The sequence below is a fragment of the Otolemur garnettii genome, unplaced genomic scaffold (assembly GCF_000181295.1).
Source record: "Otolemur garnettii isolate 467f Iridium unplaced genomic scaffold, OtoGar3 scaffold00028, whole genome shotgun sequence".
Classification (NCBI taxonomy): domain Eukaryota; kingdom Metazoa; phylum Chordata; class Mammalia; order Primates; family Galagidae; genus Otolemur; species Otolemur garnettii.
The window spans coordinates 6,598,874-6,670,962 of NW_003852423.1; the positions used below are offsets into that span (position 1 = coordinate 6,598,874).

The 72,089-nt window shown below is 39.4% G+C and overlaps 1 protein-coding gene across 1 annotated transcript; it reads left to right on the forward strand.

Annotated features, from left to right (window-relative positions):
* The first annotated feature begins 27,188 nt into the window (after window positions 1-27,188).
* On the forward strand, window positions 27,189-34,134 carry NPY (neuropeptide Y). Its single transcript, XM_003788509.2, has 4 exons — window positions 27,189-27,270; window positions 28,203-28,390; window positions 32,066-32,146; window positions 33,932-34,134. The coding sequence occupies exons 2-4, from the start codon at window positions 28,203-28,205 to the stop codon at window positions 33,954-33,956; spliced, it is 294 nt and encodes a 97-aa protein (XP_003788557.1). The 5' UTR covers window positions 27,189-27,270; the 3' UTR covers window positions 33,957-34,134.
* The last annotated feature ends 37,955 nt before the right edge of the window (window positions 34,135-72,089 follow it).

The following is a 72,089-nucleotide window of genomic DNA, read 5'->3' on the forward strand; positions in this document are numbered from 1 at the left end:
CCAAGAGGCACTCAGTAAATGTTACTATTATAATTATCCTAGGACCAGCTAGCTGCCAAGATCGGAAAGCATTGTAATGATGGAAACAAATGTAAACAGGAAAATTTTAGCAACCTCTAGTGTACAAAACAGCTTAGATAAATCATTTTAATCCACTCCTATGTATAGGAATACGCTAGTAGGGGATGAACGGTGAGTCACAGAAATTTGCATAAACAAGACTAGAATTTTATTTCTTCAGCCTAAGGGGGAAAGGACAACCTTTCACAGTAGTGGTTTCCAGCCTTGGCTACCCATTAAAATCAGCTGGGGAGATTTCAAAAGCCCTGAATACCTGGCCACTTCCCAGACCAACACCAGTAGACTCTCAGAATGGGAGCCAGGGGCTTACGATGTAGTGCCAAGTGCTCTACAGGTGTGGGACTAGTGCTCTACAGGTGCGGTCTGTGTTTTGTGAATTGAGTGGGGCTTTAAAAAAATGGACTATGTTATTAAGAGCTTCCCTTGAAGTCACTGAGATGATATATTTTCTTGACTGCTAAAGACTCTTAAAACTACACCCTACTGGGAGCCTTAGAGAAAATATAGCCACAAACAGTTTTTAGTTGATCCTGAGAGAGCTGAATTAATATGTTTCTGGTTTGGGTGAATAAGTTCATATTTTCTGCCCAGTAGGAGTTCCATCACTTCGTCTACAACTCTACTCTATTTGCCACCCACGAATGAATTTTACATTCCCAGAGTCAAAGACAGGGAGGGAACATCCTGAGAGATAGAGAGACCGGGGAGAATAAAGCAGAAAGTGCTAGGATTCAGATAAACATTGGTAAAACAAAGAAACGTTCACTCTGGCAACTTCAAGGAAATAGAGTGTGGAAAGTAATTAGTCATCAACATTTAATTTGAAATTGAGAGACTCGCTAGCTGTTTTGCTGGAGGAATTGTGTATCTTAACTTAAAAGTGCATTTTAATTTAAATATGCCAAGATAATTCAGGTTTGCCTTCCCTATTGTGAATTTAAATAACAATAGCATTAAGCACATCATCACCAATTTTCTCACTTTCACCTCTTCTCCGGAAGCCCATTTCGAGATTTATCAAAATGATGTCTTCTTGAGTATTTACCAGTAGTGCATTTTTATCAATGTCTTTAAACAGTTCTCCTGAATTATGGGACTAATTTAAATGCATTAGAATTATCTGCTGTACTTCTACATGTTAAGGAAGGAATAGAGAATTTAATTTTTTCTTATATAGTCTCCTAACACTCAGTAAATAAACTTATAACAGCAAAAATTCTAATTCATAGAATTTCCCAAACCATTACAAAATATTTTATAAGGAAAAGAAAGTCAAATGCCAATCTTATACTTTGAAGAATTTGAAAAATAGTTCTTCATTTTATATGGAACCAGACAAAAGACAGTAAAGCCAATGCAATTCTTAGCAATAAAAATAAATACAGAGGCATCACTTTATCAGACTTCAGGTTATCCTACAAGTTGACCATGATTAAAACAGCATGGTATTGACACAAAACCAGAGATATACATTTATGAAAAGAATAGAAAACCTAGAGATGAAACCAGCCTTATATCACGGTCTGATCGTCGACAAACCAAATAAAAGCATTCACCAGGGAAAAGAATCCCTATTCAATAAATGGTTCTGGGAGAACTGGATAATCCCATGTGAAAGACTGAAAGTGGACCCACACCTCTCACTCATTAAAAACTGACTCACAATGGACAAAAGATTTAAATCTAAAACACAAAACAATAAAACCCCAGAAGAAACTGTGGGGAGAAACTCCTAATGATATCAGCCTGGGGAAAGATTTTATGAAGAAGACTCCATTGGGCAATTGTAACAATAACAAAAATAAATAATTGGGATTTAATTAAGCTGAAAGTGTCTGCTTAGCTAAGGACACAACAATTAAAACAAACAGACAGCCTTCAGAATGGGAAAAGATATTTGCAAGTTACAAATCTGAGAAAGGCTTGATAACCAGGATCTACAGAGAACTCAAATTAACAAAAAAAGAGGAAACAGTCCAATCTATCACTGGGCATGAGACATTAATAGACTCTCTCCAAAGAAGATGGACAAATGGCCAACAAACACATGAAAAAATGCTCATCATCTCTCATTATCAGAGAAATGCAAATTTAAACTACCTTGAGATATCACCTAACCCCAATGAGAATATCCCACGTCCCAAAGTCTCAAAGCTGCAGATGCTAATATGGGCATGGAGAGAAGAGAACACTTTTATACTGTTGGTCGGATTATAAACTAATACAGCTTCTTAGGAAAGAAGTATGGAGAATCCTTAAATAACTAAAAGTAGACCTTCCATTTGAACCTGCAGTCTCATTACTAGGCATCTACCCAGAAGAAAAACAAAATCATTCTACCATAAGAATATTTGCACTAGATTGTTTATAGCAGTTCAATTCACAATCACCAAGATGTGGAATCAACCTAAGCCCCCATCAACACATGAATGGATTAATAAACTGTGGTATATGTACACCATGGAGTACTATGCAGCCATAAAAAGGTGGAGACTTTACATCTTTTGTATTAATCTGGATGCAGTTGGAGCATATTCTCCTTAGTAAAGTATCTGAGGAATGGAAAAGCAAGTATCCAATGTACTCAGTACTAATATGAAACCAGTAGACAAAAAAATTCATGCCCACATAAGAGAAAAACACAGTGAAACTCGAGTGGGGTAGAGGGAAGAGCAGGAAGGGTCAGGAGGGTGGGGATTGGTGTGCTCTCACCTAACTGGCACAGTAAGAGTAGAGGTATATGGCACGCCTCCTGGGTGGGGGGCACAACTATAACTTGGACTCTACCTAACACATGCAAACAATGTAACCTAATCATTGGTACCCTCACATTAGTCTGAAATTTTTAAACAAGGAAAAGATATTATTAGTTTACCTTGAAAAACCACTGTGGGATATGAGAAGAAACTTTATAAATGCAAAAAAGAATCATCGTTGAAGGCTAAGGGTGAAAATTGGATGACATAGTGGGTATTTGTTACTTCCCACAAATTATTTATTAATTCCAAGGGGGAAAGAAGGAACTTTGTGGAAAAAACTGGCAGACAAAACTGAAAGGAAGTAATCAAAGTTAACATCACCAGGAATGGGACAAATATACATCACGAGTTCCCCCGCTTTGATGCTTCCTGCCAGAAAAACACAATCAAAGTCTAATCACAAGGAAACATCAAACAAACTCAAATTAAGAGACATTCTACAAAATAACTGACCTGTACTCAACGAAAGTGTTAAGTTCATGAAGGACTAAAGCAGCCTAAAGAGATATGTCTGAACTTGAACTGGATTTTTTTTTCCCTTTTACTTTAAGGAACATTAGTGGGAAAAAATGGCTGAATTTAAATAAGCATTGCATTAAAGGATAATTATAGCATCAATGATAATTTCCTGGTTTTGATTATTTGTGCTGTGATTATGTAAAAGAATGTGCTTATCTTTAGGAAAATATATTTTTGAAGTATTTAGGGATAAAAAGAAAGCACGTCTATAACTTGGTTTCAAATATTTATTAAAAATTCATATATACGTAAAATTATATATATATATATACAGTTCTATAGAGAAAGAGGGAGAAAAGCAATTCTGACAAAGTGTCAACATTTAGAGAACCTGGGTTGTATGCTATTCTTTGTAATACTTTTGCAATTTTCAATGACTGAAATTATCTCAAAGAAAAAAAATAAAATGAAAAAAAAGAGAAAAAAAGAGAAAAAAATAAAATAAAATAAACAAAGCAGAAATCTCTATGTTTCAAGGACAGATCGATGGGATGGGAACTTCATACAATCTTACCATCTGGTACATCTGGAAAGTGTGGGAAGGTCTTGCTAAATTGGGCAGGGTATTAAAAGGAGGGCTTATCTTGTGTCCGGTGAAAAACCATGAGAGTGACTCCTTGTTTTGATTTAGTCATCAAGACTCTGGGAATTTGTGCAAATCCCTGAGCATTTTGGAAATCTGAACTTGAATATGGCAGCATTATCATTTTTAGTTAAAAGAAAACATTTGTATTTTATGCTGACATACCCTGTTTGGATTTTGCCAGTTAAAATGATAGCATTTTAACACTGTGAATTATCTAAGGGGCTTGGACCTTTACAAATAATGTCATTTGCTGTTTTTGTTATTATTTTCAAGCATATTTGCAAATAATTATAAGATTTAATCAGTAAAAATGTTTTACCAGCCAGTTATGGTCTACAAAAGTAGACTCATAATAAAATCTTTTCTATATGTCCAGAATTATATTTTTACCTACTCTCAGAGGTGAGCAGTTTTGCCTGACTTATTTTCTAACATGTTCAGATAAGTTTGTGTCATAAAATTGATCCTCAAATCTCTCGGGAAATATTACCTTAAATGTGCATTTCTTTCAATTGCCTTAGTTGGAAACTGTAAGGGTCAATTTCTGTATAGAATAGCTCTCTATCCAATAGGAAAGGGATTCGGGTGCTGATAAATTGTCCATTCATAGCAATTCCCTCACAATCCCTACATGTTCGCTCGATTCTTTATAATTCTGTATCACCTTATCGTATCTTTCTCATCTCTTCTCAGCTGGCAACATGACCCCACATTTTGTATTTAGGAGATAGATTCATGATTGAGAATATTTCATTTAACAGATGTTTATTGTCTACTAAGTACTTGGCACAGTGCTGGTCTGTGAACAGACAGAAAGTGTAGTCTGAATTGTTGACCAGGTATTTGCCAAGCCAGATGTAGAGGATTCAATCCCATGACTGGAAGGCAGGAGGGGTGAGGCAGAGAAGAGAACTGGTCTCATCAGCTCTTCAGAGAGGAGAAAGGCTTGCAAATGAAGGGAGAGCAGTGTGACCTACAAATATCAAAGATAGAGAAATAACATTTTATTTTCGCTAATAGCTAAAAGTCATTTGTCTGAAGATATTCTTGAAGAGTCAACATTTAGGTTAAAGTAAGGGAAGACAATCAACAACCAACGCCACAGTCACCAGTGGAGGGACTGAAGGTAATTCTGCCCTCAGATAAACTGGAAATTAGGAACCGGAAGTACAGTAGAACCTCTGTAAGTTGACCACCTGGGGAAATGTAACAAACAGGTCAACATACGGAAGTGGTCACCATGAGGAACTAGGCCTGCTACTATTCTGATATGTACATGTGGTGCATGTCTGGTCTATGAAAATTAGTCAGCTGAAGGAGGGGGTCAAGGTAGGGAGGTGGTCAGCTACGGGGCATCTACTGTAGTTTTGCTTGGAGAGAAGATTCAGCACTCACCATCCCCCACACACCATCCGGTCTCTAAATGACTCAGAGTATTTAAGCAGGAATTAGCAAGGAGTGCCCAAAGCACCAGACTTTAAAAGCAAGCCCTGTGATTATAGAGTGGGAAAAACACCTCCTCTCGGGTCTGTTCAGACCCCAGCAAGATAATGAGAAATCTATTCAGAGAAAAGGGAGAATTATTAGCTTTCTTATTCCTGTAACATTAGGCTAGCTGACAAAGGTACTTTCTGGATGATGCCTCATGCCTTAAAAACAACAAACAAACAAATCGCTTGGGGCGATTCTGCCATCAGAAAATTATCCTTCAACCACATAATATGTGATTACTGAAAGCTCCAATGGTCGTGAGCAGAACCGTGGTTTGTTTATAGCATTGTTAGTTGTAATTTTTTTTAATGTATATCACAATTGACTCTCATATGGAAATGCATTTTTGATAAGGGTAAACATACTATTTCATCCACAAGAAGGCTTTATCGGTGCGGTTAGAATTGCTGAGTGGAACTCTAGAATTACTCATACATAAAACTGTTGCATTAGTGTAGCCAGAATGCAAACCCACTCACCCGGAAAACGGAAATTACTTCAACAGAAAGTCCTTCTGCGGTGGTAGGGATGAACCTTTTTCTCATTTCAGCTTTATTTTCCATTTGGCTTTAGTGCCCCGTATCTTTGAAAAGTTCTGTTAATTTATTTTTAAATTACCGAAATATAATGACTTCAGGTACTTTCCCCAGAGTTGTTTTGTCCCCAATCCCATAAAATTTCCATATGTATGTCCATTTTGTGGTGAATGGCCAAATGCAAAATTTTGTTACAGGGCAGTTCTTCAAGGTGAATTTATTTTCCCCACAGATTTAAGAATTGCTTCCCCCCACTCCCATTTAATCATGAGCAAAGAAATACAAGGAATTCCTCCAAACCACCATAACTATTCTTAATATAAGAACTAGGACTCAATATGGCAGACAGGATATTCTACAAGAGGCTTTGATGACATTTCCCCAGAGAAACCAGGCCCTTGTTAAGAAACTGTTACATATAAGCTAATTCTGTACCTAAAATGTTTATCTTTTGTCATACTGATTGCCTATCAACAAAAATTTGGTTAAATCAAATTCCATTTTTAGTTGGGTTATTGTTTACTCATTTTTCCCTTCGTTTTAATATTTTAGATAAAAAAATCTATAGCTATATCTCTATGTTGCACATTAAAACAAATCAAAGATGATTTAGATGTGTTCTCACTCCTTTGAGTTAACAGGGTGTCAAAATTCTTCCCTCCAATCAAATAGATATTTAAGAACAGGATGAGTTTATTCTCCAAATTAGACCATGCTATATGCATCTTACTGTTACACGTTTGTTTTGTTTAATCAGTATTTTGTGGCTATTTTCCAGCTATAGCTCTAACCCATTTTTTATAAAAGAGTTACATAATATGTCACACCCTGGATATGCCATAACTCTGTCCCCCATTTTCCTCTGGTGGATACTCAGTTTCTACTCTTCTGTCAATGCAATTAATGTTGCCATAAACATCCACCAGTTTCCAGAACTCCAGAAGTGGCCAGAATGAACCTTTAGAATTGTAAATCAGGTCATGCCACATCCCTTTCAAAGCCCTTTTTTGTCTATCTCACCAAGATAGGTCAAAGACCATTTTACCAGCGGACCCCTGCTGACTCCTCAGCCTCCCTTTCACTTTCCACCTTACTTACGGCACTGGGTACACTGGCTGAGTGCTCTGATTACAGGTAGCATGTGTGTGCCTCAGGGACCTTGCCCTGCCTGCCTTCCCTGCCTGGAATGCTCTTCTCAGAGATATTCACATGGTCTACTCCCACCCTTCATTCAGATCTCTGCTCTAACAGCTCACCCTTAGAAACCACCTGCTCTGATCCGAGCTCTGATACCTTGCCATGGGGCCCCTTAATCCAGCTTTATGTATCTTTGGTGCACAAATCACTCACCTGAAGTTATATTCTATATGTGTGCTTTTCGTGTACCTCTTTAATCGGAATGCTATGTTCATTGTTATGTACCCAGAGCCCATAACTGTCCCTGGTACAGTAACATTTAAGGAAATTAACAAATGGACAAATGTTAGCTGTTATTGTTTTTAATATAATTATGAACCAGTGTTGTACCTTCTTGATTTTTCCTTCCAAATGCTTTGTCATTTCTTCTTTCTGTACCCACTGCCGCCACCTGAATCCAAGCCCTTCTCGCTCCACCCCTAAATGAGCCCTGTCATCCTTTTTCTGGGCCTCATAAATCCAGTCTCTTTCCTTTCTCCTGTTCTGCCGTGTGCCTGTCAGGTCAATCTTTCTGAAACACAACTTAATCACTTCATATCTCCTTTCTAACAGTATAAAGCCTATTATTCAATTGGCCCAATAGCCATTTCTCTCGCAGCTGGTCTCCTTTTCCAGCCTAATTTCCCATTACTTCCTTGTCTGAGCCCTTGCCCCCAGCCAAATTGCTACTTGCTCAAAATTGGTACTTTTCCATCCTGTAACTTGAGCCACACCATTCACCTCCTCTGTCCCAAACTTTCCTCATTATCCAAAGTTGAGCTTAAATCTCTCATTCTTTGTGACTGCCTCAGAAACTAGAGAGCTCTCTCTCTCCCTCCCATTCTTATATATATTTTCTTTACCACCTCCTTAGAACTTGACTTAAACATAGTTTTTACTGACTACACCACTTTGTATACTTGTATGTATAGATGGGAATATATAGTCAGTCCTATTTTCACAAATTATAACCAGTAACTCCAATCAGTCACTTCAGCTTAAGGTTCTAAGGTGAGTTCTTGCCCTGCCTATTATTACGTGAACTGTCCATCTTCTGTAATTTCTCTGAGTTTCTGTTTCCTTTTCAGTAAAATGGGGATAATAATCATAATATCTCCTTCATGGTGCTATTGTTAGTATTGGATGAGTTCAACTTCAATGGTTAGTATACAGCAGGCTTCAATTAATTATTATTATTCCTTTGTGTATTGCTCACAGGCCACTCAGTGTATAGTTGGAGGATCTTCGAAGGGGCAGAGAAATATCTGCGATAGCGTCACACCCCCAGTGAGCCACGTCGAGTGTATTTCACAAAGATTACCACTTCAAGAAAATGTTTATGTTTAGTGCCTCCTTCTCCCTACTGCCCTTTAGACAGTATCGTTTTCACTTGGTCAGCGACACCAGAATCCATCTGGGTGACACTAAGTTTTCCCTAAATGTTCCTGTTCTTGTGGAAGCACCAATCACAACGTCCTTCCCTCAGTGGAGATGTCAGTAATGTGTAAGGATGAAGAGGGTCACTTTCGCAATTAGATTTTTGGAAAGTAAATTATTCAATCAATGTAGTTACAAGAAATGAGATTATCTGAGCAGCATGACCATTTCCTGGGATTGATCAGACACACACATCCTAATGTTCAACCAAGACAGAGCTCTTCTGCACAGTCTTGGGTTCTGGTAAGCTGCCCCCGCAATACTGAGAAGGCTCCTTCCTGACCTAATGCCTTCTTTGGGGTGATATTACACATATAGTCTATATTTTTTCTCCTTTCTTATGGACTCTTTGTGGTCACAGCGGTTGAGCTGCTGCTAGAGGTCTTGCCCTGTCCTTTCCTTGGTGGTGAATTGACACAGAGAAGGAAATGACAAGAAAGAAAGCCCTGCAGCGTTGTCACCGAGTACCACAGTCAGCGGTCAGCGTCTGCATGGGGTGCCATGGTGCACACTGGGCAGTAGCTGGGCAGGAGGACAGAGCAGTCTCACAGGACTGGTGGGATAATATGGTTTGGTTTTGTTTCCTAACTACACAACAGAGACAAAATGGAGGGTTTATAATTTGAGACTGAATGACACAGTCAGGTGAATCAAGAAAATTAGCAGCACACAGCACACTAAAATGGGGAAGTGGGGAGCACTTAATAAAGAACTGTTTATAGTGGTGCGGGCAGGGGTAAGTGGGAGAAGGATTGAGCAGCACAAAGGCCAGAAACAGTGAGCACTCCTGCCGACAAGGCCAGATGGGTTGGAGATGGGGAGATTGGCAGAAGCCAGAGAGGATGCTCCTAGGTCTAACAGACAGCTACCTAACGGATGTGACCTAAGTAGAGGGGTTTCTAATCTCGTGCTGGCCTAGCAGGAAGTAAGCTGGAGGACCCTGACTTCTCTCTCCTCCCACCGTCTATCTCCCATAGCACCTCCTATTGGCTGAATCCAACCAGGAGCAAGAGGACAGGGTGCCTGCTGATGGCTCCCATAAAGTGCAGCCCCCCAGGCACAGAGTAGGATGCAAAAGTGTGCGAGTAGTTCTGGGGCGCAAAGGAGAAATGTGTTCGGTGCATTAGGGTTCCAAGTTTAGGTCCAAATGGGTCTGATAAATTAGGAGAGCAGCCTTACCAAGAATCAATGTAAATGAGATAAGGTAACATTTGGGGCTTAAAAAGAGAGAAAGTGAGTTTGGGGGAGGGGGAGGAGAGTAACAGCTTAGTGTATGTCTGTGATTCTTCAGAGCTCAGCCAGGGCCTTTGGTTTGAATCTTACAAATGAAGGGGCTATGGGAAGAAGTGCAAGTGAATTTTCAAAAGGGAAATACCCCCACCCCATCTTTCCCCCCCTCATTTGATCCTACCTTTCCTATTTGTTAATCCCCAAACCCCAAATTGACTCTTTGAGTGAAGGAAGTCAAAGTTTCTGTAGAAGATGTGGAATGAGAAGTGGAATAAGCTTCCTACTTCACTGGGATATGGTGGTCCCAGAGCATGTGGCAGTTCCCTGGGCAAACAGGACTTATAACTTAGGAACTGTAGGAGATAACCTGCACCCTGGGGCATAAATATTATGCATCTCTAAAAGAGGAAGAGTGTTTGTGAGTTTGTTTAAGACACTTGTAGGGGTGACAACAGCAAGACAGAGGAATAGGAGTCTCAGGTTCCACTTCTCCCCGACAGAAAGTTCCACCTGCAACTATCCACAGACCAGAACATCTTTTTGAAAACCCCAACACTTGGAAATAAGCCTGTGACATCCTCGTGGTCCACAGAACTGAATAGAAACCAAATTAGAAGGTTAAGAGAATAGTTTCGCTGCAACCCTGAGTTGCAGGGCCTCTCCCACTCCCCTAAAACAGCACAAAGCCAGACAGAGAGGATCTCCTTGGGTTCATGGTTTCTACAGGAAAAAAAGGGGAAATAGTCAGTTATATGTGTAACATATCTAATATTCTGGGAAACTCACTCTGGTCTCACCTCATAGGGTACACTGAGGGTAATGGCACGGCTAGGCCCCCAGGGTCAGGTAGCAGGCAGGAGGCAGAGGTGATGGTGATTAGCCCACAGATATTGGTGGCACCTCTATTCCTGGCAGCTGTGGAACGTGATTGGAGATACCAGCCAACTTCCCAGTCACCTGCACAGCTAAGCTGAGGACAATACAGGTTAGACTGAAATAATTTTTGCACATGGGTTCATGTTTGATTTCTCTGTAGTATGGTTAGCAGGATAACCAGCATGAATTTTAAGTGTGTTTTCCCCCCCATATCTGCCCCTTTTGTATTGTATAAATTGCATCCCTAGGGCAAGACTCCTGGAAAACTTTTTTGTGCCATGATCCCATTTATTAGTCTGATGAAATCCCTCCTTAGAAAATGCTTTAAATGCCTATCAAAGAGCATAGGATCACCAAGAAAAAATAGTAATATTAAAGTACTTTAAAATTTATCAAAATATCATTAAATATTATCAAAATACTATTTTTAAAAATAGGTATCAAAATACTGTACTGTGATGTAGTAAGATATATACTCTTATTAATGCATTAAATAACAAACTCTCGTGGTGGGGAGGTCTAGTAATCACTTTTAAAATGAGCATGCGTGAAATGCTATTTTGTGGGGTTTGCAATAACTTTAACATGACATGAAATTCATTATGATTTCTACAGGCACCAAAGTCATAGATACTGCTTCTGCTGCTGTGGTTGTTGCCCAATTCCATAATTATAGCAAATACTAAATTTTAGTTAAAGAATAGTGAAAATAAAGATGTCAGTTTAAAATTCAAGTCTGTGGACATTCTGAATTCCATCCGTAAACTCTTTAAGAACCCCTGCTACGATCTCATCATCCCTTCTCCATCTCCTTTGTTTCTGTTTTGGTTGTGACTCTCCCACAACCAAAACAGAAGCAAAGGCAGCGTGAGATGAAAATTTCCAGGGCGGCACCTGTGGCTCAAAGAGTAGAGTGCCGGCCCCATATGCCAGAGGTGGTGGGTTCAAACCCAGCCCTGGCAAAATAAATAAATAAAAATAAAATAAAGAGGTAATTTTTAAAAATGAATAAATAAAATTAAAAAATGAAATAGAAAAAGGGGCAGCGCCTGTGGCTTAAAGGAGTAGGGCGCCAGCCCCATATGCCAGAGGTGGCAGGTTCAAACCCAGCACGGCAAAAAAAAAAAAAGAAAAGAAAATTTTCAGATGATAGTTTCAGAGGAGTCTGATTCACCCCATCCCCTGACTCATTCCCTCACCATGAACACTCCAGCTAAACAAAAATGGGCCAGAGAGAAAGGGATAGACCTTCCTCGTTTGAGGAGATGAGATAAACTTTCAAGTACATTACAAGAGATCCAGAGAGCTGACTCAGCACCAAGCTTTCCCCAAAACCACGGCTATGAAGAAACCCCACCACCACCACTATCACTCACATGGTCAGCCTATCACACAGTTTCTAGTTTGGAGACACACTCTCTGGTCAATCCCTAGACAATCAGCTTTGCATCCCCCTTCTCTTAGAGACCTCCCACCAAAAGAGAGGACTTGAACATCTTATAAGATAGGCATGGCATACAAGGGGAGTCTGAACCTCTGTCCAAAGTTTCACTAAACAGAATGTATATAACCAACACTTTGTACCTGTGATATAGGTAAACTGGTTGCAAAGCCAAAAAATTCCTGAGCCGAAAAGATGTTGAAAGGGGTAACCAATGATAACACTTGCAGAAAATATGTAGTATCTGAAAATGGACCACAAACCCCACCCCCAGCTGTGTTTAGGTGATTTAGAAGAGTCACTGTAGTTGCCTTCATTTGCATTCTCAGACATCGCCATCTGCAGCTGTATTTCAAGATTCGAGACAATTAAGCAAGTTGTGGAAGTATTTTACAGACTTGGCAAATGCTATGGGAGGCATGGGACTGGAGGAGGCTTGTTATACTCTCGAGAGGGGGGACTATGGCTCTAAGGCAGCTTCCTGGGTCATGCTAGACTAAGAAGCAAATAAAAGCAGGTAGTTAACACCATTTCAGTGGCTTGACTTCTAGGTCGCTCCTGTGATCCCAGAGGAGGCATGGCTACCTGAAGGGGTCATTGTGGTTCTACCAACAAAGCTGGGACTTGTTCTTACCTTTAAGGCAAAAGTCACATCGGGATGATGAGCAATGGAGTTTACTGCGAAGGTCCCGAATTCCTATTATGCCTCTCGGTCTTTCCTGTCCAAGTTCTGGTGGTCCTAGGAGGTGATGGGAAGAGGAGAGGTGATGGGAATGATGGGGCGGCTGGTGGAGCCTCTTCTCAGGGCCCAGCTTCTGTGTTAACAAGGGAGAGAACTGTTTGAATAATAGATGTTTGAGACCTAGGCAAGAGGTAAGGACAGGATTCTAGACCAACTCTTTCATTTTATAGACGGGAACCTATGACTCAGAGAGATGGAGTGACTGGCCCAAGATGAGACAGTTTAGACTAAATTACCCAAGACTTAAGTGCAGGTTTTCTGACATCTGGCTATTGTGCTTTCCCACCATTTAAAAAAATTTTCTAAGCAAACCACAGACTGTTTATATCTTGTCTTCATTGCCTTATCCTGGTAGAGGAAGGGAAGAGGTCACTGTGGTCTCTTCATGATGAATCTTAAAGATGAAACCTGTAATGAGTGGAACAAGGTGCCAAAAGTCCCAAATCTAGTAGGCAGGCACTCTGACTTGGATCATTCAAAAGCCATACACTTCCCCTTTCACGCCTTCTGATATTAATGCTAGAAAGTGAAAACTCACCTTCTCAGACTCCCTTGAAGTTAGAAGAGATAGTGGGAGATCTGATGAATGAAATACAAGCTCAAGTTGCTGGTTCTGCCTCTTCTGCTTCCTGGTTCTTCTTGACTAGAACTTGAGCTTGATGCTGGGGGCATATTGGTCATCTTGGGAGGTAGAGCAGGAAAGTGCTCAGGCCCTGGATGGCACCCTGGAGCTGCTGTACTAGGGCTAACCTGTTTATGCCCAGACTTCTCACATGAGGCAAATAAATAAATCTTTTCCTTGTGTAGTAAGTCCATGTTCATTAAGTTTTATGGTACTTGTGTAAACCATAACCCTAACTTCATATCTCAGTCTATGAATCAAAGGTGAAATTAAGAATGGAAAAGGTACACTAAACCAAAGTTCTGTAGGGTAAAGTTCACATGCTAATCTGAGCTCAAAGCTGACATGAGTCAGCAAAGAGGCCCGCTTGAAGAAGATAAATAGTGAAATACTGAGTTTGTATGAAGTGGCTCTGAAGGCCCGGAAAGTGACCTATGAATGTGCCTTAGCTGGATAACTCAGTGACATTAAATAACCAAGCAGAATGATTCAAGGAGGTTTTACTACTGTATTTTAGGTCATCTAACCTAGTTCCTCTCCTAAGAATAAAATAAATGGCCAGCAGAGGGTGTGGGAAAGGGAATACTGAGGCTAAAACATGCCAGCAAATCAAATTTCTCTCTGAATGCTGGCACAGTGGTGCCTGGAGGTACATAAATGCGTTAATGTACACAGTTATGATTTAATACAAACAATTAAAAATAAAAATTGAAGCCAAGCCAAAAAAAAAAAAACAATTATGATAATGGTATAGGTTAAAGGAAAAAGTCTAATGAAAATTAGAAAATAGTTTCTCCGGGATGAGAATGAAAATTCAATATGAAAATATTAAAACTCATGGGATGTAGCTAAGGTTGCATTTATAAGGGGAATTGATAGTGATAAATAACATATCTTACAAAGAAGGAAGTTTGAAATGGCAATTATGTAAGAAAGCATTGGAATCAAGAAGTTAGAAAAAGAATAGCAAATTAAACCCAAACAGTTTAAAATAAGAGAGCAGCAGTGGCGACTATGGTCAGTAGGTAGTGTACCGGCCACATACACCGAGGCTGGAGGGTTCAAACCCCGACCAGGCCTCCTAAAACAACAATGACAACTGCAACAACAAAAAATATTGTCGTGGGTGTCTGTAGTCCCAGCTAGTTGGGAGGCTGAGGCAAGAGAATTGCTTAAGCTCAAGAGTTGGAGGTTGCTGTGAGCGGTGACGCCAGGGCATTTTACCTAGGGCAACAGCTTGAGACTCTGTCTCAAAAAAAAGAAAAAGAGAGAGAGAGAAGAAATTAATGAAATTAAAAATGAAACAGTACATAACGTTCAAAAAACTAAAATTTTGTTAATTGAAGAGATTGGTCAATTTACCGGACATCTAGAAAACAGATCAAAAAAAGGGACAAGTCACAAATTATTAAGATCAGAAATGAGAAGGGGTATATCACTACAGATGCTAGAGGTATTAAAAAATAGGGGCAGCGCCTGTGGCTCAAAAGGGTAGGGCACCGGCCCCACATGCCTGAGATAGTGGGTTCAAACCCAGCCTCAGCAAAAAAAACTGCAAAAATAATAATAATAATAGGATATCAGGAACTATTTATGGTGATACATTTAGAAATATAGACAAAATGAGAAGTTTCCTATAAAAACAGACCCTACCAAAATTGACAAATAGAAATTTAAAAACTTAAATCATTCTGTATCTAGCAAAGTAATTGAACTTATAATTAAAAACTTTTCCAAAAGAATTTCCCTGGTCCAGATGACTTTATCAATAGATGCTTCCTGATATTCTTTCCAAGTAAAAAAAAAAAGAAGGAACGCTTCTCAATGCATTTTGTGATGCCAGCAAAACTTCTACATCAAAATCTGAAAAGAACATGAATGACTGAAGGAAAACACGCCAAGCTCTGTCATGAAATACATATAAGAATTTTTGTAAGTACAGTCAGTTTAATCCTGTGCCATATAAAATGGTTGCTACGCTATCACTAAGCACCGTTTACTCCAGGAATGCAGAAGTCTTAGGATTTGAGAAGGAATCAATGTAATTTGACTCATTAACGAGATAAAATTAAAAAATCACATCCTCATGCCAACAGATGCAGAAAAGGGATTTCACAAGACTCAAAATCTATTTGTAATAAAATCTCTTAGCAAACTAGTAAATCAACTTTATTAATTTGGAAAATTTATATATAAAAATTATGAAATATAGGTAAGAGGATATAAAACTGTTATAAGCAAATAGAGTATAGTACACCTTCTACAGAGATATCCAATTGGATCAGTACTATTCATTTTCAAAGACCGGTTTTTTTCAGACATACTAAAACTATGTCATAACTGAGTCATTGGATATGTGTGGATATGTTTTGGGGCTATTCTGTTCCTTGGCTTTAATTACATTTTCTAGTACCAGCACTAACTATACGGTCCTAATGAGTGCTTTATAATAAATCATAATACCCTGTGTATGTAGCCTTTGGCTTTTTCTTCCTTATGACGATCCTGAGTATTACGTCCTTTGCATTTTCACACAAATATTACAAACACAAATTATTCATTTCTTAGAAAAACCTTGCTGGGTTTTAACTGAGATTCTATTAAAACTGTAGGTCATTTGAGAAGATTTGTTTCAACATCAGTGCTTTCAATCTGTGAATATGCTGATTTCTTCCCTTTACTGAGAACTTTTAAATTTTTCCTTAACTGTACTTTATAATTTTTGTGTAAGTTAGAATAGGTAGAGCCTGTGTTTTCTGGTTAATATTTCTACTTGCGAACATATTACTTTTTCACCAAAAAGAAAAAAGGAAAAAAAATCTTAAGATTAAAAACATAACACAAAACCCACCAAACTATAACTGGAACAGTGACATTGTCAGTCACGACTCAGCTGTCACAATAACACTTTTTATTCCGGCATTCACATTCAGAGACAAGTGACGCCATATCCCAATCTAGGGTCAATTCTGACTGGTCAAATTTAGCTACCGAGCTCCCATTTCTCCCAGGGAATGATTTAGGCATAGCCATAAAATCAGGAAAAAAGGAAAAAGTGGCTGCTAAGAGCATCTGCCACAAAGTTTCTTTGTTTTTTGAAATGAACAAAGAAAAAGGAACCACACATAAAAATGAACGCCTTTTTTGGAAAAGATGTCAGTGTGTCTGAATGAAACCAGCGTTGAGGTGAACATTCAACTGCCCTGTGGGGAGTTGGGTCTGAGTCAAAGCTGCTGGGTCTTTTTTTTTTTGCAGTTTTTGGCCATGGCTGGGTGTGAACCCGCCATCTCTGGCATATGGGGCTGGCACCCTACCTCTTCGAGCCACAGGTGCCGCCCAAGCTGCTGGGTCTTGACAGCAGAGCAGAATGATGGGAAGAGCCTGTACCCCGATGACATAATCGAACAGCTGAATTAACTGTTAGTGGAGATGTTCTGTCTTTGGGCTTCTTCTATTATGAGATTATAAATTTTCTTCATGGTTTTAGATACTGGAACCTGAATTTTCTTTTACTTTCAGCCAAGCTATTCTAATAGATATGACACTCTTATTGTAGCAAGGGTACACTTTGAGAGGGAAGGAGAGGAGAAATTTGTGATGGGACATTTCTATTAGTAAGGACAGGGAGGTCTGCGGTGCCACCTGGCCCTTCATGATATACTTTGAGGCACCAGCTGCCCTTCCAACAGGGTGTGTGTGGAGGAATGAGCCCCTAGTTCTCCTCACTCCCTCAGTTAAAATGGAGTAGGGGAAACACTTCCTGGAGGCATGAGTTTCCCACCTCTGAGACTTAATAAATCCCTTTCTGCTTGAAGTCACTTAAACAAATTCTGAGGCCTGAAACTAAGAAATCTAAGCAACAGCAGGACCGTGTGAGAGACTGTTAAGTTAGAATTTCGTCACCATAGGTGACAAAATGTGCTTGTTATTCCTGTAATCGCATTCAAGGTTCTATTCTCAGCAATATAAGCGTTCTGCTACTGTAGGGGCTGGTGGGACTAAAAGCACAGAACTTGCACCAGTAACAGTAAGAATAAAAGGCAAACTAACTGGTCGGAATAACGTAAAACCAGTTCCAACTCAGCATGGTGGGTGCTATGTCAGAACCTTCAGTTTGTGTCTGCACATGTAAAGTGGAGGAGAGAATTGCAGCTATTATCAGAATACTTTCAAATTGTAAAAGAATTTCTGCAATTATCTGGATGTTTCAGAAAAATTTGAGGTAATTTCAGCCCAAATAATTTTGATAATTGCCACAATTCTCTTGTACATGTACTTCTAGATACTGCTAAAACTGCATAGTGATAGAAGCAGTATTATCTGTGAACTCTGTTTCAATTTCACTGAGAAATCTGGCAAAGAAAATACAGAACCAAGAAGTTTCTCAAAAAAAAAAAAGAAAAAGAAATTTCTCTTCTTCCAAATCTATCAAAATACACAAAAATAAGTAAGAATAGGAACAAAATAAAATAATTCCAGAAGCTTCCAAACTTGATAAGGGGAATCACCTTGTACCATACCAGTTATAAAATAGAATCCATAGAAGATTCTGTAAATTGACTGTAGCTTATACTTGACTCCTCCAAAGCAGTGCACGGGACAAGAAAATGAAGAGACAACGTTCTGGAAAAACTCACAGATAGTCCTTATTTTGCAAGGAAGGAGGAGAATTATGTGAAGAATGGGAGTTGGAGTGGAAGCTCAAAAGAAGAGATTCAGAATCCCTTTAAATGGTCACCTATCTTCACTATGAAAGAAAAATAAATATTCAGTGGAATGAACTTTTGTTTTGCCCATTGTTGTTATGCCTTTTCCACCTATATCCGAGAGGAGACCAAGAGAGGCCAGCAGGGAGAGGAGGGAAGGAAATATTCACCTAAGGAAGTTCGTCTGTGAGAGAAGAGAAGGCTCTGGTTGTGCTTGGAATCTGGTGAACAATGTGAAATCAGAGGGCTTTTTTCACAGGATCAGAAAGAAGCATCTCCAACTGTACAGAGTAAACCTCAGTGCAGAACCTTTAGCTAAAGTATAGAGAAAACAATGTCAAAACCCCCCAGATGTGATGTCCATAGCCCTGGTTCCATCATTCCTCCCTGAAACCCACTCACTCCCATCCTTGCCACCCTCTCAGACAATAGAAAAGCAGATGTAACGGTTTGTGACTATGACAGGCTTACATCAGCTCTTTGAGAAAAGGGTACAAAAGGAGTGTAGGTAGCACAGGAAGGCAATCAAGAAAAATCTATTACAAATATAAAGATAAATATAAGGCCCCAATAGAGACTTCCCTTATTAAAAAACCTTGAAAATAAAAAATAATAAAATAACAAGAATAATATGGCGGAAGTCAAGAATTCGAAGTTAAAGCAGCTTGTTAATTAAGAATGCTTTTGACTGCAAGTAGCTGAAAATCTAGCTAACATTGAATTATATTTACTTAATGAGACATTCAGAAGTAGTCAGTCCCAAGAGCAGCTTAGTAGCTCACTGATTTTTTCAAGGATCGAAGCCCCTTTGGTCCTTGCTTTCTGCCAGCCTCTGTGTGTCTGCAGTATCTTCATGACCACAAGATGGCTGCCACAGCACTAAGCATCACATCTCACTAAACCATATCCAAAGCCGTAAGAGAGGGGAGTTATGGCAAAGGACATGTCTCTTTGTCAGAGAGAAAATGCTTTCTTAAACACCACCAGATGATTTATCCTGATATTTCTTGGCTAGAAATGTATCCCATATTCAACCCTGAGCCAATCATTGGTAAAGGTTAGAGAGTCATCATAATCTAGCCCTTTAGCTGAAAATACTGAAGTCAGAACTAAATCCGGGTCTGTTAGCAAAGAATAAGGAACAACTAGGTGGACAGCCAAAATAGCAACTATTGTTCAGTTCAAAGTATTCAAATTTGTTAGGAGAAACACTAGAGAAAATAAAACAGATCATATACTTTCCAAATTGCCAAAACAGGAGATGAAAAACTATCCTAGATCATAAACCAATGGATAGAAAACAAAAGAAATGCAAGAGATTCTATAAAAATAAACGTAATAAAATTACGTAAAATAAGATATAGAATGTTAAAAATGTATGCAGCCTAACAAAAAAATTACTAGTAAATAAAAACCTCTATAAAACAGAGAATAATGGTGGACATGTACAACAAGCTGTAGGTGCATATTAGTCTATCTAACTAAAGCAGTGTGGTTTTATATCTATACAGACAATGAGACCAAATGAATAAAACAGAAAATCCAAAAATCAACACAAATACTCATAAAAATTTATTACTATATATGCTAAAGCTGGCATTCCAAAGCTGGAGAAATTATGGACTTATCAATAAATGATATTGAGAAAAAGAATAGCCCATTTAGAGACAAAGCATTGAAAACCTAGTTTATTCACAATACTAAGATAAATCTCAAGTTTAGTGTAAAAAAAGAAAACAACAAGACAGAGAAAGAAAGAAAAAAGGAAAGGGGGAAGAAAAAAATAAATTAATCATAAAAGCACAAGGAAAAAACAAAGCACAGGTAACTTAATTCCTTTATTACCATAGAGCAGGGTTGGTAATTTTTTTGCATACGGGGTTAAACAGCAAGTATTTTAGGTTTGTGGGCCATATGGTTACAGTCACAAGTACTCAGTTCTGCCACTGGAGTACAACAACCACCATAGACATTATGTAAACAAAGGAGGGTAGCTGTGTTCCAATAAAACTTTATTTGCAAAAATAAATGAAAGCAGGGCAGCACCTGTAGCTCAAAGGAGTAGGGCTCCGGCCCCATATGCTGGAGGTGGTAGGTTCAAATCCAGACCCAGCCAAAAAAAAAAAAACAAAAAAAAACAAAAAAAACCTGCAAAAAATAAATAAATAAATAAAATAAATAAATGAAAGCCTAGACTTGGCCCTTAGGACATATTTCATGAACTCTGCTGTAGCATGTGAAAGACCTTGTAAATTCAAAACTTGAAGCACACATGACAAGACCGATACATTCAACTATAAATTCAAAACTTCTGTAAGGCAAAAAACAACACATTAAACAAAGTCAAAGGATAAATGACAAACCACAGATTAATCTTTTGCAACTAATTTCATAAGGGAATAAACTCTCAAATATGTAAAAGCTTCTATTAACTCTCTTCTTCATTGTCACTTTTTCCTCCTCCCTGATCATTCCATTTACTAGACTATCAAGCTCCTTCATTTCCCATGTTAAAAGATACTTTTCTCTCTCTCTTTTTTTTTTTAGAGACAGAGTCTCTCACTCTGTCATCCTGGGTGATACCATAGTTCACAGCAATCTCATATTCTTGCCTCAGCCTCCCTTGACTAGCTTGGCTGATCTCACCCTACAGTCTTCTCTGCCTCAGATGCCCTATCCCACTTACTTTTCTGGCTCTCTCCCTCACAGGCCAGCTAGCCCCATCCCCTCACCCCTCTACCCCCGCTAGTTTTTTCTATTTTTAGTAGAGACTGTGTCTAGCTCTTGCTCAGACTGATCTTGAACTCCTGAGCTCAAGCAACCCACCTGCCTCAGCCTCCTAGAGTGCTAGGATTACAGGTGTGAGCCACCATGCCCAGCAAAAAGACACTCTTGATCTCATTTCCCTCACCAGTCACTCCTCTCATCCTAGTCCCCTTTGCAGTGAAACTCCTCAAAGAGCTGTTTCCACTATCTTTCCTCTCTTGCTCTCTTAAATCCCACTTGGTGGCTTTCATCCCTCCTGTACACCCAAACTGCTCTTGTCAAGACCCTGGCATTCCTCAAGCCAATGGTCCATTTCAGCCAGTGGTTGATTTACTTTACCTTTCAGCAGCAATTGATGTGGGCGTCCACTTCCTAAAGTTTTTTCATATGACATCCAGGACACCAAACATCAGACTCTTCCGCTTTTACTCTACCTCTCTGTTCCCTTCATCTCAGTCTACTTTGTTTCTACTTTCCGAGCTCCTGGCCTCTCAATATTGACTCACTACAGAAGTCAACTTCTGTCTCTTTACTCAATTTCTTGATGATCTTATCTATTGTCACAGCTTTGGTGACGTTTCCAAAGGGCAATTATTGAACATATGTCTCAAGGCTAAATGTCTCTCTTTAACTTCAGATTCATACATACAACTGACATTTCCCCTTGGGGTCTAATAAAACTTCAAAATCTTGACATTTCCTCAGCTGAGTTCCCAATGCCAAACCCCAGATTACTCCCACTCCTCTTGGGGGCAACTCTGTTCTTTCAGATACTCAGGCCAAAACATTTTAAGTCGTTCTTATCTCTGTTCCTTCTTTCTCTCATACTCTATGCTCTACCTTTAAAATAATCAAGAATCCAACCACTTCTCATCCCTTCCCTGCCACCACCTTGGTCAATCCCACCCCAGGTCTTCATATCAGAAGACCCACTTGTATAGCTCACTCCTTCAGCTGCTTCAAGTCTTTACTCAAATGTCTTCTTCTCAATAAGACCTGCCCTGACCCCCCAACCCTTCCTCAGTCCCCCACTACCACTTTCAATCTCCTTTCCATCTCAGTGATTTTCTTTGTAGAACTCATTATGGTTTCTAAGAAACCATGTCATTTACTTTTTTGTTTATTATTTGCTTTCTGTTTAAATTATAAGCCTCATATGCATTTTGTTTGGGGATGTCTCTCCAGTGCTTGGAACGGTGCCTCACACAGAGCAGGTCTTCCAAATACTTATGAAAGGTATAAATAAAATTGATTTAAAAGTGACCAACCATCCAGAAAAATTTCAAAGAATATTAACAGATAGCTTACAAAAAGGGGTAAAAAATGGCTTGTAAATATATGAAAAGAAGTTCAATATCACTTATAAAGAAAGAAATGAAATTTGAAGCACCCCAAAGTACTTTTTTTTAACCTATTAAGTGGTCAAAATCCAAAATGTGACTACACTGTTGCTTAGGCTGTGGGAAAATAGATGCCTTTATTAGTGGGAGACTTTGTAAATTCCCTTTGTAGAACAATTTGGCAAGTATGTATAAGATTTACGAATATCTTTTAAACTCAATCCATCCACTTCTGGAAAATTTTCCTATAGCTATATCTGTACATATAAGAAATGATATATTTATAAAATTATTAGTTAGTTTAAGTATTATTTAATAGCAGAAGACTGGAGGCAACCAAAGTGCCCATTAACAGGTGACTGGTAAAATAAATTATAATACATTTATACAATGAAATTGTTTCTATCAAAAATGTTTTTAGGATAAAAGGTGAAGATGTCTTTTAGCTCTAGGATGGAAAGATGCCTATAGTATTAAATGAAAACAATCAAGGTGCTGAACAGTGTGTCTGGTGTGGTGCTTTTGTTTATAAGCAAAGGAAAAATATAAGAACACACGTTTATTTTGCTTTGATTTGCATAAAGGAAGTCAGGAAAAACACCCAGGTTAATAAAAATGATTACATAGGTGGGAGGCAAGAAATGGGGTAAATGTTGGCAGGAATAAGAGGAAGATTTTTAAGTGTATCTTTAAAAAGTATACATTTCTAACATAGAATTATGTGTATGTGTTGCCTAATTTTTAAATTAATTTTTTAACTGGATAATATAAAATAAATGTGACTGGTATAAACTCTCTACGAGAAATTAATTCTCAGGTTATTTTTTTAAAAAACAAAACTCTTAGATCTTTCTTAAATTTTATTTCATTTTGACATGATGGATAACGTGTTGTCTTCTAGGTTACAATGAAATATAAATTTTGTGTTCTTACCCTTCCCTTGGTCCTATAATACTAAAACTAATTGTGCCATCTCTCGATCCCATTTTCTTAACTCCATTTCTGCGGAAAAGGTTTCTGTCTTGAAAGCATGATGTTTAGTTTATTGTTGTTTGTAAAGCTTTCTGTGATCCATAAAAAAGAGAGATTGAAGAGCAGTAAATTCATTTTGATTACCTTACAAGGTGGCTAGTCTTTTAAATTATTTCGAGATAAACACCTGTAAGAAAATATTGGTAGGTGAGATGAGTAATAAGCAGTGTTTGCGTTCATGTTCTTGTTAAAGGAAGCCATTACAATTTTAAAAAGTTCTAGAAAGAAAACAAAGCATGTAAAAGTGCTTTATCGAGTTTACTGAAAGTAACATAGAAGTTAAAATGTTAACGTTTGTTTCTAAAAAAAAAGAAAGAGCTAAAGGTACAGCCTGTAATCCATAGTTTTAGTGATCAACTTGGCATATTGATTTTGTTATATTTGACTTGTAACAACCAATCAGTTTTATCTGGGGAGAGGTTATTTGTTGGACCTCTAAAACCCTAACAAACTTCAACTTCAAATTATAAGTATATACAAAATAGCATGCCAAGTTTTGGTTTTCTTTGGTAAATTTTTATTGACCACCTACTAAAAGCCAAGTATCATTCTCAGGATCAGGATTATAAAGGTGAACAAAACATACATCCTTACTCTCAGAATGCTTACAACTATGACATGTTTGAAATAGCAAACAAAAAAATAATACATGTGGTTATATACCTAAATAGACAGCTACTGCTAAGAAAGGATCTTTAAAGGAACAATTTAGGATAGTATGGCAGTAATTATCAACTGGCATGCCACGGCACACTGGTGAGATGCAAAAAAAAATTTTTTTTTTTTTGAGAAAGTCTTATTTTGTTGCCCTTGGTAGAGTGCCATGGAATCACAGCTCACAGCAACCTCAAACTCTTGGGCTTAAGGGATTCTTTTGCCTCAGCCTCCCAAGTAGCTGGGACTACAGGGGCCTGCCACAATGCCTGGCTATATTTTTGTTTTTGTTGCAGTTGTCATTGTTGGTTAGCTGGTCTGGGCCAGATCATTAACTTATTTTCAAAAGAAGTTCAAAGCACAGTAAGTATATTCTTTATTTTACTTTTTTTTTTTGATCAGCATAATTCCACAAAAGTTTAACTATTGGTTCAAGTGTGCTGTGACATAAAAAAGGTCGAAAAACACTGTATTATGGTATCATAGAATGAACTGAGTTGGAGAGAAACCTAATCTAGATTGAGGGATCCCAGAGAAATGCCATGCAAAGTAAAACATAAAAGAGAAGCAGGAGTTTGCTGGTAAAGACTCAAGGGAAGGGAGAGTGCTCCAGGCAGAGAAAATAACATGTGTGCAAGCTCTGGGCAGGAAGTAGTGTGGCCCATTAAGGACCCTCAAATTGTCTATTTTGTTTGTTTACCCATGAATTATATAAAATATTTCAATTCTAAATCAAAGTCCATGTATTTTCTATAAAGAGCCAGACGGTGAATACTTCAGACATTGTGGGCTGTACTGTGTCTGTTGTAACTTGTTTACAACATCATGTTACGTATCATACAATGGAACACTGCCCAGCAATAAAAGGGAATAAACTACTGATATATGTGACAACAGCAGTGGATCCAAAAATAATGATGCTGAGGGAAAGAAAGGAGACAAAGAGTACATACTGTGGAATTATATTTATATGAAGTTCTAGTAAATGCGAACACATCTACAGAGACAGAAAGCCGACTAATGGAGCGGAGACTAGGGAGAGGCAGGTGGAAGGAATTACAAATGTAAATTTGGGGAGGTCATGTATAAGTTCATGATCTTGGTTGTAGTAATGTTTTCATGTTTTCGTGGGCATACTTATATGCAAAAATAAATCTGATTGACTATTTTAAACATTTATAGCTTTGTATATTTCAATGGTGTCTCAATAAAGCTGTTAAAAATAAATAAGCACATACATAAGTAAACTTGACTTTGAAACAAAGGGAAGGCATGGCTCAGCAGCTGGGAGGAAATGCGGGGTTGAGTGACAGTTGGTTTTGTTTGTTTTGAGGGGGTTTTAGTTTTAGTTTGTTTCTTTCCTAGAACAAATCCAAGTAAATTTATAAGCTGAGGGAGGGTATAGTCAACTCCAGGAGATAGAAGAGGCAATTGATGGAGCAGAGTCCTGAGAGAGACAGAACCTTCCGAGCCTAAGGCCAGGGGATACAGCTTAGATTGGAGATGAAGGACACAGGGATGTAAGACCAGGGAGGGCTCATCACTCCCTGTTTTTCATTGTTCAAATGCTCAACCCTGAGAATAGGCTCTTATTCTTGGGTACCGATGACTCAATCTTAAGCTAAATTAATCAGTTCTCGACAGTGCTCTCCACTTAAAGAGTAGTGTGCCTCCTGAGAAGTAAGTTCTCCCAAATTCCATGATTCCCTCTGAATCTAGGTTTTACTTGATAGATATCTATGGTACACTCTAAAAGTAAGATTATTTTGTTAAAATGTGAACTGTGCCACTCCCTTTGTCAAGAAAGGGCTCTAAGTTAGAAGGTATTTTTTTCACCTTTACCAAAGGTTCCTTTGTATAAGCACCTCTGACCAATTCTGAGAGCCCTGATACTCGTGTGCCTGGTGTGTTTGTCTAATATACACAGAAAAGCAGTTGCCAAGGAATGTTGGTCTTCAAAATTATAATTTGAACATACAGACACACACGCACACAAAGGAATCACATTTGATAGTTAATTCAACATTTTCAGAGCAGCACAAAACTAAAGCGTCAGGTGAACAGAATCACATGCCGTTTTAGCATTAATATAACGTTCAACTTAATGCTTTAATTTCCCAGTGTGCTGTTTTATTTAGAAAGATTCAGACTTCAGGGAGTATTCGTTCGGGGAACTTTAAGATCTTAGTCTACTGCATAAAATTCTGATCTTGTAAAAATCGTTTTCGTATCTTTCACATCCATTCAACAGGTTTGACATGATGTACTAATTAATGTTGTCCATTTTTTAACCTGCTTCATTTTAATCAAAACACACATTCTCAGTTAATTGAAAGTACTTTGGGGACTCCACAGGGCTGGCAGGTAAGGAGGAAATTCCTGCTCGCTTAACTACAGCCACTTTGGACCATAATTGTTGTTTTATTGCTCTTTAAGGGGTCTCTAGAAGTCTCTGGAAAGTTGGCTCTTTTCCACCAAATCAGGGAAATGGGTTTACCGTGGTGTTCCGCCTCTGGGGAATTTTGAGTCGCCAAGCGCTCAGGTCGCGACAGAACCTGGCTCTCCGCGTTTGGGCGAGTACTTGAGTAGGCTGACCTCCCAGATAAACCAGCTGGGGAAAGGGGCGAAAGCCAGGGCCCGCGGTTCTCAGCAACTCCGGAGCGGCTTTGGGACCCCCAGCTCCGGACTTAGGGCAGCCGCCTCTGATTTGCTTTAAGTGCAGGAAAAATCTGTAAGCCCATTTGCCTCGCTCAGAAAGCTCGTAGTTATGCCCGGCGCGAGTGCCACGAGGGTCCCGGAGATGCTCCACCACGTAGGGGATTCAGGTTCTCCCTACTCCGGCGCCCGAAGGGTTGATAGTCTCCGTGACAGGCGACAAAGATGATCTGAGCTGCGCCCATCTCTGGCAAGACTAGACGGGCCGGAGGGTAGGCTCCTGGGCTGTGTGGTCCTGTTCTGCGTCCCCGGAGCGCCACCTCGCCTGCACCTCCCCACCTCGCTAGCAGGGACTGGAGAGGAAGAGTGGGGCTGTGGGCGACTCTCCACTCCAGCTACCGCGGCTCCAGCCCCCTCCTCCTGCCACTCGGGGGCGGGAAGTGGCGGGTGGGAGTCACCCAAGCGTGACTGCCCGAGGCCCCTCCTGCGGCGGCGAGGGAGCTCCATAAAAGCCCAGTTGCGACCCGCTCTCTGCACCCCATCCGCCGGCTCTCACCCCTCGGAGAGGCGCGCCCGACAGCACAGCACTCGCCGCCCGGCCACGCCCGCCCACAAGCCACCGTGAGTGCCACAACCCATTTGACTGGGAAGGGAGCGAAGGAGGTGGGAGCCTGTAAACTTTCTCGAGGCTCGATCTCACCCTCTGCGCAGCCCTGGGGTCGGAGGAGGGTGGCACCTGACTCCGCGCGCTCGGTGCCCCGACGCGCGCCAGCAGCTCTTGGCGGAGAAATTCCACTTGCCTCTTGGGGTTCGCTCCAATTGCTCGTCCGCCCTTTCTCCAGACCTTCCCGGTTGGGAGGTCCCTTTGGATTATCTTTTGGCTGAATGGAGGGAGAACTAGGGGCCCCTATCCCAAAGCAGCTGGAGGTTTCCCTAGGAGGGGGGTGCTGGCTGTCAGGAGACCCCGGAGAGCGGTGCGCGGGAGGAAGGCTTCCCAGGCAGCGCCTCTAAGGGGGGAATCTCTCGCGCTCTGCCTCCTCTCCGGATCCTTGGAATCCAGGCTGAGAGTGGCTGGCCCAGGAAAGCGTCCTGTTTCCCCCTCTCCACCGCGGTTGCCATCCTCGGGTCACCGCCTTGTCACTGTTGAATCCCTGCAGCCAGGCTGACCAAAAGTAACAGAGAAGAAAGTTCTTCTCCGACAAGGGTTGGAGCGAGAGAGGAGGAAAGTGGTCACGTCTTTACCCAGCAGGAGGAACTTCTAAATATGTTTTTAAAGTGTCTGAACTGGCGGGGCCCGCACCCTGTGCTCGCCGGGCGACGCTTGGTCCCTGCCACAGAAGTTGCACAAAGTTTTCAGGTGGGGCAGAGGGGCCGGGCCGGGGCAGGAGGTGCCCCGGGCCCGCGAGGTGGAGCTAGCGACGCTGGGTTCTGCCTGCGGGACTGGGACTGAGAGCTTCGCGGCGCGCGTGGCAGCAGGGGGAGGGGCGCGGGACCACGGGGCGACTGTGTTCTGACTCTTCAGGCCCTTTATATCGCGCTTTCTGTGCCCTTAGATGCTAGGTAGCAAGCGACTGGGGCTGTCCGGGCTCACCCTCGCCCTGTCCCTGCTGGTGTGCCTGGGCGCGCTGGCCGAGGCGTACCCCTCCAAGCCGGACAATCCAGGCGAGGACGCACCTGCGGAAGACATGGCCAGATACTACTCCGCGTTGCGACACTACATCAACCTCATCACCAGGCAGAGGTGGGTGGGCGCCGCAGGACGGACTCTGAACGCTTGCACCGCCGGAGGTCCGGGGGCTTTTAGCAGACTGCGATCGGTTCTTTTTCTTCTCTCTCTCCCAGCAGTTAAGTGTAAGGCACACAGCTCTAATGTCTGTGGGGGACCAGCTGCAGAAACTGGGCACTTTCCCTCTGCAGCTACAATCACAAAGACGCGCGCCTCAGACTCAGGTCCCACAGGCTAGGAAGCCGGCTAGGGCGCCCACCCCCACCCCCCGCAACCCGCTTGTGGTTTTTTGTTCGTTTGGGTTGATGTTGTTGTTAGAGCAGTGGGGGCCCGTCTGGAAACCTCATGGAAACGTGCCAGGTAGAGGGATAAGAATGCACCAGGCAAATGCTGTAAGGACGAGGGCGAGCAGGTGAACCCCCCCACCCCCACAAAACCAATAAGGAATCAACAGCGGGGTTGCCATCCTGCCCCCCGAGTGAATTAAATGACAGCATTTAGAAAAAGACAAATATCTGTAGAATTGTTTTCTTTTCTACTGCACTGTGTGTGTGTTTGTAGTTTCAACCCCATTATACAGTATAAGAAAACCATAAAAATGCCAGAATTAACTAATATTAGTGATCCTTTGCAATCTTATCAACTTAATGACTAAAAAGTAATCATATGTTATATCCTAGTAAACTTCCCAGAAAGTTACGTGCTTCAAATTCTTGCTGTGCTATCACATAGATCAGACCAGAGAGCTTATACAAACAAAAAGATACTGTTTTTTCTTTAAAAATACCTTCTGTTTTGTAATTAGTTATAGTATAATACACAGTCGAACTCATTTTTGTAAAGATGATTGCTATAAAGCTTTACCTTTGTTTAACGCTTTAGTATTTCAAAATGTTTTCATAAGTATTATCTCATTCAGGCTTTACCTTAAAGCTTTGAAGTGCATATAATTATCTCCATTTTGCAAATCGTAAAACTAAGGACATTTCATAAAAGCTTTGTAAGGGTGATGGCATTGAACCCTGCTGTTGATTTCCTTGGGTGTTGTCACCACCATCAATAGTTGATGTCATCTCTAACATCTCTGATGAGAAAAAATACGGGAGAGGGGCTTGAGTTTCATGGCAAGAGATTTACTTACATGGAAATGAGCTGGTCCCTGAGGCAGTTTCCTGTCTCATCTTCATATAACTTCATCCTACAAGCCATCAGAGGCTCGCAATATCCACCCCTGCCCTCCATTTCTCACTCATTGCCTTCCCACTACGCCCACTCATATGCACATGATACACTTTTCAAAATTACTGTCATATGTGAATATGTTTTAATTTAGCATAAATGGTAATCTGATATCATTATCTTCCTTTTCCCCACTCAGTTGGTGTTTTTAAGCTATCTTCTTGTTGCTGTGTATACACTGGTTCATTACTTCTGAAAGCTGCATGGTTTATTCTACAGGGTGTGTCTATTTTGCCTGGAGAGCCCCCTGATGAGTGGTTCTCAACTGAGGGTGATGTTATTCTCCCCAGGACGTTTGGCAACGTCTGTAGACATTCTTGTTTTCACAAGTGGAGGTGGGCATCTCTTAGGTAGAGCCCAGGGAGGCTGCTCAACATTCTACCATGCCCAGGACGGCCCCCACAACAGAGAACATCTGCTCTACAATGTCAGCAGTGCTGAGGCTGAGACACTCAGCCCTACGTTAGTTCTTCTCCATCCTGGTTGCACATTAGAATCACATGGGGAGCTTCTCAAATACACTGATGCTGGGCTTCCCCCTGACAAATTAAATCAGACCTGCTGGGGTGGTGCCTGTGCTTTATTGTGGTTTTTAAGGCTCCCCAGGTGATTCAAATACGCACCCTGGTTTGAATCTCTTTGCCCTGGAGATTAAATCTTTGCAAGTGAAAGCATTATAGAGAAGAAGGGTAGTTCAAAATTAATTAGAGAAGAAAGAAGACTGAATAATGAGGGGAGGCTTTGGGATGGGGGCTTCTAGACTCGGGAGGATTTGGCCAGAAATAGGGATGTAGTTTGTGACCGTGCAAGCCCTGGTATTGCAGATTTAGATTCTTTCCTGGTAAATTGGAGAGCGTAGTTGCCAGTTTGTTAACTCACTAGAGCATGATGATGTTAAATACATTAAGGTTGCCCAGGAGTTTTAAGATTAGTAAAATCAACTGACGGGCAGAATAAATAAGTAAAGGCAGCAGCCTAGAGCCTAATATCTCAATTCTAGATAACCTTTGAGAAAATCTAAAAATGATGAGAAAGGCACAGGGGCTGTTTTGTTTTTGTTCCCCTTGAGTCTTAGTAAGGAACAGTAATAGGAAAATCTTTCCAAAACGTTTAGAATTAATTGTGCTTGGTAGGCAGTTAGAATATACCCCCATCAGCTTTGTTTAGTTGTTTTACCTATTAGTAAATCAGTCCATGCCAGGTTAACTTTTTATTTGTAAACAAAGTGGCTGCTGGTATCCAATACCTTTTTTTGGGAAAGGAAAAAATAGCTCCTTCTTCTTCTTCTTCTTTTTTTATTAAATCATAGCTGTGTACATTAATGCAATCCTGGGGTACAATGTGCTGGTTTTATATACAATTTGAAATCCTTTCATCAAACTGGTCAACGTAGACTTCACAGCATTTTCTTAGTTATTGTTTTAAGACATTTATATTCTACACCTAGTAAATTTCACATGTATCTTTGTAAGATGTACCGTAGGGGTGGTCCCACCAATTACCCTCCCTCCCCCCATCCTCCCCCCTCTCCTCCCCTCCCTCTCCCATTTCCCCTGAAAAAATAGCTTCTTTAAAAACAAAGAAGCTATTTTGGTATACACTTGTCTGACCTTTTTCCAGTGTCTGGGAACAGGTAGCACATATCACTCTGGCAGGTAAACATAGCCTCACGTTCATATAGTGTCCATCTCTAGCCACAGGAGAAAAATAAACATTTTTATGGACCAGTAAGAACCCTTTATACTTCCAAGGAGGCTGAACTCACAGTATGGGGGAAGACTGTTAGCTTAGACCCAGGATCTGCTGGTAGCTGTTAGAATGGACGCATTTCAACAGCAATAATTTGCATTTGCGTATCACTTTGTCACTTTCAAAGCATTGTGACTCATATTTCACATCGGATTTTCACAATGACTCTGATTTAAGCAGGGGTTATGATTATTATTATTATTTTTTAACCAACGAGAAAACTAGGATTCAAAGACACAGGTGGGTCTTGAATGGCAGTCTGCTGATTCTTTTCCCCCCTGGCGTTGTTTCTGAAATATCATCTGGTCTCCTTGTTAAGGTTTAAACTGCTGTGTATCATCAGAACTATAGTCAATTAACTAATTATGCAAACATTGTAAGTCCTAGTTATAAAAATGTATCTGTATATGTACTATCTGTGGTAGCATTAAAAGGCAAAGATTTGACTAGGAATTTTGGTTGGGTTTAAACAATCTGCGAAGTTATTTATTAAGCATTTCAGCAGAATTTAAATATGTATGCAGTTTGAAATCATGTTTATGATGTTTCTGGTAATAATATATGTTTTGTACACCCACATTGCTTGTTAGCAGATGAACAACTGAAAATAACTTGTAGTCGTTTACAAAAGGCTATCTTCTTTTCTCCTAAAGGTTTTTATGCCTATGCCAAACTTGCTTTAAAAGACCTTTTTCCCCCCAGATATGGAAAACGATCTAGCCCTGAGACGCTGATTTCAGATCTCTTGATGAGAGAAAGCACAGAAAATGTTCCCAGAACTAGGTATGGCTTGTTTGGGGACATTGTTGCAGAGCTCAGGGTGTCTGGGGAGAGAAGTCAGAGATAGCTGCCTGGTGGGAGGCTTTGGGATGCAGGCTTCTAGAAGAGGGAGGATCTGGCCAGAAATAGGGATAAAGAATCAAGGAGGGACCTTTTCTTTTCATGATCTCACTGCCAAATCTTTAGACTTCTATGGGATAATATTTCCTAGCCCAGATCACTTGGGACTCCTTTGAAAATTTTAAATATATGTGATTTTTAACTCAGAAATTACACTACATTGAATTTCTAACATTGATAGAAATGGGGGCCATAGCATCTCCAGCTCTAAATTGAAATGACCAAGTGTCCATCTTTGGGCTAGAATAAGGTTTAGTTTTTATACATGTATACTATGTGGAATGTCCAGATGTCCTAGAAAATGTCCCTCATGGTTTTTACTCTAACCTTCTTGGTTTTACATGAAGCTGTAGCTACATCAAGTGTGTCTGAATACTTTTTGACATATTTTAGTTTAACTGATGTCCCATAGTAATTTATTATATTCAATGAATGAATGTTGAAGATGTTATTCTTAGGAACTTTCCTGTAGCCTCAGGGCTTTCTTGGAGTGTGAGTCTGGCTTGGGAAGAGGTACCCACCTACACCTGGGTGTTAAACGCTGGGCTAGGATTCTCTGGCACCACCGGAGCTGGCCCTCCTCCAGTTTCATAATCACCTGCTTCCTGCCTCCATCCACAGAAGGAACAGGACGCACACTGGTCGCCCACATGGTGGCCTGGCAGCCTAAACACAGGCTCTACAATGGCAATAACCAGGTTTCCCAGAGGAGGTCACTAGAAGGCTTGCTTAGGGAGTGTGACTGTCATGTGACTCTTCATGGAGATTCTCCCTAGAGAATCACAGGATGGCCCACTGGGCCACGTACTTTCTTCCCACACTCCCTCAGTTCTTCTGTGAAGTGATCAGCCAGAGCAAAGGGTGCATGGATAGAGCTGTCAGATTTTACACTAAAGGAAACAATCATTTGAGCTGGAATAAAATTCCAGTGCTCTTGTTCCTGGAAACACCAGTGAATGCAAAGGAAGCAGGCAGAAAATTCATAAGGGTTTACTAAGCAATAAATACCTTTTTTATTTCATTGACATGCATATTATGTTTGCCACAATAAAAAGCTTCTGGCAGGGGATGTCTACTTAGGATTAGAAACATGACAGTCCAGACTTACATAGAGCCTCACTTTGTTTTGTGCCAAAGCGGTACAGTTTGTGTATGAAATAAAGTTAATTACAGCCCGATTGACAGACTCCATCATGGGCAGTTAGAAGGAGACAAAACTTGCAGTTGCCTGTGAGTGCTATTTTATTAAAAAGCATTCTTATAGTCTAGTAAATAGCAACTTACTGCATTAAAAGACTTATACAGGAAACCAAAAGAAGCATATTTAGAGTTTAGTAACAACCTTCTTGTTACAGTTTCACGTGCTTTCTGTAATTTTCATCTTCAGGAATATTGCAGAGTTCTTTGGGCCCTTTGATATATGCAGAGCCTTTAAAATCCTATTCTGAAATCTGCTGGAAACTCCTGTTGACAGCAGTGAAAGCTACTCAGCTGGGTGTTTGCACTTTATGCCACTGTTTTGAGGTCTGATAGTCCACGTGGTTTCCTACGTAGAATGCCACCACTTTCTGGTTATCTTTTTGTTGAGAACTGAAATGTCACTCTCTTGCCAGCAACCCAGGCACTTGGGCAGCTTCTCTTACACGCTTTTTTTCTTATGTTTTACAGGCTTGAAGACCCTTCTATGTGGTGATGGGAAATGAAACTTACTGTCTGGTCTCTTCCTCTTTTCAACCCATATGTCATCCTGTAAAGCTAGAGTCTGCCCATCCTACTACTGCATGCAGCCTTTGTGCTGAATTCTGTAATGTTTTCCTTTGTCACCATTGTATGTATGTGCGTTTAAATAAAGCACCATGCATTCAAAAGTGTATCCTCCTCAATGAAAAATCTGCATTGAAACAGAATTATTTTCAGTTATTCATTATATTACAATCTCCCAGAAGGGAGGGGATTCAGGGTTTGTTTCAGTGATATTAAAGTCATGGCTATAAAGGATAGAAAGATATGACTATTGATGGTAATCAGGACTCGTGTGTGTGTGTGTGTGTGTAGCTTATGGAACCATTTGGAGCTGGCCATCAAGGGGATGCTAATGTGGGGAAATGTTCTGAACTTTCCACCCCATTCACATGGAATCCTTGTTAACCTTGTTAACCTCCTCCGTGGGCAGAAAGGCTTGCTGTCTAATGGAAATTGCTGTGAAATGTCTTTTATCTTTCTGTCCGATATGGGAGTCACTAACCACATGTGGCTTTAGAACTTTTGAATGTGGCCGCTGCAAATAAGGAGCTGAGTTTTACGTTTTATTTAATTTTAATGAATTTTACTTTAAATAGCCCCATGTCTCTTGTGGCTACCATGTCAGACAGTTGAGATGTATACTTCTGATTAGGTCCCTACTCTCAGAATTTGAGTCAGAAATACACTGAGTAGGATGCTTACCTTTCCCAGCCTGGGGCATGTTAATTTACCTAGCCAACGTTGTTAAACTTCCTTGAACTTCTCCCTTCTTCAAGTATCTGTTTGCATGAGCTTAGTTTAAAATTCATGTTATTAGATTCTTACAAGTAACTTCTAAATCAAAGAAAATGAGTCTCATCCCATACTGGTACTTTATACCACACTGTTAAAAGAATGCACAAATAACTTTATGTGACATCTTAAAACTCGTTACAAAAAAAATCCATGAATAACAAGAAACATCACGACTTAGGGAATCTTACAGTATATACAATATTCTCTGTATATAAAGAATTCTAATTTTCTTGAGCTAATGAATTTACTGTTGCCACACAATATAATTTCCTTTACTGAAACTAAGATAAATTTTTTTCAGTGATTTCCCTAGAATTCTTATTTTTTCTTTGATCTTTGAACTAAATATAGGCATGAAAGGGTTTTTTTAAATCTTAAAAGGTTGAGTAAATCACAGTTATTATTATCATACAATATCCAATTTCTTTATTAATCTAGTATACTTAGAAACATGATTAAAGCTAGCAGTATGCAAATAGAGTTGATTCAAAAGTCATCTAGCAGTGTAGTTATGCTAAATATTCATTAGCATATGTACAGTCATACACCACAGACCACACAACAGTGGTTCTGTAACATTGTAATACCATAGTCTTACTCTATCTTTCCTACATTTAGATATAAAAATACTTACCATAGTGTTACAGTTGCCTGCAGTATTCAGCATATAATATGCTTTATAGGTTTGTATCCTAGAAAGGCTGGTGTAAGTACACTGTGGTTTGCACAGCAACCAAATCACCTGATGATACATTTTTCAGAATGTGTCCCTGTCAATGAATGACTGTAGAATTCTTGACTATATAGACCAGAGCAAATAGGAATAATGAACATGAACTACAGAAAGACAATCCAGTAATTTCATTTTAAACAAAAGTTTTAACCTCTCACCTCATGAGACCTAAATGCTTAGAATGTTAAATAGCCCACATTTTCCTTACACTGCACCCTTGATCCTTCTGTTTCTTCACCTCATCTTATCAGAAAGAGGACAGAACCATCACACCAGGTGAGCCCAGGTCCTAACTCCCCTGACTTTCAAATTCTCTGACCTTCAAATTCACTCAAATAAATGGGGATGATACTTCTTGTCTGACTTTCTATGTATGTGTGTACTGGAGTCAAAGTTCAAGTGAAGATAATGTTATAAGTAAGAAAAGGAAGAGGGAGTGAATAAAGATGAAGTTTTTGATGATTCTTATGTCAAATTACAAATCTCTAATAAACTAGAATGAACTTTAAGAAATGCAATGATGGTAAACTTAAAAAAATGCAGAACTGTATTCCAAGGAATTCCCTATTGTAGTATTTCTCAAACATTTTCAGCCTGCTGACCATCCTCTAAGTAGGTTTAAGGCACTAGATCACCCATGTAAGGTGATCAGATTTTAGTATTGGTAAAGCAGGACACCATTGACGGGGGGTGGGTGGGGAGGGTGTTCTTAATTAAAAATTTGGTCTATATGGAGCAACAAAAATTTTCATAGGACGCAAAAAGAGTATTGTAATATATTTTTTAATTTCAACATAAGTACGATTTACAATATAATACATTAAAAAAATTATGTATAGGGCGGCACCTATGGATCAAAGAAGTAGGGCGCCGCTGGTCTACCTGGGCAACCATCCACCTGGGTCACCTTGCCCAGGAGGGGAGTAGGGAGTTTACATTAGCCTTTTCATTTCCAAATGAAAGTACATTAACCTCTTCATTCCCAAATAGAGTTACATTAACCTTTTCAGCAGCTGAAAAACGTATATTCCCTTCCCATTGTCCTGCTGTTCCCTAGCTTGTCATGCATTCTTTCCAAAAACCAGGACTTTTTAAAACACCACTGGACACAGGACAAATTGTTAAAAATTGGGACTGTCCTGCCAAAAGCAGGACATCTGGTCACCTTACCCATCTGTCACTGCAATAAGTAAATAACCATAGTGGTAACAATCTTCACTAGAGGCACAGTAAGAACAATTCAGCCTTCGTTAATGACAGGCCTATAAGCAGAATAATCACTTATTAAGATAATCATTTATTAAGATCTCCTCTGACCCATGATTCCATGATCTGTGAGGTATAAATTGTGGTAATTGTTTTGCAGGTGTTTTTATTTTAATCCTTATAATGCCCGTGACACAGTCAAGCATATAATTATTTCCTTAATTTTCACAGACGAGGAAACCAAGGCCCATGGAAAGTAAGTGACCAATCCCACTTCCTTCAAGTTAGTAGGACTAGAAGCAGAACCTCTACTTGCAAACCTGGCCCTACCTGACGATGTCTTCAGAAGACATGAGTAGATTAAGAACGTTACTCTGGCACACTTAACACAAACTGGAGAATAACCAAAGTACTAAAATAATTGTGCAAGAGGCATTTAGAAAAGGAAATGGGTGTGGGTAGAACTCGTTGACAAAACCTTAGTAGGGAATGTGAATGTTGAGCTGAGATGTGGAAGTTTGGAGATGGTGAGTGGCTAACCTCAGGTGGATCAGACAGTTTGTGTAGGGATTATTCGGGGGTCTACCTGAAAGCAACATAGGCAGAGAGGCCAGAGGTTGGAATAGTAAATTAACTCCAAGAATGGCCAAATTCATTCATTCATTCACTCAACAGTTTTTGATCTTCTAATTTGTTCTGGGCATTGCACTAAGCACTGGGGATACCAATAATAATAGCTTCTCTGGGATTTTATCATCTAACAAGGAGTCAGATAATTACAGTGCACTGTTCTAAGTGCAAAGATGGAAGCATTAGGGGTTTAAGATGTAGTTAGGTGCTAGAACTTTCTCGTGCATTCCTTTGCAGTTTCCTGACAAGAGAGATGTACGTTTAAGAACCAGTTGCCAAACAGGGAACAGAGAGCCAGACAGACAAGCATCCAATGAGGCCAAATGCAAGGCCACCCTGGTGAGTGGGGTCGGGGCATCTGGCTGCAACTGAGCTTCTAGGATACTCCTGTTTCAAACCAAATCTCTGTGTCCTGGTGGAGAGTGACAAGAAAAGGGCAGATTCCCACATCCACTTACCCAAACAGCTACATAGACAAAAAGGCCAGCATGCTACATCTTGCAGTAGATAGAAGAAGGGTCCCTTGTGAATGCCCATTACCTTTCGACTATGTCTCTACCCATTAGTAAAATGTAGTCTAACAAATCAATCAGAATAGTCCCTCTCTTCCCGTGTGGAAGGGACAGCAAAAGAGAATAAAAGCAAGGGGCCAGAGCTTCTATGTTCTAAGGCTAAAACTTGAACATTCTGTAGGCTCTCAAATGCAGCATGCTCAAAATGGGTATTCTCAATTTCAGTAATATCTGCCCCCTTCCTAATAAGAAGTGGGCATGTGGTTTAATGGGAGGAATGGAAGGCATCCATCCATCCCAGGCTGAGGAGAATGCAGAGGCAGGCTGGACTTCTGGGCAGCAATGTCCAAATAAAAAGAGCCCCATAGGAGGTAGAAAGACATACAGATAGGAGAGAGCACATATTTTGATTGCTTTTCAATTATTTGTGATTCCCATACTTTGAGCATATGCTGGCCTGAATAACTGCATTAGTATTCTTAGTGGAAAATCCTATTCAGGACAAAATTAGGTCTAATAGTCATCCCCAACTCTTTTCTCCCAGGCATTCCTGTTTTGTTGTTTTGTTTGTTTTGTTTTCGTTTGTTAAACCCAATGCCACCTGCTCTTCCTACAGACTTGGCTCCAGGGGCATACTACCAATATTTTTCATTTAGCCAAGTTAGAATTAGACTTCTCATCCTGAGTTCTCTCTCTCTCTCTTTTTTTTTTGCTCATTAATGTTTTTATTTATTTATATTTGAGATTAATGTGGAGCTACAAATAATTAGGTTATAGTGTTTGCATTTGTTACCTAAGGTCCCTCTTGTCATCCTGAGTTCTCTTTACCATAATCTTATGGACAAATTGCCAAACTCAAACAATAAATGTTGCAGTGTTGGTTCCACTCCCTAATTCAGAAAGGAGAGGACTTACTATTTATTTTGCAATATTTTAGCTGCTTTAATATCTTCCAGCCTCTTTCCCCTGTCTAGACAAGGGTCAGGACAGAGAGGCAGATATAAAGAGAAAGAAAATTCGCAGTGGCTCGGGGTCTCCACACCATGGTGCCATGCTTTAGGGGATGTGAAGATGGCAGATGCACCTACCCAGAACTAAGCATGTGGGCAGCTTCTATGTGCACTACTGATGGCAGAAGACAGTATGATGGCAGTTCATTATCCCCCCTCTTTCTTTCTAATGCAAAACATTAAGTTTATATGGTTACTTATTACTACATGTATAATAGAAAATAATTTCTTCCTCCTCCATGCAGAACATCGGAATCAGTCAGAGTGTCATCAGAACTAAACAAATACCTTTTCTATCATCATAAAAGAAAACAGCCTTTTCAGTGAGGTGTTTCAGTGGGATATTCTTTTATTATGGTTTTGGGTAGGAGGATTATGATATCGTCAAAACTAAATTATTGCCTTTTCTTCTGCCTATTAGAAAAATTAGCACAGTGTGAAATCACACAGAATCTTTTTCCCTTTTTAAAACCTGAATGGAATAACATATAATTAATCCTATGTGTCACACGGGCTCATATTTTAATGTGCTAAGTAATAGCTATCAATTCAAATTCATTCTAATGCTGTGGTGCTGAAAAGCTTTGCAATTACGGGAACAGGATGAGGTGTATGATGACACTGCCTTGTTGCCTGACACACAGTAGGTGCTTAATGAAAGCCAGTTCAATCTGGAGTTGGTTGTGAAGACTGGGAGCGACCCCAGTGGAGCCAGAACAAATGCAATGTTTGGTGAAGAATCTCACAAAGGTTCTTTGGGATTCTTTCTGGAGGTGGAGGTGCCATTTATGCAATGTTTTGACAAAAACAAAAGATTTTATGTAACCATAGCTTCCTAGAGCTCTGAAAGTTATTGGTTGAATACACAGTTCTTTTCCATCCTCCCAGAAATTTGATTTACCTTGAATTATCTTTAATATCAAATGTATAAAGAAAAATATTTTTTCAATATCAAATATTATAGTATTAAAACTCTCTAAAATATATTTGGGGTTACTGATAATTTTTCTCTGCTTTGAGTTTAGTGATGATTTTGGAGTTCTCACCAATTGTTACCACTTACATTGTACACCTAGTGTATTTTGTCTATTTTGGAGGTATGTCTTATAACCATTTATGTCCTTAGGAAAATTATTTTGATGTTTTAACTTGTAAAAAATTGGGGTTTTTAAAAAAATTGTTTTATTTATAAAACATGGTTTCCTTTGACTCTCACTCTATTCCTAAATTCAGAATTCTTTGTTTTTCCAGAAGTTAATTGAATTTGAAACTTGATTTGTTCAGTGTGTTTATTTGAAATTTGACTTCAGTCATTAATTTGGCTGCTCTACTATGGTATTAGAAAGCAATTTAAATTGAAATGAGAGCCTTCGAATAGAAGACAAAAAATCCTATTCTACCCTGTTTTTCTCACTAAGTAACACCTTACTATTTGGGTATTATCTATTCAAAAGAATAGCATCATGCAAATAAATTTTCAATTAAAGGTTGCCTGGAATAATTTTAATTTTTTTTATTCTAATACCTACATCTTTTCTTTTGCTGCCAAATTTCTTCAAATTAGAACAGCCTATTAAATTAACTGGTTTGTAGAATTTAATGCAAGAATAAGCAAAGTCAGCAGAACATATTAAATACAATCTTTTTTGTTTTCTAACAGATTGGCTTCTTGACCAAGTTAAAATGGAACCAGCTAATCTCTAATGGGCTTCTAGAATCCCGAGGATGTTGTTAGTTCCTGAAACATTCATTGAATGTTATTATTCATTGAATAATGTCTGTGGGACAGGTGATCAGCTGGGTTCTAGAGGTGATATAAAGATGAGTGGGACAGTTCTCCTTCTTTTAAAGACCTAACTCTTTATGAAAATTGACACATGCCTAGACTCAGTGAGTAGAATACAAAGCAGATCATGACCAATGTTTAAATAGAAGCATAAAGTAAGTGCTCTAGGAGAAGGAGGGAGGCTGAAACTATTTCCATTAGCATCTGTGAGGAGTGGGAAGTGCCATTTGAATTGGACCTTGATGTGGGCGATGCCTGTGGCTCAAAGGAGTAGGGTGCCAGCCCCATATACTGGAGGTGGTAGGTTCAAACCTGGCCCTGGCCAAAAAAAAAAAAAAAAAAAAAAAACTACAAAAAAAATAAATAAAATAAAAATGAATTGAACTTTGGTGGATGGTGCTTGTCCAATAGGCTGCTTGTTAACTTTTGTGGATGTCAAGGTCATTATCAACTACATCATATTCCTAGAAAAAAGGCTGTGTAGGAGCATAAGCAAGCTCCAACCGGGATTGTGAAGTCACTGTCTGTGGAAGCGGAGATTGGCCATCCACTCAGAGTGAGTGTCTATTGTGTTGATATGCACAGGGGTAGAGGAGAGGTGGGATGAGAGAGGAAGGATGGTGGAGGGGAAAGGATGGCATCTGATCCTCTCTTGAGGCTTCTCCCTCCACCCTGAACATGAGGGGCTCATTTTGAACAACGAATTGAGAATAGTAACTACTAAGAGCTGAAGTACGTTTTTCAAAGATATGATGTTCTAGACATAGAATACGCTGCATTGGAAGACTAAGTGATAAAATGTAACAGAGAGGAGATGATTCTCTTCTCTCCCGCACACAAATGCTGAACCACTTCACACTTGGGGGCTCAGGTGACTGTCAGAAATCAAGTGTATGCCCAGCAGTGCAACAGGAGACACTGGTGCTTGGGAGTGAAGGATTCTCATGAAGGACTCTAGCAGTGTGGCTGGCTGAACAGGAAAATCAGTTTTGAGGTTTTGGTCTGGTGGGGTGACCAACAATTCTGGTTTTCCCAGGACTGTTCAAGCTTTAGGACCAAAAGTCTTGAATCCTGGGAAACTCTTTAATCCCAGGCAAACCTGGACAGTTGGACACCCCAGTTGAACACCCCAGTTGAGAAACAACTGCTCTTTATGCTCTTGCTTTAAGAAAACACATGCTCCAACTGTCAAGCTACTGATGAGTGAGCATCTCAACCAGCAGCCAGCATTTACATACCTGAATATAAATTTTCAACTGCATGCTATTTTCCTAAATGACCTTACTGAATACTATTCCCTTTAGATAATTGTAAAAAGTAATTTGAAAATATTCCCATGATGGAGAAACTTCAGCTGTGAAGACATTATAAAAGTGTCTTATAATTTCTAGACCAACTATTTCATATTCTAACATTATAAATACATTGGTTCTATGAATGCATAAATATTTAATTTCATGGATAATTAACTCTTTCTAAGAAAAAGTGATTTCAACTTGGAAACTTAAATAGCTATTTGCCTTCTGAAGTTGCAAGTCAGTTTTGCAGATTTTATTTTGTGGTAAGAAATGCAGTAGGAAGAAGCTAATATGTTTTGAGAAACCAGTTTAAACTGGCCTTTTATTTACTAAAATTCTTTTAATCCTCAACCTATGAGAGGCAGGTATTCTGGTAACATTTTACAGATGTGCAGAGAGGCAGAGTGGGAAAAAGAACACAGCTGGTGGGTGGTGAAGCCGCCGGTGTCCTTTGGGTTATGACTTTTTACCCACAGTGCTTAAAATCATTCAGCCATATCATGCACTGTGGCCACAAGGGAGAAGCAGCACAGAGAACCAGTAAGATGAAAACACTGGTGTCAGAAAGATCTGCCATCTTTTCACCATGTGACCAATCCCCTTATCCTCAAAAATAGATTCCACCTAAACTTCTAGCCTGTTGAATACTAATATAGTTCTACCAACTTAAAATAAATCGATATTTATCTATTTCTTTCATGCATTTACTTTAAACTTTCATGAGCCACTGAGCTCCAACTTATACCTCTTGTAATAAAATATAGCTATTTTTTAAAGGTAAGAAGTTTTTATTAACTGGCTAATTTAGACTACATTTATTATGATTGCTGAATGTAGATATAGATCTATTTCTATCATTTTATTTGGTTCTTCATTTTTACTTTTTTGTGTTTTTTTTTCTTTACTTCTTTTTTTTCTTTTTTGTCTTCTATTGAATAATAAAGTTTCTTTATTACTCTTATCTCCTCTACTAGTTTGAATACTATATTTTCTATCTTTCTCCTAAACAAAATAATGACATTAGAATGTATTAAACTCTAATAAGCCTCTGTAGCCATTTTATTTGTTTGCCTCCCTGAGCAGATGTTATTGTTTCTGTTTTTTTTTTTTTAATTAAATCATCCCTGTGTACATTAATGCAGTCATGGGGTACAATGTGCTGGTTCTATATACAATTTGAAATATTTTCATCAAACTGGCTAACCTAGCCTTCCCCACATTTCTTAGTTATTGTGTTAAGATATTTATATTCTACATTTAGTAAGTTTCACATGTATCCTTGTAAGATGCACCATAGGTGTGGTCCCACCAATTACCCTTCCTCTACCCACCCTTCCCCCTCCCCTCCCCTCCCTTTCCTCGTATTCTTGGGATAATATTGGGTATAATTGAGTACATTCATATGAAAGCTATAAATTAGTTTCATAGTAGGACTGACTACATTGGATACTTTTCCTTCCATTCTTGAGATACTTTGCTAAGAAGAATGTGTTCCACCTCCATCCATGTAAACATGAAAGAGGTAGTCTCCATCTTTCTTTAAGGCTGCATAATATTCCATGGTGTACATATACCACAATTTATTGATACATTTGTGGGTCGATGGGCACTTGGGCTTCTTCCATGACTTAGCAATTATGAATTGGGCTGCAATGAACATTCTGATACAAATATCTTTGTTATAATGTGATTTTTGGTCTTCTGGATATATACCTAGTAGAGGAATTGTAGGATCGAATGGCAGGTTTATTTTTAGTTCTCTAAGTGATCTCTAAACATCTTTCCAAAAGGAACGTATTAGTTTGCATTCTCACCAGCAGTGTAGAAGTGTTCCCTTTTCTCCTCATCCATGCCAACAACTCTCATTTTGGGATTTTGTGATATGGGCTAATCTTGCTAGAGATAGATGATATCTCAAAGTAATTTTGATTTGCATTTCTCTGATGACTAAGGATGATGAACATTTTTTCATATGTCTGTAGGCCATGTGCCTGTCTTCTTCAGAGAAGTTTCTCTTTAAGTCCCTTGCCCACCCTGAGAGGGGATCACTTGTTCTATTCTTGCTAATGCATTTGAGTTCTCTGTGGATTCTGGTTATTAAACCTTTGTCATAGACATAACCTGCAAATATCTTCTCCCATTCTGAGGGCTGTTTGCTTGCTTTCCTTACTGTGTTCTTGGCTGTGCAGAAGCTTTTTAGTTTGATCAAGTCCCAGTAGTGTATTTTTGATGCTGTTTCAATTGCCCGGGGGGTCCTCCTCATAAAATATTCACCCAGGCCAATTTCTTCAAGTGTTTTCCCTACACTTTCTTCTAGTATTTTTATAGTTTCATGTCTTAAGTTTAAATCTTTAATCCAGTGAGAGTGTATCTTAGTTAATGGTGAAAGGTGTGGATCCAGCTTCAGTCTTCTACAGGTCGCCAGCCAGTTCACCCAGTACCATTTGTTAAATAGGGAATCTTTTCCCCACTCAATGTTTTTAATTGGCTTGTCAAAGATCAAATAATGGTAAGTAGCCGGCGCATATTCAGAATAAGGTTATTTAGCTTCCATGTTTTTGTATGAGTATACAGATTCCTGTTATTACTGAGTTAAACTTTTATTCTATAATGGTCCAAGAAGATGCAAGGAATAATTTCTATTCTTTCAAAATTGCTGAGGTTAGACTTGTGACCTAAGATGTGGTCAAATTTGGAGTTTGTCCCATGGGCTGATGAGAAAAATGTGTGTTCAGTTTTGTTAGGATGAAATGTTCTATAGATGTCTGTTAAATCCAAATGTTGAATGGTTAAGTTTAAATTTAAAATTTCTTTGCTTAGCTTCTTATTAGAGAGGATCTACCGAACACTGTGAAAGGAGTATTAAAATCTCTGACAACTATGGAGCTGGAGGAAGTCAAGTTGCTCATGCCTGTTAGAGTGTCTCTTATAAACTGAGGCACATTTTGGTTGGATGCATAAATATTAATAATTGAATCTCACCGTATTGAGTATTACCCTTAACAAATATGAAATGACCATCCTTATCCTTACTTAATTTTATTGGTTTAAAGCCTATTGTATCTGTGAATAAAATTGCAACACCTGCTTTTTTTCGGCTTTCCATTTGCCTGGAATATTGATGACCATCCCTTCACCCTGAGTCTATATTTATCTTTTAAGGCAATATAAGATTCTTGTATGCAGCAGATATCTGGCCTAAGTTTTTGTATCCAGTCATCCTGTGCCTCTTTAGAGGACAATTTAAGCCATTCACATTGATTGAGAATATTGATAAGCCTGGTAAAATTTTGAGTTTTTTTAAAGTCCAGTGGACATTTTTAATCCTTTCACCACTGTGGAAGTTGGAATTTGATCAAAAGTTTCTGAGTGAGTTTACTTTTGTGGTGGAGGATTGTGCTGGTCTTTATGGAGGATAGGTCTGAGAATATTCTGGAGAGCTGGTTTAGTTATGGCAAATTTCTTCAACGTGTGAATGTCACTAAAGTATTTAATTTCTCCATCATAAATGAAACTCAGTTTAGCTGGATACAGGATCCAGTGTTGAAAGTTATTTTGTTTTAGGAGATTGAAAGTTGATGACCACCCTCTTCTAGCCTAAAAGGTTTCAGCGAAGAGATCTACAGTCATTCTAATATTCTTTCCCTTGTAGGTTATGGTTTTCTTACATCTGGATGCTTTCAGAATTTTCTCTTTCATATTAACTTTAGTGAAGTTAATTATGATGTGCCTACAGGATGTCTTATTCAGGTTGAGTCATGCTGGGATTCTGAAACTGTGTGCTATCTGAATTTCAGAATCTCTTGGCGTGTCTGGAAAATTCTCTTTGATTATTTCATGAAGTAAGGCATCTGTATCCTTTACAGCAAGCTCATCGCCTTCAGGAATTCCTATAAGGTGAATATTATATCTCTTCAAGTTATCTCAGAGCTCTCTGAAAGAATGATCCATTTTTGCTCTCCATTTCTCTTCCTCTTTGAGCATTTAGGAGCATTCAAAAGCTTTGTCTTCAATGTCAGAAATCTTTTCTTCTGCTTGCTCCATCCTGTTACTGAGGGATTCTACTGTATTTCTCAGATCTTTGAGGGCTGCAAAATGTCTCAATGTATCAAAATATTTGATGATTTTGTCTTTGAATTCGTTGAATTCTTGAGACAACTTTTGAAATGCTCCTTGAATTTCTAATTCCAACTTTGCCTCTATTCTATTAATCTTATTTGCAATCTGAATTCTGAATTCCATTTTCAACATCTCAGCCATCTGTTTATGAGTGGGATTTTCCTTTGTGTCTGCCATATCCTTCTGGGGTGGGGGGGGGGTTGAACTACTCTGGTTATTCATGTTACCAGAGTTTTTCTGCTGATTCCCTCCCCATGACAATTTTACACCATTTTGCTAGATGAGCAGATAAGGAGAAGTTGGGTGGGGAGCTCTAGTAGTATTGATTAACCAGCCCTTTGCCCCAAAGCTGGGACTGGTGTCTGTACCTTTTCCCCTAGAATTTTGCCAAGGACTCATACAGTGCTACAGACTGAGAAACTGGGGGCCTGCTTGGTGTGGTGGGGCTAAGTGGCTCTGTCTTGTTTTCAGCTAGTCTCTGTCCTAGTAAATCAGTTACTTTGGGTTGAAGTCTAGTGAATCAGTTACTCTGGGTTGAAGTCTCAGTTGTGGAGAAATACCACAATTACGTCACCCTGCCCCCCACAGGCAACAATTGGAATAGGAAATTCAAACCTTCCCACAACCACATACCCAGGGTGCCACTTTGGATAGTCCTCAGGTGGTTGGCCCAGTTCAAGAGATCCAAATAAATTGTCCCAGTCAACACCTGTCTCAGGTGGGAGAGTTCAAAAGGTCTCCAGCAACTAGATAGCAGGGGTCTGTTGGCGGCTCAAGTATGACTCACTCTGGTGCTCCGTGAGGTCACAAGGACCCACCCAGCAAATAAATTAGTCTGGAAAGGTTGATGCCTCTTCCCCACCTTGTACCTCTGTCATACCCAGTCACTGGTAACCCCATAGGGCTGTGACCCAGTTCCCTCCAATGAGCAGATGCTCCAGGGGTTTGCGCCTGCCTGAGTCAGAGGGAGAGCTATGTCTCAGCCAGGCTGCCACTATTTTCCAGGGATAGGTGGGGCCTGACAGCCTTGGATGCCTAATGGAGGCTGGGGCAGTTCATTAAGTTCCAGTCCTGCCCCTGACTGATGTTGCTGGCAAAACAGAACAACTTCGCAGAATTTGTTTCTGTCTCTGCTATATTCCCCTGTGGATCAGATGCTGTCTGAGCTCACAGAAACTGCAACTCAGTCCCAGTCTGTTCTGCTATCCAGTCTCAGGGCAGGCGCAATTAGAGCTCATACTCAGCTGTCAGTTCCAGCCTCTGCCTGCCCACCTTTGTCTCAGCTATGATCCCCTGAGAGTCAGATGCATCTTAGGCTCAGTAAAGCAGTCCTCTGGGTTAGCCCTGCCCCGGGAGTCTGCTGTCTCTGCGCATACGTATTCTAGTCTGTGTGCTCTGCCCAGGCTGGTACTGCCTCAGGCCTACCCTTTACTCATGGGACCTGCGATTATTCCGTCCAAAATCTTTTCAGCCAGTGGCTGCCACCAGAGAAGATGTCCAGCTTCCTCTGGTTGCCCAGAGAAACAGAGAGTGTCTGTCCAGAATAGCCCTGGAGGGGATAGGGATAGGGTGTGAGCCTTATTGTTCCCACCACGGCTGCTGCTCTGTGCCTCAGGGAACCTCCACTCCTGTATGGTTTCCTCTTAGTTGACCATCTTCTCCTTACTCCCATGCCATGCCACAGAATCAGCACAGACCATCAACAGCCCTGACCCTGTCCACATCTCTCCAGAAAATGTCCAAAAATCTGGATTCCATGAGGGACAGGCTTCCAGAACTAGGAGTGAGAGTGGAGGGGAGTGCTGGGAGTTCAGAATTGCAGGCAGAGAATATATACAGTTCTATACAGTTTTGTGCCTGGCAGGAGAGTGCCATGGCACTCTAGTAGGGGAAGAAGGTCCGATTTTTTAGAGGGTCTCTCCTGTGGGAGGATAATGGGAGGACGTTTGAGCTCTGCTTGCTTGTTTGTATGGAGTATAATGCAAGCCCTTCTCATGGGGGAGGGGACTCCTGTCTGCTTGAAGATGGATTTTGTACCTTTTGTTTGTATCCTTGGGATCACAGCTCACCTCAGCAGGGTTGATGTGCATTCTTCAACTTTCTTTCTTGGCTCAGCTCTAACCTATCAGCTTACTTGCTGAATTTCTGTTCTTTAACTCTCTGTTTCTGTTTTTTTAATAGTCCATGTTTACTTATGTTTACATTTTTTCATTGTTGTTGTTCACTATTGCTTCTTTCTATGTATTCCTTATTTGGGGGTTCAAATTTCTTCTTCCTAAACTATATCCTCCAGAAGTCCTTTTAGATGGATCTTGAAATGATTAACTCTTTGGATCTTTTTTTGAAAATGTATTTTCAAAAGAAAGACCCCCCTCTAGGGTCTTGAAATGATTAACTCTTTCAATCTTTTTTTGAAAATGTATTTTTTCACACTGACTCTTGAATGACACTGTGACTGGATACAATATTCTCTATCTCCAGTTATTTTCTCTCAACACTCTGAAGCTAGTATTCTTTTTTTTTTTTTTTTTGAGACACAGTCTCACTATGTCACCCTTGGTAGAGTGCTATGGTGTCACAGCTCACAACAACCTTCAACTCTTGGGCTTAAGCAATTCTCTTGCCTTAGCTTCCCAAGTATCTGGGACTACAGACACCCACCACAATGACTAGTTATTTTTGTTGCAGTTGTCATTGTTGTTTATCAGGCCTGGTCCGGGCTTGAACTCACTACCCTCAGTGTATGTGGCCAGAGGCTTTACTCACTGAGCTACGGGTGCTAAGCCTGAAGCTAGTATTCTATTGACTCTCGACATCCATTATTGATCTTGAGAAGTCCATAGTCTTTCAAATTGGTTTTATATCTTCTTTATCAAGATTAGTGTATCAGGAAGACTGCCATCAAAGAAGAAGGAAAATGCATTAATTTACACCACCAATAGTCAAGAAAACCATAGAATGGTGAGAAAAATCAGCTCCTTCCAAAGAAGTGTAGTATAGAGCAAACAGCAGATCCTTTGGAGTTATATTCTTGCTCCATTTCTTACTATCTAGCTGACCTCAAGCAACTCACAATCTCTCTCCCTCAGTTTCAGCTTCTGAAAAAAGCAAAAGAATAATAATATCAACCTGTACAACTTCTAGAATCAAATGAGGGAATGCATAATATGCTTGGAAAAATATGTGGACATAGGGAGTGTTCAATAAATTGTCATTCCCTCTTTCCACTAAAACTCTGTGAATAAGTACGTATGCTGTCATGCCATTAATTAGAGATGCTTTTACATAAAGGGATTTCAGCAGCTAATTTAATTACATAATCATCCTGGCCTTTATAAATCTAGAAGCCTTAAGGATCCAGTTGGAAAAAAATGTCAATAGAGATGCAGACCTGACTTGTCCCCCACTCAAAGCACTTGGCACATGCATAGCATGCGGCCTCTGAGTCTCAGACCATGGGATCTTTCTAGTTCTAGCGAAATTGGCTATTACTGTCCTTGGAATATCTGAATGGGGTAACTGATTTAAATTACTGTTGCGTCTGATCTTATCAAGGAGAAATGACTTGTGTATAATTCCAAATTTATGCAACTGTAGAATGTTTCCCCATGATGGAGCCTTCATCCTCCCACATCTCAGCCCTTAATGAGTGTGAAGAGAAGCAGTAAGTGGAAAAGACAGCCACTCCCCTAACCATCTTTTCATAATGACAAAGTATATGTCAGCATTCCACAGGGATCAAGAGTTAGAAGAAACTTTAAAAATCACTAACTTGCTAGGAATTGTCAAATTTTATTCCTAGTATCAGTTCCTGGCAGACTTGGCTGGTAGTTTTTCATAATGAAATAATGTCTTAATTAGAACCTGAAGAAGTACAATGCAGGTGCTCTTGAGGAACAGCTTATTCTAGAGACCTAAAAATTACTTTTGATATTGTTTTTCTTTATGATTTCATGTTAATGTTATGGTACAAACAACCAGGTCACATTATTTGCATTTGTTAAGTAGAGTCCCTCTTGTAGTTGTCTCCTGTGCCCAAAAGGTGAGCCATACACCCCTTGTTCTAATTAAGTGGGAGCACCCCAAACTCCCCATCCTCCCCTCTCCCTCATTTTCCTTTGCCCCAACTTGAACTGAAATGGATTTTTCTACTCTTTGTGCATGAACTAGATTATCTATTGGCTTCATATTAGTACTTTGGATATTTCCTTTTCCATTCTTGTGACACTTTATGAAGAAGAATGTATTTTACCTCCATCCAGGTTAATATAAAGGATGTAAAATCACCATCTTTTTTATGGCTGACTAGTCTTCCATGTATACATATACCACAGCTTGTTAATCCATTCCTGGATTGGTGGGCATTTAGGTTGTTTCCATATCTTGGCAATTGTATAATGAACTGCAACAAACAATCTAGTGCAAATGCCTTTATTATAAAAGGATTTTTTTTCCTTCTGGGTAGACGCCTAGTAAAGGGATTGTGGCATCAAATGGGAAGTCTAATTTGAGTTCTGTGAGGATTCTCCATATTTCTTTCCAAAGAGGCTGTATGAGTTTGTAGTCCTGCCAATGTTGTAAAAGTTTTTCCCTCTCTCCACACCCATGCCAGCATCTGCACCTTTCAGACTCTGTGATGTGGGATAATCTTACTGGGGTTAGGTGATATCTCAGGGTGGTTTTAATTTGCATTTCTCTAATGATTAGGGACAATGAGCATTTTTCATGTTTATTGGACATTCCCACACCTTCTTCTAGGATTTTCATCATTTCATGCTTTATATTTAAATCTTTTATCTATCTTGAATCAAGTTTTATAAGTGATGAAAGGTGTGGGTCCAGTTTTAGTCTTTTATAAGTGGTATTCCCCGAGTGTATGTTTTTTCTTGGTTTATCAAAGAGCAGATGGCAATAAGAGACTGGTTTCATATCTTGGTTTTCTATTCAGTTCTAAATGTCTATGTCTCTATTTTTGTGCCAATACCATACTGTTTTGATCATTGTGAACTTGTGATATAGCCTACAGTTTGGTAGAGTGATACCTCTGGCTTTGTTTTTATCACTAAAAATTGCCTTAGCTATATAGGTTTTTTTCTGGTTCCATACAACATGAAGAACTATTTTTCCAGTTCTTCAAAGTATGATGTTATTATTTTAATAAGAATTGCATTGAATCTGTGGATTGCTTTGGGGGGTATATAGACATTTTAACAATGTTGATTCTTCCCAACCAGGAAATAGATGCTTTTTCCATTTGTTAATGTCTTCTGCTATTTCTTTTTTAGGGCTTCATAATTCTCCTTATAGAGGTCCTTCACTTCTTTTGTTAGATATAGGCCTAGGTATTTCATTTTCTTTGAAGCTACTGTGAAAGGAATTGTGTCTTTGATTAGCTTCTTAACTTGGCTGTTGTTGGCATATACAGAGGTTACTGATTTGTGGACATTATGCCCTGAGATGTTACTGTATTTCTTCATCATTTCCAGGAGTCTTGTGCTTAGATCTCTGGGGCTCTCTAAGTGTAATATCATAACATCAGCAAAGTGGGCAGCACCTGTGGCTCAAAGGAGTAGGGTGCCGGCCCCATATACTGGAAGTGGCAGGTTCAAACCCGGCCCTGGCTAAACAAACAAACAAACAAAAAACTGTAAAAAAAACAAAAACAACATTGGAAAAGAGTGAGAGTTTGGACTCTTCTGTCCCCATGGATGCCCTTTGTATTCTTCTGTTGCCTTTTTGCATTGGCTAGAATTTCCAGAACTATGTTGAATAGTAGTAGGGATAGAGGACATCCTTGTCTGGTTCTAGTTCTAAGTGTAAAAGTATTCAGTTTTACTCCATTCAGTATGATATTTACTGTGGGTTTGTCATAGATGGCTTCAATTAGTTTAAGAAATGTTCAACTTATGCCTGTATTCTTAAGAGTTCTTGTTACAAAAGGATGCTGAATTTTATTGAGTACATTTTCTGCATTTACTGAGGGGATCATATGTCTCTGTTTTTGCTTCTATGGATATGGTGAATTATACTTATGGATTTGCGTATGTTAAACCAAACTTGAATCCCTGGGATGAATATAAGGTATAATTTCTATTCTCACTACTTCCTTCACTTTACATTACCTTGTTTCAGATCTTAGGTGCTGATGTGGACTTTAAGTACAAGGTCAAAAGGAAGGAAGGGCTAAAGAGCAAGAAGAGAGAAATAAGAGAAAAAAGAAAAAAATAAAAAAGGAGGAGTGACAGAAGAGAAAATGATAGGAGAAATGGTGTTATTTGGCAGGGTGCTGTGGCCACACCTGCAAATCTAGGATTTTAGGAGGCCTGGCTGGGTGTGTCCCTCAAAGTCAGGAGCTCTTTACCAGCCTCGGAGAAAGTAAGATCTCCTCACCTCCACCAAATAAGAAAAGAGAAAACAAAACAAAACAAAAATTCAGCAGTATGTCATTAGGGGGACCTGCCAGTACTGTCTTCCCAAAGGCCAAAGCCAGAAGGACACCCTAGACCATGAACTTGTGACCATGAACTTGTGAATGCTGTGACCTCCTTAGTCAAACCAATGTTGTGACTCCCCAGCACTTAGAAAAAATTTAAAAAAATAAAGAAAATTAAAAACACAATTCTATAAGATAAATGGGGAAAAAGGGGATACATTTGCTTTTATATGAGAAATTTCTGAGAGAAAGATGAGAAATGTAGAAAAATATCTACCAAAAGAGAGAGAAAAGGAGAGAAATAAAAAAGAAAGAGAGAATAAAAGGGGTTTAAAAACCATAGCAAACATGGAGGAATTCTTGCTATTGAAGAAAGTAAAAATGAAAAAATAAAAATATAACCAAACAAAAAGAAAAACCAAAGAAAGGTATGTGTGTGTGTGTTTGCATGTGAATATATATGTGTATGTGTGTGTGTGTGTACATATATATATATATATATATGTAAGTGCATGCGCATGCTCTCTCTCTCTCTCTCTCTCTCTCTATATATATATATAGCCTGGACACCAGGTCGAGCTGTAATTTTAGAAGACAGAAAACATACACTGTTTTACTGTGAAAAATTAGGGCCAGAAGCCACTCTACAGTTGCAGAGGAGGTGATTGGGTCCTATCTTCCTGACTTAGTTGCCTCTTCAATCAGGGCTTGGTTGCTTCATCAGCATTCACTCCTTGCAGGGTTGGGGTCCTAAAGTTTTCAGATGCTTTAGAAGGCACGTTACCCTGTGCCCCCAACAACGATTCCCGGGGCTGTTCAGCTTACCCCAAGGGTAGATGCTTGAGCTCAGCAGGCACATCAGAACTGGCCATCCAGGAGGACCCTGTAGACCATTTCTTCCATACAGACTTCCCACAGTGGCAGGGCCCAGTTAGCAACTCAGCCATGGGAGATCCACCCTCCCAGTATTTAGTCCCAGCCTCTGAATACTGTAAGTCCACTCACTGATTTAAGCCTTCCAAGACAGCTCCAGTAAGCAGTTTAGCCCAAAATAAAATAACTGCAGGATATCCCTTTCCTGTCTCCAGTCCTCTGTAGGTGTGATGGCTAGCTGGGCCCTGCCCATTCCCAAGCATTTCGCCTTCTGTACTGGTTTTCCTCAGCTCCAGACTTCTGTGTTGGCTCCTATAGTCCACCACTGCTCCACTATGCCCTCATCACCAGAGTGATGTCCCTGGATGGGATCCCCCAGCCAGAGATGGTTGGAATTTTCTTTCCCCTGCCTTGCTACAAGTAGTTAGTAAGGAGATATTTCTGGTCCACCACCTTGCCCCACTCCTTCACTTTGATATTGTTAATATAGTATTTTCTAAGATTGAGATTTTCCAGAATGTTAAAGGTGGGATGCTTTTCACATTTATAGTAAAGAAATTTATTTGTGGTACATTTTTTTATTAAGGTTTTTTTTTTATTGAATGATAGCTGTGTACATTAAAGCAATCATGGGGTACAGTGTAGTGTTTTCATATACAATTTGAACTATTTTCATCAAACTGGTTAACATAGACTTTATGTCAATTTTCTTAGTGTATTAAGAAGTTTATATTCTACTTTTAGAAAGATTCACTTGTACCCTTATAAGACAAACCATAGAAGTGATCCTTTATTTGTGGTGCATTCTATGTGGTGCATACTGTAAGTAACTGTTCTTAGAAATAAGTTCTAGTGTTCTATTCCATCGTGGGATGACTATAGTTAACAATAATTTATAATTTCAAATAGCTAGGAGGAGGAGGTCGAATATTTTCAACACAAGGAAATGGTAAATCTTTAAGATGACAAATATGCTACTTATCCTGATCACTATACATTATATTGTAAAAGTAACTTTCCTTATTTCAATCTAGTGGAACTAAATTTTCTTACAAGATACCTCTCACATGAATGGTGAGGAGAGTTAAAACTGCCTATTAAACATAATCTCTTCTTTTTCAGTAAATAATCCATTTAAATTTTAATCTAGTGAAACTAAATTTTCTTGTGAGGTACCTCTAGATATTTCTTGCCTGGTTGCCCTTACTCCTGTATTGTCAAAGTGTTTTCGACTGGAAGAACTTGTGATGTCATCTCTCAGGGTGGTCTGGGCTGTGTTGGTCCCATGAGACTGAGCCTTCCCCTTGCCTCTCAATGTACTGCTGATGTACTGAGCCCACTCACCTGGCAGCCTGGAAACTCACTTTACCGGCAGTTCTCAACCTGTGGGCCACGACCCCTTTGTAACAATGAAAATACATCATAGCATTAGGAAGGCTGAGAACCACCGAAACCCTCTCCTATGGGGACACTGTGTCCTTCACTTGATCACCAATGTCCCAGGCAGCACTCTCAGCTGGGACAGAGTAAAGAGAGAGAAATAGAGTAAAGAATAAAGCAGAGAGAAGTATCTTATCCTCTTTTCCACCTAAATATTCCTTATTACTGCTGCTCTTCTACTTTTGGAAACCTGTGTTTGAGAAGACCATGCTATAAATTCCTTCACTTTTTCTGAGATTTCTATATTTTCACTTCTCCTCCATGTCCCCATATATAGAGTTAACCCCAAAGACCAGTAGCATCTGAACCATGGTCTTACCTCATCTGTATTTTGCCTTGTTCCTGGAAGAATAGTCTCTACTTGCACTTCTCTTTGACAACTCTATCCCCTCTTCTACCTACCTTCTTTGTTCTGGGCAGTTTTCACCTTTCCCTTCTCTACAGCCATAAAACACTGTTAATGATAAAGGGGACTGCATTACAAGAATGAATTGCTGAGGAAAAATGCCTCAGGAGGCATTTCAATAACACCATCACTGTTATATACACAAGGGAAAGCCAAAGTAAAACATGTAACAATATTTGTATGTACAAGAAAGAGTTGGTGACCAGCATTAGCTAATGGCAGAGCTCAGCTCTGCCTTGCAAGTCTTGTGTTTCAGGGGAACCTCCTGGGACCCTGACAACCAATGATTTAACTCCCACAGAGGCATGAAATCTTGGAGTGACTGTTGCACCATCTCTAATTCCAAGTTCCTCTAACTGGGGAGTTTTGACAAAATTGCCATTTTAAGTAACATTGAGAGTTTTCCTTGGGTGCATTGGTTCCTTTAATTACCTTGCAAAGTGAAACATCAGTGCAGTCTTCACACCTAGTAAGTGAGGAGACCAAGGTCATCAAAGTTAACTACCTGTCCATGAAAAGGGGCTCAAATTCAATTCTTTTGACTCCTAGTCCAATGCTCTACCTGTCTAATGCTTCATGGATATAGCAGTGAAATAACATGATTGGGGTGATTCCAAAATATTTTCCTATTTAGCTTGTTACATATTCTAACACATACAGTTATGTAAAAATGTAGATAATACATACTTGGGGAATGGGCGTAAAGGAAAGCTTTTTCATCATTGTTGAATATTAATAACTTGGCATGAAATAGTTTATGAGACCTTTCCTAGGAATAGCCAGCTGAAAACAGATTTTCATAAATATATATAGAGAAACATAAAATAAGATATGGTCCTTCCTAGGGAGGGTTCTTGGTTGGAGAGAACACAGAGCCTTCACTGGACCAGGTGACGGTAGGGCGGAGATGGGGAGAAGGAGATTGAAGAAGCGGAATTAGGACTCCAAAGTCAAAACAGACCTGCATCATCCATGGGTGACTGCTGGCTTGGGTCTGGAGTCTGGGTTACCTGACTACTCTAAGCCTCAGATTCTTCACAGTAATTCCTGCCCTTCATAAGACTCCAACAAGCTGATGACCTGAACATACTCTGTAAACAATAAAGTACCATACAAATGATAGCCATTGTTACTATTGATATTATTATTGAAAACCATGGGAATCATTTTATGATATATTTTTTGATTTATTGCAAAGTGTTCCTATAATCTATAAACTTTTTCCATATACTCTATGTAAAAATAATATGACAAAATGCTAATTCATTGCCTAAATAAGGTTTTCTCTTCAAAAATATTTTTGAATACATTTTCCTCATTTATTTGAATAATATATATTGGGTTTTGGTAAAAACATAATTCTGCAGCCATCATTCCCTGCTATTTGGCATATGAATCTGGTGATATATTTGGAAGAAATAAAATATTACCTGCATGTGACATAGGAGTTTTATGTAAAAGGTCAACTATAGGGTGACCAGATTCTAACATCTGTAAGGCGGGACAACATGGCCGGGGCGGAGCAAGGGCAGAGCAGGGGGCACGGGGCAGAGGACCCAGCAGGGCAGGGCCTGACAACAAGGCAAACTTTGATAAGCAGTTCTGGATAATCACTTCTCAGCAATTATTTATTACAGTTTAACATTATAAAATTAACAAAAATAATATAAAACTCATATTCTGGTGAAATAGCCATATGGCGGCCGTATATTCCCTTCTTGTTCTCCAGCCCTTTCGTGCATTCTTTCCAAAAATCGGGACTTTTTTAAAATGCCGCGGGACGCGGGACAAATTGTTGAAAAGCGCGACTGTCCCGCCAAAATCGGGACATCTGGTGACCCTAGTCAAATACCAAGGCTGACAATATCCCCAAAAGTAGCTGAGTTCTTGGCTCATAGGTAAGCTAGGCAGGTGAGGAGACGTGAAAACTCCCTATACTGAGTGCTGCCATCTGCTGCTCCGATTCCTCAGTTACATGTGAGGGACTCTTTCCCTGTGACCCTGGGAGGGTTGACTCTTAGCTCAGTGGCTTTGTGGGAATTAACCCTCAGCTGAGAAGAGCTGGTTAACTCAAGGTCAAGTCCCCTCTGTGGGGCTAGCCACCACACAGGTCTGCTCGCCCTCCCTTGCCCTAACTTGAGACAACTCTGCAGCTCCAGAACACGAGACAGGACGCGGAGGTCTTTTCTGTGGTTGTAGAGTAGTTCTGTTTTCTCCCCGTCCAATCCCAAGAGCACTTGCCAGCGAAATTCCTGACCTCAAATCTACACACCGGAGGCTGTTTATGGTGGAGTCCAGCAAGACACTGCCATTCTATGAGGCTGATGGAATCGCGGGAGAGCAGGGAAGCTGGGCTAATTATTCTGGGTGAGACACAGAGAAGCTGGAAAGGCAGCCGCACTCTGCAGCACTTCACGAGGTTTGCTTGTGTAAGGAGAGGAATATTTGTACTTGTTCACTCAGCATGTAATTGATTAAAAATTAATCTAGGCAACAGAAGTGGTGGTGCCTTTTGGAGAAACAATGTTCAGTCAATAGGAAAGATGTTTGCTAATGATCTTATTTTAGGGATCGATGTCTTTCTATTGATCGATCCTTACAAGTGTTTTTTCACAGCACAGGAAACTGCATGATCCCCAGTGTAGTAAAAATTCCCATTTTACATCTATCAATTGCAGAGTGTTACCTTTCTCTCAAAGTTAATAAAATACTGATTACAAGCCCACTGAGATCTGTATAAGCAGATTCTAAAATCTTTGTGAAACACAACGGGTGAGGACTTGCTCTACCAAACATAAAAATTTAAACAATAAAACTATTTGGGGTGGGGAGATTATAAGATTAAAGAAATGAAGAATGTAGCATTTGTGCAGGAAAACACCAATGAAGTAATAATACAGAACTGAGCCTGAACCAAGCCCACTCCTGGGTATATAGAAATTTATTATATGACCCATTTCATATCAGTAGGAAGAAGATGAACCCTTCATTGAATGGATTTATGTCAATGGAGAAGATAAAGTTAAGTTCACACAGTGTCAGGCAAATATTCAACTCTGCTGTTTTAAAAATACTGTCTCCAAAACCAGCCATCAACAATACATAAACATGAAGGTATATCTGTGTCTCTATAAAACTTTATTTACAAAGACAGCTTTCTGATCAATGGATCAAAAAACTATCAGCATTAATGAAAAGTATAATAAAAAAAGAGAAATTTGTTGTAACATCAGCGCAAGGAAGTCCTCCCAAGACACAAATTAAAGGAATTTCTTGAAAATATCCAGTTTGGACAAGAATATGGGGAAAGATTTTTGAATATATTCTTTCTGGGCATTAACTTCATTATAAGAAAGTTGTAATATAGATTATAGATTGCATCAGCGTAACATAATTCTTTGTACCCCCAAGAATTTGGAGAAAGGTTTTTGAATATATTCTTTCTGGGCATTAATTTCATTATAAGAAAGTTATAATATAGATTACTAGATTGCATCAGTGTAACCTAATTTTTTGTACCCTCAATGAATTACAAACAATAAAAAATAAATTTTAAAAAGGATAGGTTGTATCTATATACGTTGATATATCTTCATCTCCATAAATCTGTGTATAGAAAAAGTTGAAAATAAGCTGCATGTCCATTAACAGAGGATTAATGAAATTATGACACATCTATACTATGTCTAGCAGTGAAAAAGGACAAGGTAGCTCTCCATGTACTGATATGGGAAGATATCCTTGATATATTCTTTTTTCAAGAAAAGCAATTACCTCATAAAGTGTATAGTAAAATCTTACTTTTGCTATAAATGATATATATTGTTTGTGTATATGTGTGTGTGTGTGTTTTGAAATAATTATTGAAAGACAGACATCAAATTGGGTACCTCTGAGAGCAAAGTGGGGGGTGGCGTGAGAACTGGGCTTTCCACAGTGTACCCTGTACCCTTCTCCGTTCTTGGAATGTATTACGGTGAGCACATACTAGTTAAATATAAGAAAGAGTGTTCTTCGAAGAGGCTGTGCTCAGAGTTCTGAGAAGTGCAGTGTGGAATCAGGGGGCTCTATGGCAAAGTTTCTAGGGACAGAGATGAGAGGAGGGAGGAGGTGTATGTCCTGTGGATGTTGTAGACGCAGCCACACTCTGTTATGCTCAAGGCCATGTCATAGACCTCCTAGGGTGGAAGGGGGGAGGCAGACACTTACATGGGTGAAGTTATCTCAGAGATGGGAGACAGTGAGGATGGAATGGGAAAAGCACACCTTGGACTATCAGGGTAGTCCTTGTCAACTGTGTGGCTTTCTGCCCTGGGACAGAGATCTTGTCCTTAAAGCTGCTGAAAAGATTGTGGTCAGGGTTAATAATGTAAGAGATCTGTAACTCAAATATAACTGTCTTCCTTATGGGAGATGCCCAGTGCAGTTTCTCATTCAAACAAACCATCCAATTAAGAAATCTTGAAATTTCAGAGGTCTTTTCCTGTGGTTGTCCATAAAGTAATGACACAAGGCTGTGGTTCTCAACTTTTTTTGGCGCCAGGGGCTGGTTTAATGGAAGAAATTTTTCCATAGTTTTGGGGAAGTGGAGAGATGGTTTCGTGATAATTCAAGCACATTGCATCTCTACCTCAGATCACCAGGCATTAGATTCTCATGAGGAGCCTGCAAATACTTATCAATAGGATACAGAGCTCAGGTGGTGATGTGAGTAATGGGGACAGGCTGTAAAAACAGGTGAAGCTTCACTCCCTGGCTTACGGCTCACCTCCTGCTGTGCGGCCTTGTTCCCTACAGACCACAGACTAGTACTGGTTTGTGGCCCAGCGGTCGGAATGGGAGCCATAAGGGTTTTTCAAAAAAAACTCCCAAGAAAACATCTTTCATCATCCTATCTTCTCTCGTTCATGGCAGCTGCAAAACTCTCTTCTCTTCTGTTGCATTCCTGTGGTCCACTCACAGACACATGCTTCTCACATTCTCTTTGTCTTTTCCCAAACAAATTACCTAATATGTAGGTGACCCCTAAGCAAAGGTCATGGAAACATGTGATCTGTCTTTAGCTCAGTCTGCTTTTCCTGTAAGAATCAGAGGCCCACAGAATGTGGTGAATAAAGAAAAAAGTTGAAGTTTTCAAATGGCTTCATGACTAAGATCCTTGCTCTCTCCAGCTTTATCTCTCCTGCCCCTACACTATTTGCAATGTCCCCGTGCTTGCCCTGCCAGTCTCTCCATTTTGAACACCTCTCTTTCTTCATTTGATTAACTCCCAGTCAATCAACAGGTCACAGCTTACTTGGCATCTCTTCCAGGAAGGGTTTGATACTTCCAGGACAGGTTAGGTGTCCCTTTTCTTCCCTGCAGTACCTTCCTGATACTTCTTTTGACATCAGTCACATAGTAACATAACTGCCTTTTGTGCTGAAATGTCGTCACCCGAGGGAAGAGTGAGATCCATGGAGATCAGAAGTGTGTCTGTCTCATTGACCATTACATCCCCAGCAAGTGGCCAATGCCTGGCACCTGGAAGACAGTTAAGTATTTCCTAAGTGCTTGAAGACAGGGATTCCCCACTTGATTAGCTCAGGCAGGCTCTCCAAGCCCTTATCTAGGCACAAGAATATTCTCAGATAGCTGCTTATTTAACTTCAAATTCGGTCTATGATTCAGATCCAAGGTCAGATGCTATTTTCACCATGAAGCTTTGTAATTTAGCCTCTGTGAAAAACTGAAAATATACTGAATGTTTAGCAATATAAGAGTAATTGAATAAAATGTTGAATCTTAATATTTTGGGACATCCTATAATTCCTAAAGAAAAGAAGGTAGAACTATAGATACTGAGTTGGAGGGATATTCATGTACATTAAATTAAAAAGGCAAATTGCAAAGTAATCTTGTATATTGGGGTATGATCTCATCTTCATAACAAAAACAATACAACGAAAGTGGAAGAAATGAAGAGAGAAGAATCATATAGAAGTGTGTGTATTTGTACACAGGAGAATAAACATAGATTGGTAGGAATAGATTTCTGTCACACTTTTAGATCTGGCTACCTCTGAACAGTGGAACTGAAGCGGAGGAATTGATCAACTTTACATATCTTGTAGGATTTTATGTGTAAAATAAATATGTATTTTTTCATCTACCATTTAAATCCTATGGAAAGTACACTGAGATCACCATAGATGCCTAAATTTTAAAAATACTGTGCTTCATAAACTTTACTGTGTATAAAGATTACCTGGAAGTTTGCTAAAGCCCATATTGCTGGCATGACTCTCCGAATTTCTGATTCAGCTGTTCTAGGATAGGGCACCAAAATGTGCATTTATAACAAGTTCTAGAACATGCTGGGCCATGGACTTGACTTTGAATAACACTGCTGTATATACAACTTTCCTGAAGAAAGATTCTGTGGTTTGAATGTGTCATCCCCCAAGGTGTGTGTTGGAAAGGTGAGGCCTAATGAGAGGTGTTTAGATCCTGGGGCTCCCCTCATGAATGGAATGGACAAATGGTCATTAAAAAGGGGCTCAAGTCTGTGCATTAGAGCTCTTACTCTTGCCTTTCACTGAGTTATGACAGAGTAAGAAGGCCCCCACCTTAGGCCACTCAATCTTAGATTTCCCAGCCTGCAGAACAGAGAGCTAAATACACTGCTACTGATAAATTATCCAGTGTGATGTGTACTGTAATAGCAGCACAAAATGGACTATGATGAGAAATGTTAAAGAGACCTTCAAGCACACCTAGCAAGGATTGAGACAAAGGCAGTTTTCAAGTGTGATGCTTGAGCACCACTAGTGATGGGAAAATGCACTCATTCTGCTGAATGGTGCTTACTAGCAACTTACGACCTTCATGGTGACTCTGGGAGCAGAAGCCCTTCTTGGCATTGCTCAAGGACCCTATGAGTGTAGGGCTGCTGAGGGTTATCGATGTTCCAGGCCTTCTCCTCTCTTTCACTCCACATTCTCATGATAAGCACTGGCTTCCCTTTTGGCTGCTTGAAGTGAGGCTTTACCTTTATGGAAGTTGGAAACTCTGCAGGCACACTGGAAGGCAGTGGTGTGCCTGGGTCTATTTGGCCTTAGGGATGCCAGCCACTGGGTGAGGGGACTGTTAGAGCTGCTATGTGGTAGATAAACATGATGTCATAGCCAATCAGCTTTTATTTTCATAAATGACTTTTTTTAATGGGACAAATGACATTGCCATTAAAGGAAAAGACATAGAGCTGAGGTGGGAGTTATTGGGAGTTTCAGGAAGGAACCTGAGGGGTCACCAAGATCATTAGGAATTGATTGAATGTATCACACTCTCTCAATGCCCCAAGTGGCTCAGTAGCCATACAGCATACAGATAGCTGAACAGATAAGTGATTCAGACTACACATTTTTGTCACTAAATAATCTTGATTTTGAATCCTAGCTCTGCGTTTATGTTGATATGAGCCTGAGCAAAGTTTCTGAACCTCCATTTTCCCTCCTGTAAAAAGGAGATAAAAATATCTGCCACAGAAGATTCCCGGTGGCATTAAAGGGGATAATGTTTTACATAAAGGTCTTACTATTTTTTGTAGTCATCATCATTATCATGATTGTAGACTTTCGTTGATTATAAAATGCACATTTTAACATCTCTGGAATCAGGAAGCACCTTATAATTGCTGCTGGCCAGGCAGCTGCTGTGATGTAATTGTCATGATCTGTGCACCAAACCTTGCAAAATGGGTGTCTATCAACTGCATGTAAGAAAATCCCAGAAATGATATGGAGCTCTCATTTAAGAAACACAGCATCACCAATATTCCTGGTGGCCTAGCCTTGAAGAGGATGTTATGGTGAAAAACATGATGTTGATAATAATGAGCCGAAAAGTGGTTTAGGAGAGTCACAGTCTCCACAAGAGAAGACATTTTATGAACAGTGTTACTGTATCATCCAAGGCTCCAGTAGGAATAAGATAAAACACCCAAATTGAGGAACTGCTGACAGTTGTGGTGAGGGTTTGAGACAAGCAGAAAAGGGTTCTGGGCCAGAAGAACAGGGTTCAGTTACCACCACTTCACTTGAGAGGCTGAGGAGAGGGCATGGTTATTAGGCCTACAAGAGGGTAACTGTATGGAGGGTGTGGCTGGCAGAAGCTGTAGCCTTTGACAGAGAGAAGGGACCTGGAGGGAAGGGAGCTGGGGGAATAAACACCCCACCCTTATAGACTTTACACCTTCTGATCTCTGCATTGGTGCATTGGATAGATCCCCATTGGATAAACGAATGAGAATCCCAGGGGCAGGAGTTCTTTATGAACTCTGGGCAGATCAGGCTATGGAGGGTGAATCAAAGGCCAAGCAGTGGATACTCACACATCAACCAATTTATTGCTTACATTTTTTTATGAATACATGAGAGTAATATATGATTCAAAAATCTTTCTAAATGCATCTAAAACACCTATTTCAATAGGTATAAAATATAAATTCTAAGTAATAGGAGGCAAAGTTCTATTTAGCTATTGGATCTCCAAAGCCTGGTAAAGTTTGCAAAACCCTATCTCACTTCACACTCTCAAATCAGCCCCAGGTAATTCAGATCTAACTGTAAAGGGTGAGCAAATACAGTTTTTAAAAGCTAACATTGGAAAATATTTTCTTAATTTTGAACAATCAAAGCTTTCTTTAACAGAACCCCAAAAGCAACAACAACAAATTAAAATGTTAATAAAACTAAACTATATTAAAATTAACAACTTAAGTTTATCAAAAAGGACTATAATGAAGGTGAGAGACTCTACACAGTGAGAGAAGTTACATTCAACACACAAATTACATCAACTGAAGAATGACAAGGTTTGTGAATTTGGACAGGAGAGTTTTACTTCTCATGAAGGATTGAGCCTGCTGGGTGGCCATTCTGATAGGCTGGGAAACAACAGCCTTAGGCAGAAGCCAAGAGTGTGTACTTTGAGGGGAAAGCAATTTATGGTAATTTAGGAAAAAGGAATTTATGCTGAGCTGTGTGGCTGAATCTACGTATTTAACCAGCTTTAGGAGGAGTCATGAATATTTATGACAGGAAAACCTGCACATGAGCAAATGAGTTTCATGACCTATCATAGGTCACATGTACAAAGAATGGTGGCATTAGCGTGATCCTAGGGTGATGTTTTTGGCACTCTGATGTCAAAAGGTGAAACAGAGAACACAAAAACCCTCAGTTCACATTCTCCGTAGAATGGTCAGAACAATTCCACGGTAAGTGTCTTGTTATCTGGAAGGAATGTTGGCCAGTTGTGCAAAAACCACAAAAGGGAGGAGCAGCATTAGATGGTTGATTGAAATCAGAAGTGGAGCAAATCTTTCCAAAGGCTGGTCTATTTAACCTTTGTGGAGAAAAGCCTAACTGCTTAATGAGGGAGGAGGTATAATGAGGCATATCTGACTTGTTACCCAATTATTACCAGGATTTCAGCTTTAAGGTTTCTCTGGGGTCTGCCTGGCCAAAGAGGGGGGGTGCATTCAGTCAGTTGGGGGGGGTTAAGGATTTTAGTTTTATTTCTTTATTGTTTATTATCATTATTATTATTATATGTTTATTTATATCCAAAACATAAAGAATCCCATAAAACAATGGATTAGGCAAGCAACTCAAAAGAAAAATTGGGCAAGAGACTCTAACAAGTGATACATACACTTGCTATATAGTTTTCAACTTTTTTAGTTATACAGAAAATACAAAATTAAATGCACAACAAACTACCAAACAATCCCACCTGAATAGCTAAAATTAGAAAGATGAACAAGACCGAGCATTAGCAAGAATGTAGCACATGAGAATTCTTATCCACTACTGGTAATGTATAAAGTGCTATAACCACTTTGGACAACCGTTTGGCATCACATAGTAATGCTGAACACAAACACACAATATGATCCAACAATTCCATTTCTAGATATAGACCCAACAGAAAAGTGTGCACATGTACTCAAACATATGAACAGAATTGTTCATAGCAGAAAGATCCATAATGCTCTCAAACTGAAAATAAGCTTAATGCCTCCCAGCAGCAAAATACTGTTCAGGAATTAAAGGAGTGATCTATAGCCACACGGATGAATAGATTTGTGTTCAAAATCAGGCAAAATTATTCTGCAGTGCAGAAGTCAGAGTAGTGGTTATCTTTGGGGACAGGACTGGAAGGAGGCCCAAGCAGGCTCATGCTGTACCAGGAACATCCTATATTTTGATGTGAGTAGAGGATAAGTGGGTGTGCTCACTTGGGTCAGTTGACTGGGCTACACATTTATTATTTGCACATTTTTTTTTCCTGTTTGCAGACCATTAAGTTAATAAAAGAATTTAGAAACAAAAAGCTTTAGAGCCAGGTGCAGTGGTTCATACCTGTGAACCCAGCACTTTGGGAGGTTGAGGCAGCAGGATCACTTTAGCTCAGAAATTTAAGACTAGTTCTGAGCAAGAGTAAGACCCTGTCTCTATTAAAAACAGAAAACATAGCTGGCTGTGGTGGTGGGCACCTGTAGTTCCAGTTACTCAGGAGGCTGAGGCAGGAAGATTGCTTGAACCCAGGAGTATGAGGTTGCTATGAACTAGGCTGAGGTCATGGACCTCGAGCCTGGGCAACAGAATGAGACTGTCTCAAAAACAAACAAACAAAAAACCCCAAATGCTTTATAAAAGCTTCATATTAATAAGAAATGGATATAAAAGAACATGAGGTAAAACCTGATTTGGAAAAGAGGAAAGTCTAAGATTGATGTAACTGCCTGAGATTCTATTTTAACCCCCGAAAGCACTGACTATAATAGATCATCATGTGTTGCCTCCCAACCCAAATCTGGAAAATCATGCCCTACAAAGAAATTGTTATAGACTTTAAATTTCAGCCTATCATTCCTGCCCATTTCTAACCAGGCTGAAATTAAAGCTGCATTTTAAAGTGAATTCATTTAATATAACTTAAATTGACTGGCTTATCTGTCGAAGCCAGAACTGCGTTTCACAGCCCTTCACATCCCAGGAAGTGCATGCATAACACTTTGTTCCTCGCTGTTCCCAAGGTCTAAAGAGCCTGCACATGAACAAAACAAATCCATAATATAAATTATGGGTATGGATAATATAAAATCAATGGACCAAAATTATGTCTTTTAACAATTTCTAAATAATGTTCTATACTTAATAGCATAATTTGAGGAACCCAACAAAGCGACAAAATCTATTAACAGTCCTATTAGTCCAACACAATCTCCATTTCTCTAGGACACCTAACACATCTCAGCAAAATTTAATGATCATGGCAGTGTGAAGGGCAGAGATTCGGAACCTCTGGCTGCCAACCAGAGTCGTACCAAGATTCAACCCAGTCAGAGATTCATGTATTGATAAGAATTTTCTATTCTGTTTATAGCTGCCTGGATGGAGCAAGTACTTCAACTGGCACGCTCAAACAAATCAGCCCATAAAATAAATGAAGATATTGTACACAACTTGGCTCCAACCACATGGCACTGGGGAATGTGACATTCTACCCCATGGTCACTGAATATGGCAGACCACTGTCTGGATCAATAACCACCTCTGACTGCCCTTTGGCATCTGATACCAATCTGGCTGCTGCAGTTATGAAAAAAAAAGAGATCCAGTCTCTGAGGCCTTGAGAGATCATGATCATTGGTTTAGTCTAGAGAAGTTAGACATTACACACAAGCAAACTGAATAAAGCTAAACTCATCTCCATTTTAGCATCTAAAGAGAATGTCTTGATAAATACTCTTTCAATTACAAACATATATATGGGTCATTATGAATGTTTTGAGATACACAAAAATCAAGAAACGTAAACCCCCCACAGAAGGAAATAAGTGAAACCCTCCAGGCAACACCCATAAGCTGCGCAAGGTGAAACTTGCACAGGTGAATCAGAAAGGATACTGTTGACTGTGTTTCTTGAAAGCGAAATAATGGACCATAACAATCTGTCTCAAAACTTTAGTAGTGATCTATGTACACAGGTTTCATTTTTAAATCTCAACATGTTCATACTTTACATACCATTGTGTGACCTACTTTTTTCACTAGTATTTTATAAACATCTTTCTACTCTCCTGGAAATTGCATGCGTCTGTCCTGTTTATTCCCAAATCCCTGGCCCTTGGAAGGAGGTTCACCTGTTAACTACCATGCTCTCCAATTTCTTTCTTTCTTTCCCCCTTTCCCTTCCCTCTCCTTTCCTTCCTTTCTTTCTCTCTTTTCTCTCTCTCTCTTTCCTTCCTGCCTTCCTTTCCACCTTCTTTGCATCCTTCCTTCCTTTTTTTTTATTGTTGTTTACAGATGCTTCAAACAAAAACCACATGAGAAGGATTGAACATTTTACTTCTGTTGGGAGTAAAATGAGGAAAACTTCACAATTTCTTTAGAAGCTTTCTATTGTCCTAACATCTTTTAAGAACAGCCCTTAAATTTACACCTTAAAATATCTTCTCGTAAATACTTTTTTTTTAATTAAAAAAAAATAGTTTGTCTACCCTCATCTCCTCCAAGAGGTCTGAGGCATGGCTGAGACCACAGGCACTGGAGGACGAGGGTCTGGGCGTCACCAACCCTGGGGTCCTCCTTCCTACATCTTTAAAAAAGGACTAAAAATAGGGCCTGCTTTTAGGGCCATGAGAGCATTAAGTGAGACAGGTAAGTACTCAGTACCTTCCAGATGTTTTTTTCCTTAGCTCTTGCCATCAGTACTGAAGAAACTAAAATCCTAGCAGCAAGGTCTACACCGAAGCTGATTTCATATAAAAGAGCTCTGCTCTAAAAAGCATTTCCTTTTGAGTTATCTTTGTATTTCAAAACTGTCATCAGTGGAATGGCTAGAACTAACAGTGGGCTCCTGGTATTCTCGAATTTGTCACTTGGCATTCAGTCAGCTTGGTGGGACTTCCAGGGGCCATGCCAATTTGTCACTTGTGAATGGGCTCCCGACAGCAAGGAGGATCTGCTCGGCTGAGTGGCCCAGCTGGAGAGAGCACTTAGCTTCTGCTCCTGAACCTCCTGGGTTGCACTTTCCTTGTCAATGCACATGTAATAACGACTATGAAATGTTAAAAATGTTTTTTTATTTAAACAACAACAAATATGCACACAACACACACACGTGCACCAAGTATGTGGAAGAATAATGTTATATGCTCCTTATTTCACCATTATTAGTAAACTTTTACTTGCCACTTTGTCCTTTTCTGTTAATAAAGCCGAGCACACCTCGCTTGTTCTGCTTATAATGCTAACTAATGGAATTTCAGGGCCTGGCTTTAAAAATGCAATCCTTCCTAGTTAACAAAAGAAGTCTCAGGAAGGACAGAGCTGCCCCCTTCTTTCTTTCTACAATGGGAGCGTGATCTTTTTCCCATGAAACTAGTTCCAATAATCTAATTTGATAAAATATTACATTGGAAATTGCCAGAAGAATATCAATCTTGCTTTTGTGTTATGAATGACTGTTATCAATGTATTTTCTTCCTTTATCAAAAATCTGTCCTTGAAAAATAATATGAACAAAGGGGTTTTGTAGGAGCCCTAAGACTAGAAATTATTGCCCTGACCTGTGAAAATAATGGTGCTTGTTATTCTGTATGATTTTCCTCTGCCCCTAAGGCCCAGTCTTTTCCTTTCCAAGCCCTGTACTGTACCCTTGGAGGCTGACCCCCACAGAAGGCATTGCCCAGTCCCACCATCCTGTTTCTATGTGCCTTGTTGGCTTTGAACACTTGAGTGAAGCAAGCAAATTACCCATGCCAAAATTTAAGGGGTTCTTACCTCTCAGATGCAACCCTGTATTACATAAGCCTAAGCGTGAGCACCTTGCTTGTCTCACCCTGGAGATAAGGGAAAGGGTATTCATGCATTTATTCCCATGCCCTTCCTACTCTGTTTTTTATTTATTATTTTTAATTATTATAGGTGAATACTAGCTGTATATTTTCGAAAGGTACATGTGATGTTTTGATAGACATACAATGTGAATTAATCAAATCAGGGTAATTAGAACATTCGTGGCTTGAGCCATTTATCATTTTGTTGGGTAAGAAACATTCCAATTCCACTCTTTTAGTTATTTTAAAGTATATCATAACTTATTGATTGATTATACTCACTTTGTGATGGTATCAAATATTGTTCATTATATCTCACCATCTAACTATATTTTTGCACCCATTAACCATCCCTACTTTATCCCCCACTCTTTGCTACACTTTCCAGCCTCTGGTAACCATCATTCTACTCTCTGTCTCCATGAGATCAATTGTTTTTAATATTTATCTTTCATGTATAAGTAAGAACATGCAAGATTTGTCTTTCTGCACTTGGCTTATTTCACTTAACACAATGTTCCACCCATCTATATTGTTGCAAATGGTAAGATTTAATTCTTTTTATGGCTATATAATATTTCATTATGTGTATGTATCATGGTTTATTCATCCATTTATCTGTTGATGACCACTAAGATTGATTCCAGATCTTGATTATGTGAATAGTGCTCTAGTCAACATAGGAGTGCAGGCCTCTTTTCCATATACTGAATTATCATTTTTTGGCTATGTACCCAAGAGTGGGATAGCTGGGTCACATGGTAGTTCTATCTTCAGTTTTTTGAGGAACATCCCTCCATACTGCTCTCCATAGAGCTTGGACTAATCTATATTCCCACCAACAGTGAACTAAGGTACCTTTCTTCATATCCTTGCCAGCTTTCTTATTGACTATCTTTTAGTTAAAAACCATTTTAACTGGGGTGAGATAAGATCTCACCATAGTTTTGATTTGTATTTTTCTGATGACTAATGATGGAAATCTTTTGATATGCCTGTTGTTAATCTGTATGTCTTCTTTTGAGCAATGTCTAATAAGATCATGTGCCTATTTTTAAATGAGATTATTTGATTCTTTTCCTATCAAGTTGTTGGAACTATTTAATATATTCTAGTTATTAATCCCTTGCCAAATGGGTAGTTTGCAAATATTTTCTCCTATCCTATGGGTCGTCCCTTCACTTTGTTGATTGTTTCCTTGTACTACAGAAGAAGCCTTTTAGCTTGGTGTGATCCGATTTGTCCATTTCTGCTTTGGCTGCCGGTGACTTTGGGGCATTTACTCAAGAAGTCCCTGGCAAGATTAATATCCTGAAGAATTTCCCCAATGTTTTCTTTAGTGGTTTCACAGTTTTGAGTCTTAGATTTAAGTATTAAATCTATTTTTATTTTATTTCTGTACATGGTAGGAGATAAGGGTCTAGTTTCATTCTTGCATGCATATGGATATCCAGTTTTCCCAGCACCATTTATTGAAAAGACTATCTTTCCCCACTGACTGTTCTTGGCACCTCTGTTGAAGATAGGGTCACTATAGATGTGAGAGTTTATTTCTGGGTTCTCTAGTTTGTTTCCTTAATCTATGTGTCTGTTTTTATGCCAGTACCATGCTTTTTTGTTTACTCTGTGGTAGTATATAATCAGGTAATGTGATTCCTCCAGTTTTGTCCTTTTTGCTCAGATTGGTTTGGACAAGTTTGTGTCTTTTGTGGTTCCATATAAATTTTAGGGTTTTTTTTTCTATTTTTGTAAAGAATCCCATTGGTCTTTTGATGGGGATTGCATTGAATCTGTAGAATGCTTTGGGTAGCATGGACATTTTAACGATTTTGATTCTTCCAATCCATGAGCATGAAATATCTTTCCTTTTTTTGTGTGTCTTCTTCAATTTCCTTCATCACTTCTTTGGTTAAGTTTATTCCTAGATATTTAATTTTTTTTTGTAGCTATTGTAAATGGGATAACTTTCTTGGTTTCTTTTTCAGATTGTTTACTGTGGGCATATAGAAATCCTACTGATTTTTGTTTATTGATTTTGTATCATGCAATTTTATTACTGAATTTGTTTATCAGTTCAAATAGTTTTTTGTGACGTTTTTATGTTTCTCTAGATATAAGATAATAATGTTTGCAAAAAGTGATAATTTGACTTTTTCTTTCCAATTTGGATGCCCTTTATTTCTTTCTCTTGTCTTTGCTCTAGCTACAACTTCTAGTACTATATTGAGTGATAGTGGTGCAAGTGGGCATCATTGTTTTATTCTAGATCTTATAGAATAAGGAAAGGCTTTCATTTTTTCCCTATTCAATATGATACTATCTGTGTGTCTGTCAACTATGGCTTTTATCATATTGAGGTAGGTTTCTTCTAAACCCAGTTTTCTGCGAGTGTTTACCATGACAAGATGTTGAATTTCATCAAATGCTTTTTCAGCATCAGCTGAAACGAAAACCCATATGGTTTTTGCCCTTCATTCTGTTGATATGATGAACCATGTTGATTAATTTGCAAATGTTAAACCACCCTTGCATCTCTGAAATGAATTCCACTTAATCATGATGAATAATCTTTTGAATATGTTGTTGAATTCAGTTTGCTAGTATTTTGCTGAAGATTTTTACAGCTTTTTTCATCAGAAATATTGGCATATATAATAGTTTTCTTTTTTGATGTGTCTTTGTCTAGTTTGGGTATCAGGGTGATACAGGTCTCATAGAATAAGTTAAAATGTCCTTCTCCTTGATGATTTGGGAATAATTTAAGTAGAGTTAGTATTATTCCTTTGAATATTTGGTAGAATTCAGCAGTGAAGCCACTAGGTTCTGGGATTTTTTTTTTTTTTTTTGGTGGGGGAATTATTATTTCTATCTTATTACTTGCTATGAATTCACTTGGGGTTTGGATTTCTTCCTGGTTATTGGTAAGAGGTATGTGTCTAGGAATTTATCCA

Bases quoted from the DNA above. Each gene is read 5' to 3' on its own strand.
- NPY (XM_003788509.2), top strand. From the start codon at position 28,203: ATGCTAGGTAGCAAGCGACTGGGGCTGTCCGGGCTCACCCTCGCCCTG. The intron at 28,391-32,065 runs GTGGGTGGGCGC...TTTTCCCCCCAG, and splicing joins AACCTCATCACCAGGCAGAG to ATATGGAAAACGATCTAGCC. The intron at 32,147-33,931 runs GTATGGCTTGTT...TATGTTTTACAG, and splicing joins GAAAATGTTCCCAGAACTAG to GCTTGAAGACCCTTCTATGT.